Source organism: Leiobunum rupestre, chromosome 2 (assembly GCF_980474605.1).
Source record: "Leiobunum rupestre chromosome 2, qqLeiRupe1.1.hap1, whole genome shotgun sequence".
Classification (NCBI taxonomy): Eukaryota; Metazoa; Arthropoda; class Arachnida; order Opiliones; family Sclerosomatidae; genus Leiobunum; species Leiobunum rupestre.
The window spans coordinates 93178346-93250434 of record NC_143385.1 but is presented as its reverse complement, the minus strand read 5'-3'; the positions used below and the strand labels follow the sequence as shown (position 1 = coordinate 93250434).

Genomic DNA, 72089 nt, shown 5'->3' with positions numbered 1-72089 from the left:
GAAACAATTTTGTCCAATTTTTTGGGGCTCTTTTAGAAGAATCACGTCAAATTTTAAATCACTGCGCAATTCTTGCGATATGGATCATTACTCGCGAAACAGTCAATTTGTCAATTTTTATAAATTTTATATTAATGGGATGGTCTAAGAGTTCCGATTGTATAGTGAACCGCAAGTATTCGTAATCGCTAGCTTGACTTTTAATATGGTCTTTAATTTCCTTTAAGATTCTTTTAAAAACCGTAAAAAACAAACGGGCTGGAATTTGTTTTAAATTAAATAAGGCTAGTTGTACGTCAATTTGAGAACATTTCCACTTTCGGGATATTTTGGAGTTAGCTTTTTAATATGATAAAATTGTTTGTAATTTAAATTGTTTAATGAAGTGAAATCTAATTCACTATCACTTTCGTAGCTAGATTCGTCGTCTGACGACATTGTTTTTCCCGCAAATACACTCACACAAAAGATGTTAAAACCAACAAAGTTTATTTATTTTTCTTGATTTGTAACATGGATTTTTTCTCTAATTGCTACTCTTCCATTTCTAAAATAATAAACTAATTTTAAAATCTGAATATTATACGCAGATTTGGTTTAAAAGAAATTGGATGGTGGTAAAACAACCTTTCCCTCGGTTTCTTCGATAACTCTCTTAAGTCGATTGGCCGAGTTTAAAATTCGGATGACGTCTAGAGAGAGATTGCTGTCTGATACGTATTTAATTCTTTTATGATCTGCTCGCCACACTTCATCCTGGGTTTGATCTTTAATGGCGTTGTGAGAGTATATTTGAATATCGAGATACACAGCTCGATCTTTAACTCTTTTGCGTGGTGTTCTGGTTTCGTACGAAACTCCATCTTTTTTCGCTTTTACAGATTGTTCAAGTCCAATATTGGAGATTTTTGACATTCGCTGTACCTCACCAATAAAGGTAATATCATCGTCCAGCTCTTGAATTAATACTTCTTGATTCGACTTGGAGGTAGATGGTTCGTCAGCATTGATAACTGAGGACATTTTGTCCGTTTGGTGATTTTACATCGAAATCCTCGCCTTTTTATACGGATTGTCAATACATGTATTATAATAATAATAATTTGTTATCTGACAACGCCCTATTTTTATGCAAAAGGACGCACATGCAAAAATAATAAAATTTGAACTATAATTAACATGTAATAAATTCAAGGTTACGTTTATAATTTAAAAAAAGAGTATAGTTCATTTGGTTTAAATTTTAAAACACCCTTTTTTAATATACAAAAGAATACGTATTTACGAGAATATTGTATAATTAACATTTAATATTTTAGATACAATGTTGATTATAATTATAAATCCGTTTTTAATTGGTAGTGTTATAAATTTTCATACTCAACTGTCTGAGCCCGCGGGCTATCTCGGCGAGAGAAAAACTGTTACGCTCATCAACAAAGGCCAGCGGTCTATCGGGAGAAAAAGTCTCGAGGAAGGACGGTTAGAAACGCCCCGCGCTTTTTTTATTAAAACATTCCTGCACGTTTTATACGATTTAGCTAGAACTAAAGTTACTTTGTTTTACAACCGTTACGTTGTATTACTTATTAACTCGTCAAAAATGGTGTGTTTTAATAACAAAAAGTGTATTTTATGTATTATTTCTTTTGAAGAATTCGATTAATATACAATGGTCTTTAAAAAAAGGTAGGTTAAAACTTGTTTTTTTTAAAATAACTTATATTAAAAGCATAAAATCAAAGAACGGTGCTCTTTAAAAATGTCTCCTGGCGAAACGTGATCTGCATTTATAATCGATTGATTAATTCAATCTGGCGCGGAGATCCGAAAGTGAGTAAAAATAGAGAAGGATCAATAATACCAGATGTTAATAAACATTTTTGCGTTTAATTGATATAATTAGTCATTTGTTGAAAAATCCAAACTAGTTTTACAAGGCTGTAACTGTAGTTGATAACGTTTACACGTGACGATAATTAAGGGTGGGTATCAAATTACTTCTACAAGGTTTAAAAATGCAATTGAATGTTGAAAATAATGAAAATTATTAAACTTAATTTTGTTTTAATTTAACCACAAATAAATACCCGTTCGTTTACTGTGTATAGTCATCGACCAATCAAGCCCATTGTAAGGTTTTATCATATTGTGTATTGATTGTTTATTATGTAATTAGTTTATTATTTAAAAAAAAATTGTTTTATTTGATTATGTTACTTTAGAATGTATTCGTTTACTATTGAAAACCAACAAGCTATCCTATTTGGGATAGCTTGTATTGCAAATGTAAAACATTGTATCTCCAAAAGTAAATAAATTTTATTTTGTATGTATTGATTGTTTATTATGTCGTTATTGTATTAATTATTTATCTCCAAAAGTAAATAATTTGAAGTTTCATTTCAACAGGGGTAAAACATAAGTATTTTATTTCGACAGGGTAAGTTGGATAGCACGTGACAGACAAACTTGTCAAGCCTGTAAAGCGAAGGTCGCGAATTCGTTTCCCCATCTCGCAATTAACAAATTAGCATTTTAAATGGCGAAAAAACGAAAAAACGAACACCAAAAGTGAATACGCGTAAGTATTCGGGGGTCACATATTACCGCCGATATCTCGGTCGGATCGTGTCCAAACTTGTTGGGGTGATAGACCGGGGGTTGTGGTCAGGGGTCAAGCGTCGAGGTCAAAGATCATCTTCAAGGTGAAATTTGAGATTGAAATTAAAATACGTTTTCTCCCAAGGTCAAAACTGGATTTGGAAAAAAAATTACGTCATCATTGGTGAATGGGTCTCTCGAACAATCAAAGTATTACCACATTCCAAACAAGGGTGTGGCCACAAGGAAAAACCAGAGGGGGACATAAGCACTGTTTAAAGCTATCGGCCGCCATCTTGGATTACATGTTTAAAGGGACTTACCTTCTACTGTCGGGGGGTTGGCCCGTCGGAGTTGGTGTGGTTGTCGTCGTCTGGGACTGGGGCATGAAGCATTATGATGGTTCTCACCTGGCTCGTCTCGGGGATGGCGCTAGTGGGTTGAGGGATAGTTTTGGCAACGGTTTCCCTCGGTGGGCACCATCAAACTGGGGGTTGGAAGCTTACACCGGGTGGGGTACGATTGTCGTTAGTTCCGTCAACTTCATTGGGGTAAAGGGAGCGGGGTGTTGGTGATTTCTTATCAAGTTGGTAACATACGTACTGGCGGGTTTGGTTCTCTTCTTGGTTCCGAACGAGGTCTGGCCGCGTTTTATTTGTTCGGCTCCCTGTGGCAGGGTGGACCTGGGAGCAGGGCCTTGTCATGGGTTTTTGGGGTAGTTATATTTCGGTTGGTAACTGGGTTTTTTCTCTCTTAGGGGTTTAGTATGTCGGGGTCCGTTGGCAAGTCGTTCACCTTGGCGGATTGGGATTCGGAGGAGGACGTTTTGTTGTTAGGGGTGGACCCTGACGATATGGCGGAGGAAGTGGTTTGGATCCACGGTTCCTCAGAAGAACTGGGCTCGGGGAATACATTACTTCGGAAGGTTTTGGAGGCTGCATCGTCATTAGGAGATATCGTAATACCCCCGTTGCCGTGCTTGGAGTCTATATCTGCGCCGGGTCTGGTTCCGTTGCGTTCGAATCCCCTGGGAAAATCCACGACGGATTTGGTTCCGGTTGTCGTTTCCTCAACCGTTACGGTCGACGTAACCTCAACGTTCACAGCCAGTGCCTCTTCAACGGCTCCGGCCAGTGATTCTTCGGCGGTCTCTACCGGTGTCTCTTCGGTGGTTTCGGCCAGCATTCCTCGGGAAATTCCGGCTGGTGTCTCCTCAACAGTCTCGGTTGGCATCTCTTCAGCGGTTCCGGTTGGCATCTCTCCAGCGGTTCCGGTCGGCATTTCCCTCTTGGGCCCCGGGTGACATCGCTACGGTGGTCGCGGGTGGCGTGTCGGCATTAGTTCCGGTCGCTGTATCGGCCACGGTTCCGGAGGTTCCGGCTATGACTTCAGGACAGGTGTCTGGGGACTCTAGGGTGATGAGTATGAACTATCCACACTTGGATGGCTTCGGTTATATTTCTCAGGTTTCGAAAGCTTTAGCTCTTCCTTTGCATATGACTTTTGACCGTTTCGTGGCGTTTTTGCCTAATTATTTTTCTCCGGGGTTTCGGGGATGTGTAACGAGTTTGGCGCTTCCGGCTAACTGGCCGATTTCTTTGGATCGGTTGGTTGGTAATGACTTTGTATGGATCGTGGTGGGTGTGCCACCATGTAACGCGTTGGCGCTTAGTCGTGCATCTTTCTTGGCGATGATGGACAAGGTGCTGTGTCATCGACGAGTCGTTGCTTTTGGGGCCTGTGGACTAGATCGTGTTATCGGGGGGCGAATTCGGTATAGTGTTCAGCGGCCAGTTTTTGTGAAACAGTTGGGGTTGGCTCGTCGGTTGGGCTATCCGGTTGTTATACAATGTCGCGAGGCGTATCCGGAGGTTTTTCGGGTTTTGAAGGACTGTCTTCCGGTGGGGCATGCGGTATTATTGCATAATTTCTCGGGGTCCAAGGACAAGGCGCGGCAAATGATGGGCCATTTTCGTAATTTAATGTTCGGGTACGGTCCTTTTTTCTACGTTTCCCTCGATGGAGGAAGTTCAGGGTATTTTCCGTCATGTGCCGGTGGAGTCTGGGGCTCCTTTGTTGGTTCCGGGGGGTCTTCCGGTGGACTACTTTTCGGGGTTATCCATTCCCCTTCCGGGGGTGGTGGGTATTTTGATTCATACTACGTAAAGAGAAGGTTGAGGGGTTGGTGTCGGCAGGACTGGTTAATATCCAGAGGTTCTATGGGATCTGTCTCCTGTAAATTGTTTTTTTTTTGGTTTTTTGAATAAACATATCCATGGTTTTGTATTGGCGGAAGTTTTTTCCGGGGTTTCCCATTATGTTGGGGGGGAGATGTAATGGGAAACCCCGATTGGCCCTAAGCTCGTTTACAGGTTCATGCGGCGTAGGGAAGATGGCGCCACTGGTCTGACGGATTCCTTATCAGCGTTAAAGGGTCAGGCGAGCGCGGGCTTTTACAAGGATATAAGATGAGCTGCATCGAGGTTTTAGGGAGAATCGGGACCACTTCTGAACTTACTACTTCGACGTTGATCATCCGTTGGTTGTCGCGTTTAAGTTTTAAAGAAAGAATACAGAGTTTTTATAAGATAATTATTTGGTATTGTGGTTTTAATTCGGTTGGACAACAAGTACCTCAGTGACCAAACCTTCGTCCCCCGTACCCCTACACAATGATTCTGAATAATACACAATTTAACATTAAAATTAATGTTTAGTAACTTTTTATAAAATGAAAGTTTCAGCCGAATTAGACGGCCCTCACTGGGATGGATAAATCAGCCGAACCTTTTACTACGGGAAAATGTCTGCCGAATTAGCTGATTGCTGATGTAAGACTATTCCGGCGGAAACTTTCAGTTTGGAAAATTTCGGCTGGAATAGCCTCCAACAATTCGTCAGCTATTCCGGCCAAAAGTTTCAGTCGTTTTAGCCACATTTTAGTTGAAAGCTATTCTGGCCGAAACTTTCGCCCGGAATAGCTTCGGCTATAATAAATATATCCAAAATAAAATTATTTGAAACGTTAGTATATATATAAAAATTTAAGATGTAAAACATCACGTGCTAATATTTATTGTTATGTATCGTATATTTTTGATTAGTAATGTATTTGAAGAAATTGTGCGGAATAATTGTTTAAGTTTGTGCGTGAAATGTTTTCACTCCACGCGCAAAAAGAGAATTTGAAATTTATATTTTGTCAGTTGAGAATTTGTTTTGAAAGGAGTGAGACGGTTGATCAAATTGAGTTCTTAAATATATTGAGAGTTGAGTCATTTAAACGAGATTAAACCGAGTTATAGTGAGAGTTTTAGTGCAAAGTGTCAATTACTACTTAAAATAGGAAACGCGGTTTTTCAGTCGGCCGCGATTCGCCAAATAAAAAGACTCTTCCAACCACCGAACCATATAGAGATTGTTACATTATCGCAACCGTAACATGTGGTGCCGAAACCCGGGAGTTGGGTTTTGGTTCGGTAAAAAAAGATCCAGAGAACAATACATTACAATAAGTTGAAGATTCCACCAGCAAGTTGAATTAAAAATGAACGACCTCGACTCAGACGACGATATTAATTTGGCGGAGCTGGCAAGAAGAACGAAACAAACTGAGGAATGAACGAAACTTAATGTGATGAGAGAGATATTGAGCATGTTGAACGATTTATCAAGGGCGATGTATCTGCACATCGAAGACATCGAGGATAACCTGAGCCTATTGAGTTCGAGGGAAGCAGAGCTAAGGGACATGGACAAGAAGATCAGCCGTCTAGTAGGAGTAGAGGATACCCAGCGAGAAGTAATGGACGCTCGCAAATTTATGGACCGAGTCATCTTGGTCAGAAACAAAGCCAACCGAAATATAGCAACAGCGAAGAAACAGACATCATCAGTGACAACTGTACCGAAACTAGAGATGCCTACGTTCAACGGTTGCGTTACGAAATTCCATTTCCTCTGGAGCAGATTCAAAGCAGCTGTACACGACGCGGATTTACAAAAGGTAGAAAAATACAACTATCTAGTGTCGAATTTGGTGGGTGAAGCTAGAAGCGCAGTAGCCGGTTACTACGGATCGGACGAGGCTTACGACGAAATGGTGGATTTCTTACAAAGAACGTACGGACGAAAGGATTTAATTATTCAAAGGCACCTAAAGACTTATGAAAATTGAAGCGGTTACAAATTCCAAGAATTTAAAGGCCTTACGCCAGTTGTTAGAAACTTGCGAAGTTAATGTTAGGAATTTAAAATTGATGGGAGTAAATACATCTTCGAACGATACCTGTTTGTGTCCCACGATTTTAGAGAGATTGCCATCAGATATTCGTTTAGAATTCAGTCGCGCGCGATCCGTAGATGCTGAGTGGAATGTAGAAAACTTAATCGAGTTCTTGCGCAAGGAGTTAGAAAGTCGTGAACGTGCATTTATGATGGGTCCAAGTGGTGGAATCGAAAAATCAGAGTCGTTGACGGAAACAAAACGTCAAGGTACGAAAACAAGAACGATCGCTACAAAGGACACGTGTCTTCAACTTCCGCGTTCTCAACTCAAGTTGATGAAAGGAATATTCTGCGAAAAGGAATCCCACGCTTCGTCCAACTGCAGGAATTTTACTTTAGTAGAGAAACGAGAAAAGGTGAAACGCCAAGGTCGTTGTTTCATTTGTATTCGACGTAATCATGACGGTAGAAATTGTCCGTCGAATTCCAGAAATTGCAGATTGTGCGGAGGCCGACATGGTCGTGTGTGAAAAAAAATACTGCTCATAAAAATCATCAAGAATAAGTAATATGGAAGAAAGTACTCAAGAAAGAAACAATAATATTAAAGACACTGCTCCGAATAGCGTAGAAGTGAGCGCGGTACATTGTCAGAGTGAAATTCTAATGAAAACCGCCCAAGCAGTAGCTCGAAATCCCTCAAACGCCTTAAGTGGTCCAATGCAAGTTAGATGTCTGCTGGATGATGGCAGTGAAGCGACCTTCATACTTGAAGATCTAGTGAAAGAACTTAACTTGCCAGTCGTTGGTATTTCAATTTTGGCCATGCATACTTTTGGAGATAAAATCGGAGCGAGAGTGCAGAGAAGACGAGTCAGGCTAACTTTAGAGAACGCAAAGACGGGACGCGGTACCGTGGCTATTCAAGCCATAGAAGATCCTTACTTGTGTCAAGTGGCGACTACTGCCAACTGTAAAGAAATAGAGGTCTTCATGAATAATAGAGGTATACAAATCGCTGACAAACCGTCGCAATCAGAAAAAAGTGGAAGAAATATTCATATTATGATAGGAAGCGATCTGTACTGGGAAATTGCGATCGCACAGATGAAGGCAGAAGTCCTCAGAGAAGGTTTAGTCGCCTTACCAAAAAAATTTGGATGGGTCTTGCAAGGACCACAAAAACGAATCGATTTGAGATAAATACCCCAAGAGTAAGCGTTCAAGAGAAAAGAGTCTCAGATGTACTACAATCATTTTGGGAGCTAGAGTCGATGGGTATAAACAACGAGCGAGATAACGAGCCACAAATCGATGAGGTCATGAAACAATTCGAAGAAAACACAACATTCCAGAGCGAGAGGTATCAAGTAAGGGTACCATGGATTACAGAGAAAACAAATTTGCCAAATAACCTGAGCACAGCAGTGAAGCGTATGAATTCTCTTACCAACAAGTTTAAACAAAACCCTAAGTATTATCAAGATTACCGAGCAATAATTGAAGAACAACGGAATTTGGGGATCATCGAAACGGTGAAAGAACCAACGTTCGTTCCTGGCACGTACTACATGCCGCACCACGGAGTCACGAGATTATCGAGAGCAACAACAAAATTGGGTTGTTTTTGACGCGTCTTCCCATATTCGAAATGTTCCGTCTTTAAACGACTGTCTGGCGAGCGGTCCAAATCTCAACCCTCACCTGTTGAAGATACTGGTAAGGTTCAGAATTCATGAAATAGTGGTTGTAGTGGATTTGGAGAAGGCGTTTCTACAGGTTGAACTATTCTAGGAAAATCGAGACGTGGTGAGATTTTTGTGGACGAAAGGAGATAATAACTCACCCAAAATTGGAGATTTCGAGGTAATGCGTATGACGAGAGTACCCTTCGGTGTCACTAGTTCGCCGTTCCTTCTAGAGGCAACCATTTAAACCCATTTAAAGAAATATGACGTCAAAAGACGAGAAATAGTCGCTCTCAGTAGAGACCTCTATGCGCGTGCTTTGCTCTTGGGTTCCAGAAACGTGAAAAACGCGTACGAGTTCGCTCAAAACGCCCAGGAAGTAATGAAGCAGGCCGGAATGAAATTGAGAAAATGGTGTTCGAACTCGAAGGAGCTCGTAGACGCGTGGGAACAAACTGGTGTTTCAACCGAAAATAATATATCGAATGAGAACGAAGTGAAAATACTCGGATTACAATGGAAACCTAACGAAGATCAATTCGGTTTCGACTTATCTAAAATTCAAGAAGTCACGAGTGAAGTGAAGAAAACAAAGCGAAAGCTAAGTGCGATAGCCCAAATATTCGATCCAATCGGAATTCTAGCACCCATTGTGATTCGAGCCAAAAAACTAACGCCGGACATTTGGAAACTGAGGTGTAATTGGGATGACGAACTACCGTCCAATATTGGCGAACAATTCGATAAATGGAAAAATGAAATGGGCGACTAGCGAGAAATTAAAGTACAGAGATGTCATTTTAGCCAATTCAACGAGTAAAGAATTTACGAAGAACTACACTGTTTTTGCGATAGTAGTACCAAAGCGTACGCGGCTGTGGTATATGTTCGTTTCATCACAGTTTCGAATCGAATAGGTGTGTCACTAGTAACATCGAAATCAAGAGTCACGCCTTTAAAAAACCCATGTTTACTTCCGATACTTGAGCTTATGGCGTGTCTTCTAGGCGCTGAACTTACAAACTACACCAAGGACGTATCTTCAGAGACCATTAAAACTCACATGTGGACAGACTCTATGGTTGAGATGCACTGGATAAAGGGAGAAGAGAAAACGTGGAAACCGTTCGTTTCAAATAGAACAGCCGAGATAAGGAGAATTTCAGAACCAAATAATTTAACGCACTGATAATCCCGCTGACCTTCCGACTAGAGGAATTTCAGCCTCCGGAATTATCAAGAGTAATTTATGTAGGAACGGACCGACTTGGTTGAAGTTGGATAAAACGTATTGGCCCAGTAAGGTCGGCACTCCAACGGGCACCGAATTAAATGACATTGAAGTTGAACTAAAAAAGACAGTTTTTAGAGTGAGGGTTGAAGAGAAAAAGAGAATTCAAGATTTAGTTGATACAATCCGCTATAGTACTCCTTATGTCTACCGATATATCGATCGCGTCATGAAAATTTTTCGAACAGGACCACTCAGCGCTGAAGAACTCCGTAATGCGGATAAAATTTGGATTAAGGCAATTCAACTTGAAGATTACGAGAAGGAGATTGTAAAGCTAAAATAAAATACCGAGAAAAATAACCCAGCGACGAGATCGGAAATGCCAATGTAAATTAAGAAATATTCTAACATTGCTACCTTGAAACCATTTCTCGACGAAGAAGGAATTTTGCGCGCTGAAGGCAGATTGAAAAAACATCCGGACATGACATACGAAGAAAAATTTCCGATAATTATTGGTAAAAAACAGAGATTTGCAGAATTTTTAGTGTGAGAAAGCCACGAGCGAGCATATCACGGAGGAGTACAAGCTACATTCACCCAACTGAGGTCAATATTTTAGATTACTGCTGGAAGGCAATTGATACGATCGCAACTGCAAAAATGTAGTTTGTGCAAGAAGTTTAAAAGTAAACCACTGGAACGTTCCAGTGGTCCTCTTCCTGGGTAGATAATTACCGAAGTACCACCCTTCCATTCGGTCGGAATCTACTTGGTGGGACCACTCTACCTAGAAGGCAAAACCACTAAAAAGGCTTATGTGTGCCTATTTGCCTGAGCCGTGAGCAGAGCGATTCACCTAGAGTTAGTGCTGTCGTTAAATTCCGAAGAGTTCATATGGGCATTCTGAAGAATGGTATCAAGAAGAGGTTTACCAACCGATGTTTTCACGGATAGTGCAACTTACTTTACCAAGGCAAATGCGGACTTAAAACTATTGTGGAAAAACCTAAAATCGGACGAACTTAAAACCTTCTTTGGTAAAAAAGGAATAAACTGGAAATTTATCGCGGAGAAGGCAACGTGGTGGGGAGGATTTTGGGAGCGTATGGTGCGCTCAACTAAAACTGCGCTACGAAAAACACTAGGCCGCTCCCTCCTCAATTTTCAAGAGATGGAGACCATGTTGACCGAATTCGAAGCGGCGATCAATTCGAGACCGCTTTTCTGACGTGAATGAACCCACTCCTCTAACACCCACGCATTTGTTAATCGGAAGAAGAATAACCAGCATTCCTACCCAACGAGCAACGAACGCGAGAGACCATAGCACTTGTAAAACAACATGAAAAAGATAAAAAATAACAGAATTTATTTACAGGAACGACTGTGGGGTCGTTGGAAAAATGAATACTTGATGGAGCTAAAATCCGCCCATTGTAGTAAAATAGTTAAGACCGAAGCCGTAGTGAAACCAGGAGACGTCATGTTAATCCACGACCAGAAAGCCCCCAAACACATGTGGCGCAGGGGCGTGGTAACAGAGACAATCAAGGGACGCGATAACAAGGTGCGTTCGTGTATCTTGAGAACGAACAACGGTAATAGCATTAGAAGACCGATTCAATTGCTTTACGCCTTGGAACTAGATGTTTAATGAACAAGCGCGAAATTAAAAAGAGGAAATACAGGCTCTTAGCACTGTATTTCGCGGGGGAGTGTTGCGAATTTCGCTATAATATATATATCCAAAATCAAAATATTTGAAACGTTGATATATATGTATAAAAACTTAAGATGTAAAACATTGTAAAAGAATTACTATATATTTGAATTGTATTGAATAGTTGTGAAAATGTATCACGTGCTAATATTTATTGTTATGTATCGTATATTTTTGATTAGTAATGTATTTGAAGAAATTGTGCGGAATAATTGTTTAAGTTTGTGCGTGAAATGTTTTCACTCCACGCGCAAAAAGATAATTTGAAATTTATATTTTGTCAGTTGAGGTTTTGTTTTGAAAGGAGTGAGACGGTTGATCATATTGAGTTTTTCAATATTTTGAGAGTCATTTAAACGAGATTAAACCGAGTTATAGTGGGACCTATAGTGCAAAGTGTCAATAATTACTTAAAATAGGAAACGCGGTTTTTCAGTCGGCCGCGATTCGCCAAATAAAAAGACTCTTCCAACCACCGAATCATATAGAGATTGTTACATAATCGCAACCGTAACAAGTGTATTCAATTAGTGAATAAAATCGAATTCCGACTGAGAAAGATTAACGGGAAATATTTATATGTTTAGCTTTCCCCCAAACTTTACGAAATTTTCGATAGGTTAATTCTAACAGATTTTTACGAAGAGTTTGTGAAAAAAAACAATAATTTGGCGAATGAAACTAAATAGAATTTTTTTAACGATTTTTGGAACAACTGACCTTTCTTAAGAAAGGCTCGGTAACTTCGGTTCGTTTACATCTGATAACATAGGGAACGAAATAATATTATCGCCCTTGGCGAACTTGTTGTTAACATTGTGAGGTCTCAGTAGTGTGTTTCTAATTTCAGGATTTCTGTCAAATTTCCAGTAGAAAAATCAACGAGGCGAGTCCTCTTCTTCAGTTAAAATTTATTTTATAGTAGAAATGAAGTTATTTAGTGATCGAGTGATACTAACGGATATAACCATTACAAAGGAAGCAAATTAAATTCTCGGGGAGTAGAATTTTTCGCAACGAACTCGGAACTTAAGGCCAGTACCGTCGAACGTTTTATTCGATCGTTTAAATCAAGAATGTATCGATATTTCACTAGGAAAAATACCCAGAAATACACAGATGTGCTTGAAAATTTAGTCACCGCGTATAATAACAGTTATCACAGCGCTATTAAATGTAAGCCCGTCGAAGTTACGTTCGAAAATTCCAAAACAATTTGGAAAACTCTTTACGGTGATATTGACTTCAGTCCTCCAGTGACGTATGATTTCGAAATCGGTGACATCGTAAGAATCAGCAAAAACAAGGGCCTCTTTGAGAAAGGTTACGTAACAATTTTTCCGAAGAATTGTTTCGGGTTGTTAAGAGGATACCGAGGCAACCGCCGGTATATAAACTTGAGGATTTGAATTCGGAACCCATTTTGGGAGTGTTTTACAAAGATGAAGTGCAAAAAGTATGAAGAGCGAACGAAACGCGTGTCGATTTATTTGGAGCCTGATCTCGCGATAATTATCGCCAGCGATATCGCGGTTATGATGGCCTTTACGGTTGATCCAAAACTAGATTTGGTCATTACGGAATCCATGACGGCGTCGTATATCGTCGATTAAGACGCCGGATTACACTCGTTGTTTATTTATTCCGACGTCGTTGAAAATACAATCGTGGGAGATAATAAAGTTAAACTATTGAGAATTATTAGCGCTAAAGGAAAAGACGGAGAAACGGTGGATGCTGAATTTTCTCGTCCACATTACTTGCCAGTCGCTTCCCCGGAAATACAAACTATCGAAATAAACATAATGGATGATTGGGAATCCCGTGCGTTTTGAGCGTGGTAAGGTTCACGTTACCCTCCACTTCAGACCGCGGAGGGCTTGGCTTACCCTATAATATCACGTGCGTGAAGGAGTAACGTTCAATTCAGTAAACAGTGACGACAGACAAACATCATGAGGTATTCTCGGTACAATCCCTCCGTAAGCAATTACGAAAACTACTATTTGAACCAGGCTGGATACGGATGAATTCCCGTGAATCGGGGTGTCGGTGTTCAGAGAGGGTATGGGTTAGATAATATACTAGCTTCAGCATTCCGCAGCGTCATGCCCCTTTTTAAACGCGGAGCCAAGTTCTTAGGACGAACATTTCTGGATACGGGTGCGAAAGTGGTGACGGATGTTGCTAGTGGTATTCCAATCAAAAAAGCCCTGACAACTAAATCAAAGACAGCCGGCAGAGAAGCCTTATTTTCGGCCGCGGAAGCGGTTAAACAAATGACGGGATCTGGACTTAAAAAGAAGTGCGATTGACCCCGCAAAATCACTCGAACTAAAGCCAAGAAGAAGAAAACATCGTGCCTTTCTTACTCCGACATACTTTCATACAGAATTATAATGGCACTGTTACATCCTCAATCAAGCGTGAATTCAGAGCTCGAACTTCTTCAAGTCCCGTTATCGCAAACGGGGATTATAGGAGGTGAATGGGTAGAAAACAATCCAATTTCCAGCATTACCAACAATAGGTGTTTTCGTAAATCCGGCACTTCACTTCTTACTGTTGGGAGTACTGCCAACCGAGGCATTTTTTAGTTGGCCGTAATAGCCGTTTCTTTTTCGGTTTCGCCTAAAGTGTCGCCTGCTAAAGTTTGTTTTTTTACTTAGACCGTTTCGATCGTTTCACCATATTTTTAGGTTAAATTGTTATTTAATAAACTAGAAAATTATTAGTTAAACATTTGAAACTTATTTTGAAAGTTTCAAGATAAGATAAATTGCTTTTCTTGTATATCTAAAGGTATGTACCATATGCAAACTTTTGATAGTGCCATTATTTCCGATAGGCCTTGTCCTACGTAAAGGAAACCTTAAAACTACACGACAAAAAAAATAAAATATATTAAAACATACCTAGGTTTATTTTCATTTATGGAGTCCATAACCCACCCCACACGTATTTGCCAACATATAGGATAAACACTAAAATACTAAATAGGACCAAAATTGTTATTTTCTCAAAGGCCGCTGCTGTTTCACTATCACCGAGTGTACCAGAAGCAGACGCCGAATTCGAACAAAAAACGCATAACTCGTTTCTATGACGTCGACCCCAACAGTAAAACAAGTTCGTCGGTGGGGAAAACAATTTCCTTATTCAGCTATTCAGCGTTAACGTTTTGTGTTAGTGGAAATTCTGAAGCGTACGTGGACTTGTCGCATACTCTCCTTCACGTTCAGGTGGAAGTGAAAAAACAAAATGGAACTTTTCCGAAAGCTGCCGTTATTGGTGCGAATGGTGCAGTAACGACACCTGCGGATAATGTGGCGCCGGTAAATTTATATGTGCACAGTCTATTTCCTGAAGTGCATTTATTCTTAAATGAGAAATCCGTTACTACCTCGGCTCAAATTTACCCCTATAAAAGTATGATTCAAACCATGTTAACATTCGGTGACTGCTCCAAAACGAGTCACCTGACTAGCTCCTTATTCTATCGTTATCCGGCGAGCAAATTTAATGACTTTGAGAACAACGAAGGCTTTTTGAAAAGAGCGGAATTTGCTCGAAAGGGAGTTATCGATATGATCGGCGTTCTTCATTTAGACATTTGCCAACAACCTCGCTACCTTCTAAACTACGTGCATTTAAAGTTTGTCTTTGGGAAACCGAACACGGAGTTTTGTTTACACTCCGATGTCAAATGCAAATTGGATATCAAATCAGCCTCGTTATATCTGAGGAAAGTTAAACTAATTCCTGAAATCCCGTTATCTCACGCCAAAGTACTGCAGATGGCCTAAGCCAAGTACCCCATTACTGGGACCGAATGTACTTCACTTTCAATTCCTCACGGAAACATGAGTGTGGTTCAAGATCATTTATTTACCAGGCAAATTCCGAATAAGGTGGTCATTGCGATGGTTAGTCAACCTGCGTTTCTGGGTGACTTAAAATTATCTCCATATAATTTCCAACATTTTAATTTAAATCACATTGGACTGTTTGTACCACACAGACCTCTAACTCCAAATTTTGCCGAGAATAGTTACATTCAGGCTTTCCAATTTATTCCTTCAAACGGGTCAGTGGAACCTTGATGAGGGGAACCAGATAAGTCACGACGATTACGTAGGTGGGAACTGCCTTTTCGTTTACGACTTAACAGCTGATTTGATGAGCAACGCCTCCCACTTTCATCTTGTTAAAAACGGAAATTTACGACTCGAGACAAATTTCGCTTCCGCTTTAACCGAAACCATCGCCGTCATCGTCTACGCGGATTTCCAGAGTTTGATTGAAATCGATAAAAACAGAACCGTGCTTTTGAGCTAGAATGGATACCTTACAGCTAACTAGAGTTATGGAAAAGGATAAATTCGCCAAAAACCTATTTCGAGGACTATTCGCCGCGGATAAATTGCCCAAAAATGTAAAAACTTACCCGTCTCTTTATATCGTAAACACTTCTACTTCAGAAACGTCCGGAGAACATTGTGTGGTACTTTATTTCTCGAAAAACAACTGTACTACAGAGTTTTTCGATTCTTTTGGGAACGCCCCCGATATGTTTCCCTTTTACGACTTTGTCGAAAGAAACAGTAAAACTGTTACTTTTAATTCATTACAATAACAAAGGAATCTTAGTACGACTTGCGGTGGCTTTTGCGTGTATTTTGCAATTAATCGTTGTCGGGGAGTAAAAATGTTTGATATTGTATTTAGATTTTCTAAAAATGAAAATGTTAATGAAAAGGTGATAAAAGAATTTATTTATTCAAAATATTCAATAAATATAAAATAATTTTCATAAATGTTTTCATTCATTTCAAAAGAATTAACAAATTTTTAATTCCACATGAAAACTACGGTTAATACCGTTAATACATTGATTTTAAAATTTTTATCCAATTGTGACCGTACGATAACGGGCTCACACCATGCCCTAAAATGTACTTTTTGTTATCGCAAGGGCTTAGCGCTATTTTATTTTGGGATATCGTAAAAAGTTCATGTTTTGAGCTAACAATTCGTTTCATGGTGCTGGTGGTATCTACGTTTTGAAATAAGGAATCACAATAATTCGCGTGCTTGATCTTATTTTTCACAACGCGTTTGCAAATTACTTTCGCGGTCTTCTTTTCGCTCTTCTCCGATAAGATAGAATACATCTTGGGTCTGAGACCGCAAAATTCGCGAATAGGTACACCATCCAGTTCGTCTTTCATTTTTCCGATGACCTTTTTGTTGGCGTTGCTAAAAAGAGGGTGGTCGACAGGGTAGCCCGAAAAATCGAAGAGATGTGAATCTTTCCGAAAATTGGCATTGGCATCTTCCGTCTGGATGTCATAAGTCAGGCTATCCGTATCGGTGCAAAGTAGACGCGCACTGTCGCCGTAGGTCTTTCGTATGTACTAGTAGTGAAAATGGTACATAAACAGTTTCGAGATGCCGAAAATAGTGAAACCGGTATAAATTGGGCTATTTAAGGTCAGCGACTTCTTTTTCATTTGAATGCCCACCAATTCGTTGTGAAAAATGGTGAACTTTTCAAATGCTGGAGAAGAAGCTTTTTTGATGGCTCGTTCTGGTGTTTGAACCAGATGAAAATTTTCGAAGACGCTATTGTTTTGAAGTTTAAACAGGTCCTTTTCGAAATCATTTTTGGCTAGTTTCCCTTTTTTCGTGTTAAAGTTTATGAAGGGTCGGAGCCAGGGTTCTTGGTTAAAAGACAGAATTTTGTAAACTTTTGTTAATTTTAAGCCCTTGGATAGGTAATACTTAAGATTTCTATAGTGAAGTACGTATCTTTCTTTGTTTAATAAATTTGGGACGAGCTTAGGAGGAGTTTCTTTCACGGGGAGGGACAGATCGTTTAACATTAATTTGTAGTAATTAGAGAACATATCAGTCGTAATCTTTCGCGAGAGGATAACAGTTGTGTTCTTGATATAGCTCGTCTGGGTATTCCAAATCAACCTCCAAAATAAAACCGTAAGAAGACTCGTCCGCTAAAGTCAGGACGTGGCTTACAGCGTAGGTTAGTAGGTCGTTCACTGATACCCAGCTGAATTTACTAGTCGGGAGATAATCAACCATGACGAAACCGTAGAGATTGTTCAAATCGAGATACATAATAAAGTTTAACGGTTCGTCGGGATCATAGGTTTCTGGAATGTAGTGGTTATTGTTTTCGGCGAAATGGTGGCTAATTATAGATACACCCACTCTTATTTCCCGTTCAATAAAAATATGTATGTCTATATCTTGAAGAAGCTCCAATTTGACTTTGGTCATGTACAAGGTGGCTTCCCAAGCAAACCCTGGCCCTGTAAAGACGTTAGCGCAATCAAGCTGATAATTTTCGAAGCACATATTTCGGAAGACATCGGCTAGTTGTAAGGTACGTATAAATCGTGCAATTCACCTAAAATTATAATAAAGTTAGTAACACATATTTATTTTCCACGTAATATGACGTACCAAGATTTGTAAATGAAAAACATCCCAAATTTTTTTCACGGTCTCGTATTCTTCGTCTAAAAGATGTTCGTCATTTAGCGCGTTGAAAATGTCTTCTTTCGGAGGTAATTGCACTTCGTCAAATTTGTCCATGCTGCTCATGTAGTCATAGGGGAACGTTAGCCTTTTAAGTAAATGAATGATCTGACGGGAATCATAGAATAATAATAATAATAATAATAATAATAATAATAATAATAATAATAATAATAATCAGCTAGGCTAATACCCAAGGCACCACCTTAGGCCTAAGTCATCATGTGACTTTTGAAGCCCTTAAATCAGGTGGCCGGGTTACAATGCGTAGGAGGGTGGTGGCAAGCCCTGCATGCCACGAGATCGAGCCAGCAGCTCCCTACACTAATTGAGAACTAATTGAGAATCGGAAATTTTTCGGCACCTCCTTTGGCCAAGTTGGAAATAAGAGTTTCGAGAGACGCCGGCATAAAACGAATTGAGTCTAGAAAACGCAGACTTCCAAAACTAAAACTTATATACGTTTCAGTGTTAGAAGGAATGACGGAAATTTTTTCTTCCTTCTTAAGACCAATCCGCTGCATGATGAGATGGGCGTCAAAGCTTTAATTTTTTATATCTAGTTAGTTTAATTGCTAAGTATTCGATGAAAGATATTAATACCGTACCGTGATAAAATATGGATAATGACTGGGATGAATTTCCCTACTTTTAACTTCAAATTGTCCTGAAAACAAATAATTAAAAAATGCGGATACCGAAAAACCACTATTATATTAAAATACCCGTGTTATGGCAATGATCTTTGACGGGTGGATCTTTCAAACTGAACCTATCTGAGCAAATGTAGCATTGAGTTTCCGTTCGGCATTTTTCTAACTCGGCGGGAGTTTAATCCATAGGGACATTCATTCGCAAAAGGTTGGAAATAACTTCTTCTTCCATCACAAGACTTTCAAGGAACACACCGATGGTGTCTATTCCTCGGTATGTGACTGGTGAATTTGGCGTACCTAATTACGAGATGAATTTTATAAAATCGATATGTTACCATTCTGTAAGAACAAAAATCTTACCTTCTGGACCTACAACTACGTAGCTAAACCCGCACGCTATATGTTCCGACAATTTGGTGGTAGATGAGGGAGAAGCATCTGGCAAACATGTCTTGAATTTATTGATGATAGATTCAAAATCCGCATAAATAACGAAGGGCACCTAGATAATAAATTCATAAAATTAATATCAGTTAATATACGAAACGGAGAAAAACCAACTTTTTGCTTCCAATCGTATTTGCAGAATTTCAGATTTTGCTCGTCGTCTTTGGGCATTTTGATTAGTTGCGGATCGTGAATTCTGCAGTTTTTAACATGATCCCGGTGATTTATTTCAGCGCGTGTACCCGAGTACCGGTGTAAGCAAAACCGACAGACAAGTCTTTCCATTATGTTTGGTGAAGTTACACAAAAAGCGACTTAAATCTTGAATAAGACAAAAATGTTTAGATTTTCCGGACACAAGAAAGAGGAGGTCAATTTGCCGTTCTTCGGGCACTTGGTTTTGCTGACTAATATGAAATGGAAAAAGTTCACGTTCGAAGCCGAAGACATTTATAGACAGCCCAGCAAACACAAAAACGTCCTTTGGACATCCGATAGACGTCACACTCGGATCTTGCCTTCGTCCGTAGGACATCCCAAAATCCGGGGTTGACGTCGGTTGGACGTAAAAGGACGTCCAAACTTCTGGTTTGTCTATAGCCGTAGTACGTCCCGGGGACGAGTTTTCGGACGTCCAACGGCGATTAAGGCGGTCGTCCCCTGGATGTCTTTCTATAAAACCTAGAGATGACTTTAGGCCTTTAATTTGGTTCAATCATGGCTCAATACGTATGAAACTAGGACGTTCATTGGATATCGTATTCTGAACAAATAATTTAAAAAGCCAAACTGGATATTAAAATTTTATTCAAAACATTAAAATACAAGATAATGGAAAAATCCAGCAACAAGTGTACCATTTGATTGTAATAACACGAACTCTGCATAAAAATTAAAAATTTAAATTTATTATATAAGGTTATTTAATTCTTACGATAGGTTTTCGAAAGTTGGAAACTCAAGTATTAGCAGTTAACATATAAATTACAAAACTTATATAGTTATTTAATTTTTATATAACAAAATAAATTTCGAACTAAACTATTAAAAAATTAAATAACCTTCCTTATACAAATGTAAAAAAACAATAAAATTAATTTTTAAATCAGAAGCAAAATAAAACTAAGCAATTTAATACTATTCCTTAAAAAAATTAAGACTATCGGATGAAAAATATACTCTAGAAATTACTGTTTCTCGAAGCTTAATTTTAATATCTATCCAAACTATATAAAATATCACAGTATAAAATAAAGCTTTAAGCGAACCAATCAGTGAGAGTAATGAATAATAAACTTAAAAAGTTAAATTGAAACATGTACAGGTCCAAAATGAACTTTAAAAACAGCGAACCTTCCCTAACTTTCGGAGAATTCAACGCAAATCTTACTTTTCGAATTAGAATTTAACTATATAAATTATCACAGTATAAAATACTTAAAAAGTTAAATTGAAACATGTACAGGTCCAAAATGAACTTTAAAAACAGCGAACCTTCCCTAACTTTCGGAGAATTCAACGCAAATCTTACTTTTGGAATTCCAAATTCTATATATAAAATATAACAGTATGAAATAAAGCTTTAGGCGAACCGTTCAGTGAGAGTAATGAATAATAAACTTAAAAAGTTAAATTGAAACATGTACAGTGCCAAAATGAAAAGACTTTGATCAAACATATTTTCTTACTACCTCTGTAAAAGACACATTAAAAAAATCGAGTTTAAATCATTAAAAAAATCAAACAGGTTTTTAATAAAATACTTACTCTTATGATGTATTATCAGCAATACTAGAGATTACTATGTTATAATCTTTAACGTTTGTGTAGAACGCATTATGGACTTTATGGTGACCGATTCCAAACTATCGAGTAATGGCGTCGTACAAAAGAAATTACAAACTGGACTACCAGATATTTTAAAAGGACTTTAGCTCGGCCAACTTAGATCAGCTTTTTTGCAGTAATTGGCTGTGATTGTAGAAATAATTCATCAAATGAAAATAATGGAAATAAAAATTAAGAACAGATAAAATTAATTAAATAATTAAGTAGTTTAGCTTTAACACGTAATTTCATTAATTCACGTTAAATAAACTCGTAAATTTAAATAATAATATTCTTAATAAAATTAATATTTTGTGGTTCATTAATCATTATCAGCTCAAATACAAATACAGGTGAAAAAAATTAAAATTAATTGCTGATAAACGCACCTCTAGATAGCATTGATGGACGAAACATTTCGGACGAATAGTGGAGATCCATGCGACGTCGATTGTGCTGAATATCGGATGTCGCGAAATTGGTTCTACGAGGACTAAAATGGGACGTCCGTTATTCGTCCCGTAGGACGAATTTTGGACGGGACCAAGCTGGGCTCTATGGACCATGCTGGGACGTCCCAGGGACGATTTGTGTTTGCTGGGCTGAGGACCTGACCGCAAACTTTCCCTAAACCGGCCCCGGGGTAATATAATAGACATCGCGCCAACGACCCACCTACCGATAAAGTCCCAGCAAGAGAACCTAACTAATGGCACAGCTCAGTGTATTATTCGCATAGTCGATCGTCGCCCGCAAATTGCCGATGAAATCCATCCCCCGGATACCGTCTAAACAAAGGTCATCCATCACCCAGCAACAACCACCCGTCGCCTTAGTTTAAGACCAATGGACCCCTGCAGCCCAGGCCCAAAAAACCCCGAATCCCCATGACATTCCACCCAGGATCCCAGTACGGTAGAAAACAAGACAAAGAGAACCAAGGCCATACATCGTCGGGAAATCGAGATCGGGACACAACACCACTAAGTAAACTACCAGCGGGATTAATAACCCCAGCACTGCTCCTTGGACTCCCTGATTCCTTTGAAGGACTGCAGCCCGACGCTCCCACGGCATCAGCTAAACCCCCAGTTTGAGGATGCACACCAAGATGTCACGCCGCTGTCCGAACCAATTTGACCAATCAGCTCCGTCCCCAAGATCAGTGGGTACCCATTCCAAATGCCCAAGATTCCCCCTTCCAGAAGACAACAACCCCGCAAACTCCGTTCCACTAAGCCACCGCCAAAGACCCCTCCATGCAAAGCCAAAAAGAAGTTTCGGACCTCGCTTCGTCCTGTCAACCAGGACGCCACGGGAAACCACCCTCAGCTCTCTCGACCCCGTACCTTCTTAGAGCGACGGCCCCGAATTATCCCGATCTCTTCTCGCGAACCCAAAGGAAACCATTCAAACAACCACCTGGATTCTCAGCCAAACCCGCTTCAGTACCAGAGCCATTCCAATAAACCAAACATACAATAAAATGTCCAAAAAACCCGAAAAACCGGCTCCCATATCCCCTCCCATAGAAATAGGCCGAAAAAAACCCCACCCATTAAAACACATCATAAAATGAGGAAAAACCCCGATAAAACATAGAACCAAAGGAAATAACGTACATTAAAAAACCCCATAACGATAAAGATCCAAAATTAAACCGGCCCATTTACCAAAGGAAAAACCTTGGCGGGAAAAAAACTCGGGAAAACCCCATGACTCACGACTTTCAATATCTCGGCGGTGCCTCCAACAATGTAGGGGTACGCGGGGTCAAGGTTTGACCGTTGAGTTCCGTTAGTCCAACCAAATTAAACACTTCATTCACCAAAGGATTATATTTTAAATACTCCTTATTTAGCCAGCCGATTAATACGCGTACAGAGTAAACTCAGGAAATGATCGTTGATCGGTCTCCAGTTGTTAGCACTTTCGCCTCGCAGCAAGAGGAGCCGGGTTCGATCCCAGCTTGTGGCACTGGGTGAAAACTCGGTACAACTCCTTCTGCGTTGAGTTTGCAAGTTCTCTCCTCACTGGTTTAAGGGGTTTTCCCCCGAGCTCTTTGGTTTCCCCTTCCATAAAAACTTGTTGAGGTTAACGGTAATAGTTAGTGTAGGGAGCTGTTGCCTCGATCGTGTGGCATGCAGGGCTTGACACCACCCTCCTACGCATTGTAACCCGGCCACCTGAATTAAAGGCTTCAAAAGTCGCTTGATGACTTAGGCCTAAGTTGGTGCCTTGGGTATTAGCCTAGCTGATTATTATAATGACCTCGGTCTCTCCAGCACGTTCTTTATATATCCAAGAGCCCGCCGCCACTGACCGTTGAACCCCAGATAAAGTATTCGCCGTAGGACTGGTGGCGCCATCTCTCAGCTCCTGAACGTACTGCAAACGTAAACAAACCCACCGAGGCTTCCCGATACAAGGGGAGTGTTATGTTTTCCAATTATATCCAGAAATAGATAATAATCAGCAATGCTAATACCCAAGTCACAAACCACAGGCTAGCATCTTGTTAGTCATGATTCAAACTCTAATTTAATGTGAAAATATTATATATTTAATATATATAGTTTTCAGTATAATAGTAAACTGAAGTTAATTTATTGGGTAGCATAGTACAACAAGTTTTGATCAATATCAAGCCCTAAAAATAACCATAAAAACCAAGTGCCACTTCATTTTAAAATATTATAAAATGCAAACTAACAGACATAATTTATGAATTAAATGAAAGTAAAACTTTCTTACATATTAATTAAATACAAATAAAAAGCAAAATTATTTCACAATAACTATGTACTTATTTATTGAAACTAGTGACGATACAGTAGCAGACGACTGTTTTAAAAAAAGGGCCAGATATAAGGTTATAAAAGTAAAAATCTGCTTCCTATGAGTATGAAGGTTTGGTTATTTGGAATACGTGTATTTTGCTGTGTCTCTTCACTATTTTCATATGGAAAAAACTCTAACTTTTTTTAAGTGAGTGATTTCCAATATAGTTCCGCCCCCCACCCCGAATAGAAAACCTTGGACGTACACGCGTATTCCTTTGCATTTTAATATTTTATCAGTTTCCAGTTACAGTTTAAAGGGTCAAACTTAAGGAAAGAGGTTTTAAATATAAACAATTCCATCTGATAAATATGAATATAGATTTGTGAAAAGGAGAGGAAAATTGGAGAAATGTAATAAAATATATTTGGCTTTAGAAAGTAATTGCAAAAAATATCTCTTAAAATCTAAATAAATATATGTACCTTTCTAGGTACCAACTCACCCCCCTCATAAATTATGTTTAAACTGCTTTGATAAAAGCATTTTTAATTAATTTGTAATGGGGCCCCATTCCGGAATTTTGTCTCTATAGACTTCAACAATCATTGATACACCTTATAACAAGGTAAATCCCCATTCGTTATAGCATAATATTTTTGTTTAAATATACAAGAAGTGCCATCTAATGGGAGAAAGCTTTAATTAATTTTATTCTTTAAAAAATCTTTAACTATCAAATTTAGGAAATTTAAATAAAAAATAAATAGTTTTATTTTACACATTTGTAATATATTTTTTTAATATAGCTTGAGTAATTTGAAACACTTATAATTGGAAATTCTGTTCTTTAATATATCAATTAGTTTTTAAACCAAGTTTGGGCAAAGGTCATCGCATGTGCACATATCGGTTCATTGCAGGCCGTTCTTCAAACAGGAAAAGGTTAACCTTGAACATCAATTAGTTCTAGCACTGCATCCACATTTTCGAAGTTCAAGCAAAGCTTCGGGCGCTAGTAAATTTTAGTACATTACTGGCTTAAAACCATCCACAGTATCTTCAAAGTTATACTTGGTTGAAGAAGGTATCGTAGGGCATTGCTTGCAAGATAATTTCCAAACAAGCGCCATATAATATGCCCTAGAAATATGTGGAACTAGTTTACCTTGAGTTGGGGGGAGATGTCGACCCTCTTTTCCTCCACGCGCAAATAGAGTCCATCTAAATTCGGCGAGCGAGTCGATATGGCTTCCAGGTGTACCGTACAAGGAACAAACGAAGCGTTCAATTTGTAATAAAATGTTTTCGGGATATCAAATGTTGTTCCTTAGTCTGTAAAAGCCGCAAGTTTATCTTTATCAGCATCCATGTACGCTTGGAACTGTTGCTTTATCCCTTTAGTAGCAAACGAACCAGTGTTGTCGGTAACTTTACCACCCTATCAGAGCGTTAGCACGTTCGTCTCCAAGTCGGTGAAATATATCTTTTAAAGATATCTTCTCTCCATTTCGATGTACAATTGCTGATCTTGGAATAGACTTCAAACCGACTAGTAACACGATAATATCAGTTTCCGTTGAATAAACAGTCAGTTGACAATTTGGTGTTTTCTTTGCCAAGTCAATGGCGTTTAACAAAATGAGTTGATCTGCTTCTTCGAGAGTGTGTAAGCCATATCTTGTAAAGCAACGATATTCGTTATGTCCGAATTGCACAATATTTGGTCATGAAAAGCAACCATAACCTTCTCGGAATTGTTTTTGAAGTGTCTTAGCACTTTATAAGCCAGATATTCGGTAAGTTCCGCCTTTGTTTCAACGTGAACGAGAAACTCTCCAGTAGTTTTTATTGGGGTGTCATCTTTAACGTGATAATAGGCGGTTTTTTGCTTCTTAGTGCGCTTTTGTCTAGTGGCTTCCTTTAACGAACCTTTTACGTATTGGTTGAATAGTAATCTAATTTCTTGGTATCCTTTACTAATATTTTTAGGCGCTCAAGGAAATTGAGTGCGAAATGTTCAGCCTTTACCATGTCAGGTGTTTAATTGATCTTTTGAACTAAGCACATAGCGTCAATTATTATAACTGATTCATTTAAGGAATGATTAAGTCCATTTACTTCTGAGCTCGATTCATTATCTTCACTAAGTGTTTCCCACTAAGCGTTACGAGCGAGCCATCATTATTGAAATTTTATGGTGGAGTGACGTAAAACTCGTACTCGCCGATGGATTTTGGTGCTGACAAATCCGGTCTGTTTTTAGCAACCACCAAGAGTCGAGATATAAGGTTGCGTTCTCGTTTAACCGTTATCAGTTGCCCGTGCACTTTGGATTTGGTTGAGGGTCCTGAATCCCGAAAATATTCAAAATTGTTCATCTTTTGAGAATCCCAAAATTTTATTTTGGTTTCTTGTGTGTCACCATTCGTTCATTCCGGAATCTTTGGAATGCGACCTCTCCTAACTGATCGCGGTTATGCGCAATTTTATGGGATGGTACCGAATATGTCATTATATTGCAGAGGTCTTTAGCTTAATAAGGTTTTTGGAAATAATCGAAGTAGAGGTATAATATAAAATAATAAAAATTAAAACTGATTTTTTTACTTACGATATAATTAGAACTTGGGCAAATATGCACTTATCGGTGAAATTATGTTGAAATATATCTATATAAGGTGCATCGGTAAATTTTATAGACTATAGAGAAGAAATTCCTCAATGGCACCCCATTACAAATATTTTTTTCTGCATTTTCACTAGGTAGCGCTTACAAGGAGATGACCCGAGGTGTAACTCACCGATTTTGCTCAAACTTGAGGGTTTGATAGACCATCGTGTAAATTGAAAAACCCTAAAGGGAAATGTCTCCATAGGCAACCATTTTTCCATGGCAAACAAAAATGTTTTTGACAACACAAAATGGAAATTTCCCCATTAAATATAACATGGGAATCTGACCAATTTTAAGGGTACCCCTGTAAAAAATTTAATCAATTTCGAACTTTTTCATTCATTTTTTATTTATATTTTCGATTTTCAGCATTTTAAAAAATTTACATTTTTTACAGGGGGGGGGGGTACCCTTAAATTTGGTCAGATTCCCATCTTATTTTCAATGGGAAAATTTACATTTTGTGTTGTCAAAAACATTTTTGGTTGCCATGGCCAAACGGTTTCCTATGGAGTTATTTCCCTTAAGGGTTTTTGAAGTAACATGAAGGTCTACCAAACCCCTAACTTTTAACAAAATCGGTGTGTTACACCTCGGGTCGTCTCCTTGTTAGTGCATTAATAAGTGAATAAGTGTTATATATCATTTTAGTGGAAATAGTTCAAGAAATATTTCGTCTAATCGACTAAAACAGCGTATCGCTAGCCGTTAGGACTCCAGACGCCACAAATCCAAAAATAGACAAAATGGCGGCCATTATTAGACATCTTGTAGTGGTTTGACAATTAGACTACAACAAAAATCAGATTCTCCGTATTTTTATCTATTTTTAAGACCCTAAAATCGCTTGCGGCCAAACATGCAAGGTAACAACTAAATATTGACAATTGTGCCTTGACTAATTTAACTGTATTTTTTATATAAAGGCAGCAACAAATAAAGTTGGAACGGCATTTCTTTTTAAGTGTTTTGGCTACGGAATTTTTTTATTATCACGTTCTTCAATTTTTTTTACAAATTCGCTAACAGCAGTCTATATGGAAAAGAAGTAAACAAAGGTTTCAAAGACTCAAAAATGTATGAGTTTAAGGGGGAGTATAGCAGGCTACTTCGCACTAGTTTTCACGTTCTTGGGTAAAGTGTGAAATATTATAAAATATTAAAGCTAGTATACCTTCACATTCTAGAGAGATGCCCTTTAAGTTTGAGGTTATGGCGTATAATTTTAGCAAATAAGATATTTTTTAACAAAATGCACTCGCATAAGAAATGGTTTTTACCAATTTAATTTTATTTTAAATACGTTAAGCTTTAAGAGCAACTTAAATAAGGCGTAAGTAAGAAATTAAAAAACTTATGAGTAATTAATTAGAAACGAAAGGATAAATAAACTAAAAACCTCAGGTATGATTATCTATATAATAAAAAGCTGTTGGTTGGGTGGTAGGTTCGTTCGTCAACCGATTTTGGAGATTTATTTCTCGGTTTTCTGAAGCTTTTCGCGCGTGCGTTACGGGCGCGAGCGTTGCGTGGCATTTTTTAACGTACGCTACGATTCGCGTTTTCGCATCGAGTCGGCTTCGTTTTCCGATTTGGATTTTAGTTTTTTTATTTAAAATTTTCAAAAGTGACGCAAATCTCTGTTTCTAAAAATGCTCAAAATCTGTCACCCCTGAGAGTTGGCCGTGTTTGTCCCAACACGCAATACACCCGAAATATTCTCTTTCCGCCGCGGATTTCGGAGGAGGGGGATCGTGTGGGGTAGTATCAAAAGGCCTGTGAGTTTCGGAAACGGGGAGGGGGGTTTCGGGTTCGTTGCGATTGAAACCATTTTATACAGGGAGTTTAAAGGGGTATAGGGAGGTTTGAAACGACTGCGAGTTTGAGTTATTTTGGCGGGGAAAAGGGTACAACGGAAATACTCGCGTTGGAAAGGGGGAGAGGATCACTACGGAAATTATCCCATGGGAAAAGCAGAGAGGGGGTATCACGGTGATTATCACATGGGAAAAATGGGGAGGGGGTACCCCGGTAATTATCAGTTGGGAAAAATGGGGAGGGGGTACCCCGGTAATTATCAGTTGGGAAAAAAGGGGAGGAAGGGCCTTACTGCGGTGGTTCGACTATGGGGTAAAGGGTGCCATGGAAATTTTCGCGTCGGAAAGGGGGAGGGGAGTACTTCGGAAATTATCGCATGGAGAAAAGGAGGAGAGGGTACCACGGTAATTATCACATGGGAAAAAGGGGGAGGGGTACCCCGGTAATTATCACATGGGGAAAAGGGGGATGGGGTACCCCGGTATTTTTCACATGGGAAAAAAGGGGAGGAAGGGTCTTAGTGCGGTGGTTCGACTATGGGGTAAAGGGTGCCACGGAAATTCTCGCGTTGGAAAGGAGGAGGAGAGTACTACGGAAATTATCAAATGGAGAAAAGGGGGAGAGGGTCACACGGTCATTATCACATGGGGAAAGCGGAGAGGGGGTACCACGGTAATTATCACATGGAAAAAAGGGGGTGTGGAAGGGCCTTACTGGGGTGGTTTTACTAAGGGTAAAAGAGCACGACGGTAATTATCACATGAGAAAGGGGGGAGGTGGGTACCACGGTAATTATAACATGGGGAAAAAGGGGCGGGACGGTAATTATCACATGGGGAAAATGGGGAGGGGGTACCCTGTTATTTTTCACATGGAAGAAAAAGGGAGGAAGGGCTTTACTGCGATGGTTCGACTATGGGGTAAAGGTTGCCACGTAAATTCTTGCATGGGTAAATGGGTGCCACGGAAATTCTTGCATGGGAAAAAGGGATTGGGCGGGCGTACTGGAGTGAACCGCCTCGAAACACACAACTAGCTGAGGGCCCACCTGTAAGACGGGCTTCTCAGCTAGTATATCCATAAAGCACAGAAATTTTAAGTGTGTTCGTCTCTTATTCTATGTTCATCTACATTGTAGAGCAAGATTCGATCTCGAAGACTCGAACGGGTGGGAAACAAGCTCTCCAAAAAGAAGCATTTTTAATTGGTAATTTAAAATAACGTCGACATTTCATAAACATTTTTGCTCTATTTTAAAATGGACTAATTCCATAAAAACTGTTGCAATAAGGAACAATAAGACCGAATAATATAGCTTTTTAAATAAACGTTTGAAATATGAATTTGAAACATCAATCAAATTTTAATCTTAGTTTAATTTACACAAAAGGTTGATTTCTACTAGTGTAGAAACTGTACACACTAAGAAGCTTAAAAGTCCTTGGCTTAGGATGTTCATACAAGACCTAACGTGACAAAAAAGACACGAATAGATTAGCTCGCTGGAAACCGTACTTACACTCTAGTATTTAGATTTCACATAAGATTTAAGCCGTCACGTCGTACGTACCAAATATTTTATCTTTTTCGCGCATCAAACTTTTCAATAACATTTCTAACCCAATTAATATCTAAATATTCATTTCGGTAGATTTTAATTTTATTTTAGTGAAATTATATTCAATATTTCATCAAATTATCTGAAAATGCATTGGTGATGAAATAAAGCAATCCCAATTTAACGGTCTAAATAGGGGTCTGAAGTACAATTTGAAACCGTGCAATGTTACGCTTAAAGCTGCTTCGACGTACGTCTTCAATAATAAATTGAGCTTTGAGTGATATTTCCGCTTTAAAGTTTATTAGCCTGGGGGGTTTCTCATGTAATGGCGGCAATACACCCGGTGCTTCTAAATTCTTTACAGTTGGAGTCGCGTTCCAGCCAGCCTATCGGGAAACAACAAATTATTATTTTTAGTTTGCATGTGTTTCGCAGCAGTTTTTCCATTATGGTTTTGATGTGTTGAGGCGCTATTCGCATAAATGTTGAAGTTTCTAGTACACCACATTGCTGGAGATTTTGTATTTCACATTCTTCATCTTGTTTTCATAGCATGGCTGCCGAAACTCTGCAATAATCCTCGTAAACACACCTTAGTCTGACCATAAGATGTTCCAAGGGCAAGTTTAATCCAATTTCATTATCCCTGAGAATAGTAGTGCATAACTCAATCTAATAGCCAGGTCTACTGGCTGAAGTTGGTGAACGTGGGTAAGCTTAAATGGAAAATTTGGGAAACATTTAAAGCCATTCAGTTCAATGGAGTGTGGTATTCCCGTAAAGCGTTCTCAATTGAGTTTTCTTCCTTCACGTTTGCAATTTCACATTTACGCCCTCCTCAAAATCCAATGCCGAACAGCTTAGTTTCCCAAAATTTTGTATTCACTATTTTCGTACAGCATCAGGAGTGATTGGACCTTTTCACACCCTTCGTTGACGTCTAGGCTGGTGAATCGTAGCAGTAGCATCGTTGTTATGCCTAAGATGGAATTGTTTCACTTACAGAGGTTTATCAATTAAAGATACTGGCCTATAAAAATAAAAGATAAAATTAGAGAATCTTCGACTATCGAATTGGCACGTTTTTTCAATTACCTAACAACGACTGCTTCTCGTTTTTGAGATGTATTTCCAACCCTTCGAGTTTTATTAGGAACAGCCCGAATTATTAGTATACTGAGCTAAAAAAATTCAAAATTTTAGAATTTTTGTATCTCAACTTTTTATTTACGAATCCACAAAAAAAATTGGTCGATTTGGTCCATCTTGTAAATTTTAAACTTCATCTTTCATATCGAAAAAAAATGTTAAAACACTGACGGCAACACACATGGTAAAGAGTCGATCTTTAGCCTCGTTCCTAATCCCTCTTACTCTTAACGAGTAAGCTCCTTTCCCTTTAAACTAACATAACTTATTGGTTTCCTTAAACATAAGGCTTTAAAAGAATTCGAAGCCCATTGGGGAAAAAATTCGACCATGATGTAAGCGTATTGCCGCAACTAATTTATTATCTTTACTTATACATAAATACATTCTTGTTTGCATATAAGATATTGTACCCTAAATCATAAGTAACCGTAGGAAATATTATGATGCTCAAATCTTGGAAAAGCTTAGGTTAAAAAATGTGAGTCATTGTTATGATATTTTTCTTAGGATATAAAAAGAGTGTTCAAAACCTCTGCAATAAAACTTGAAATAATGACGTACCTTTATCAGTTTAGCAGGAAAGACATTAACTGAAATTAGATTAATGAAGGAAGTGAAATTGACGTTGTCAACAACGTTGAGTCAATATCAGTCCATGGTAAGCCGAATATCATATTCCTAATTATATAAATCTGAATTAAATATTTTTAAAATTAAACCAAACACAAAATTTTACCATTGTCCTATAAGGATCTCATAAAGATAGTTTGCTTCTACTCTTTCATCAATTTGACGTAGGGTCGACGTAGCAATTGACAAAGACAATTATGAATTTTTAATTTATAAAGCTTTTTTTATAATACAGAAATGAGTAATTAAATCAATGTAATTCATCGAATACAGAATTTATCAAAATTTCATAATTAATTATTGTAAGAAACGAAAGGACAAGGACAAATAATTTAAGTATATCTTGCATATTTTTTTGAAACTTGAACAAATTTTCAAGTTGTGCCGTCACAAAGTTTATAAATTGTATTTACCTATTGGTTAAAGATCACATTCCTCTTTCCGCGATAGAAATTATACTCCTTTCAGTTTTCATATTTATTTAAGTTTTTAGTTCACTACTTCTTTATACTCTTAACTGTATTCGAGACGAGTGGGAAAAATAAATAAAAATAATGGTCTTCTCACCACCAAATTAATTAATAATCGGGAATATTTCCATCTTGGCAATGAAATTAGATGGTTTAATAGGAATTTTAAGAAAGGGGTTAAAATATTAACTAGTATGTCCTCTTATCGGATTGACCCATGAAGTACCTAAATGGGAAGCGAAACTAGCCATCTACTTTTTTAATAAAACTGTTTATTGTTAATTTTCGCTCTTCGAATGTACGAGTGCCGTAAATTTTATTAAAATAATGATTTAACTCTCCAATCGAAATATTACGTTTGAATGATGCGTATAATTCGTGGATGCGTTGCCACGGACTTCAGACTTTGCAATTACTTTAACGATTTAAGTGTACGGTGTTTTTCAACAAAATTTTTATCAATCATAATTATGAGTGTTGTTAAGCCTTCAAGGGAAGGCATCAATTCAAACCAAATTACTTTTGCATGATGCGCGTCATTCGTAGTTTCGTAACACGGAGCTTCGACTATGATTGATGATAACGACTTACTTACACGCTAACCAGCCCCTTCATTCAAACTTTTTGATTAATATCCACGTCCACAGCGTGTCTTTTACCGCGGGCGCTCTAACCCTATCTTACGCTGCAGGACATCCGTACCCTTTAAAGTTACGACTATCGTTCTAAGGAGCTGCCCACTACGAATAAATATCACAAAATATCTATTTTCGAAATCTTTAAATATTTGTTTCGTATTTCTTTATTTTGAGATTTACCGCAGTGGAGTAAATAAGGTCTTTAGGGCCCACTATTGAAACTTGTTTATAGGGACTATTTATTTCCAGAATCAATTGTGTGACCCATATTTCTTGGGACCACCCTTGCAGGCCCCCCGTTGCTGTTATTAATTCTGCTATTAGTTTATTGTACTTTCACTATCAATATCAATCCGATGTTACGGAGAAAGTTGGAGATGTGTTTTGGTGTTGGACCAATGGGGATTAGTATCCGCGAAGTGGTCAACCGAACGTATAAAAAGGTGCATTTGGGAATAAAGTGGGGACCTTTTCAAACGCGTAGGTTGAAACTTTTCGTTTCAATTCATATTGACATCTAAAGATGCCTGTCACGTTTTAATCTGTCTAGATTGACAGCAGGTATATGTTAATTGGGAGATACATCCTCATTGCGAACTCGGATATACTTTATATGGTGTGTCGTGGCATCAAACACGGCAGTCTTATCGCGGTCCTTCGTCGGAGCAGATATCGCTACTTCAAACACTTTTTGCGTAAGTGAATTTTTCAGTCTGGTTTTGTAGGGCTCCCAAGGTTTTCTGAGTAATGGCACTCATGATGTTGCGATCAATCAATTTATTTTATTAATTGTCATAATACTTTTGTATTTTTCAAACTTAATCTTTACAACGTTAAATGGAATTAAACATTGCGTGTTTGTGCTCGCTTTTTCAGGCTACCTTGGTTGACGATGCTGGCCGTCGTAGCAGGGGTTATTTTTGAGAATTTTTTTAAGCTGTTCTTGAAAGTTAACCGATCGCTCTCTTGTTGGAGGTCACGAGCTGGTCACACGAGGGGTGTGTGCTCTGGAAGGCCTTATGGCTAGAGGTATCCTTGAAGCTCCTCTCAGCTGTCCTATTCCCCCTTTATCTCCCTCTAACTTTCTTTATAGTCCAAATTAAGAGTGTCCAGTTACCAAGCTCAGTTAAACTATCAGTTTCTGGAAATGTATGCCTGGCGTATTGGTGGCGCAAGGTTTGACATAAATTTATTGGTGATGCTATGGCTGACCCTTTTTGTTTCGCAGACGTCGGGAATGAAATAATTTAAAAAAGCGTGAGGACTCTATGGTCGTGATTAGATGGTTCCATCCAGTAGTTTTGGAATCTGGGTTACCGATTGGGTGAAAGGTTACTAACATTCAAATTTATAGAAGTAAACAAATTGAAATATGTGAAGCCTGGAAATTGCCGGCTTATATTTAAACCATGCAATAGAGTCAAAATTTAAAATACTATTTTTATTAAGTTTTTAAGGCATGGCAACAATAGAAAAACATTTGACCAGCTAGGTCGCCCTCTGGACCGAAAAAAGGAAACGTCCAATATTCCGACGCGACGTCACCTTATAAAGTGGGCCCCCTCGGAGAACGCTACCGATCTCCAACCTAATTGGCTGGAGAAGAAATCTTTGCGTTCTCGCTGTTAAGTGCCACCGGTGACTTCACCCCGCTATCAACCCTTCGGATATGAGGTCGCCAGTTTCGGAGAATTCCAAGGTGGTGAACGTGAGCAAGGATGAGTCATCCCGACCTTCCCTAGCAGCAAATGAGGACTTAACAGATGGGACTAACAGATTATATCTGATCACATTAGGAGATGTGAACAGAGTATATCTATAAAATAAGGGTGTCAGGATCAGATGCAGATCTTTAACAGATTTTGAAGCACTCGGTTAAACAAGGTTAAGTGAAAAGAACTTGGAAAAAATTCTTGTCTTAGTCTTGTGCTCAAACTTAAGTAACATAATAGCAACAAAAAGGACAATTAGGTAACTAATTACCGTATTGATTTATAGAGTTATTTGGCATTCAAAGTATAGTTCAGTTAGTGTTCAAATATGGTCAAGGTGAAATATACTACTAACAAAGATAATTGTACACTAATCAGTGGGATGTCCAAGTCATATTAGTTAGTGTTAGGTTCGGTAAGAAAATTTAGCTTAAAAGCAAGGGAAATATTTATACCTAATGTATTTTTTTTAACTTATGGTTCAACGAATATGAATCTCAAAATTTATCAATATAAAGAGGTAAAGATTACGCTAGGAATCGAATAGGGAAAAACTGTGCGTTTGTGCAATGAACACACTCGAAGTCATAACCCTGACTTTTTCCCTAGCGCGGATATAACATTTAAAATGAATGGAAAAACAATTTAAAATCAGAATAACACAATGTAAAATATTAAGCGCTTTAAATATTGCAGCCACGCCGCTGTCGAAACCAGACATCGGCAGGTAAAAGCATAATAGAAGAAAGTACGCTCAGAAAACGGTGCACACTTCGCATTTTTGACAGACTCAATATCGAAGCTGATTTTGTTGGAGAATATTCGTGTGGTCGCTATGATACATTGAAAAGTAAAGTTTAAAGATTATATAAGAAAGTGGCATTTAAATATACGTACGGTGTCCTTATAATAATGACCAAATGATTAAAAATTAAAATAAGAGTTGTTAACTTATTTAATGGTTGAAAAATGTATTTAAAGAATTGCTAAAAAATATCTAATTAAATAATAGACGTGAAAATTAACACCTATAAAGGTGTAGAAAAAAGCTTTCGGAGGAACACTTCTACAAGCATCCTCACACTTTTTATGCGAGTTTAAACCATTTTCAGTGTGTTTACCAATTTATCACCCAATCGGCCCGTCTGCTGATCTCCTTTAAGTTCATTAACATCTTAAATAAACTAAAATTAATCAAACTTAAATTTTAAAAAATAAATAAATATTAACTAGATTTTATTAAAATTTAGCGAAATGAAAGATAAATATATAAACCTAAGAAATGAAATTATATTAAACAAAAGATTCATTACTGATCGAACCTATTTAATCAAAGTTTTAATCAAATGAGACATTTATTCTCAACCAGTTTTGCAACGAAGTGTCACATATTTACCCAAAAATAAGTTTGGATTTCCACTACACTTCAAGATTTTATTTTATCGCGAAGTTTTACTTTTAAACAAGATAACTAGGCATTTATTATAGCTAATAAGTAAGTTAAGAATAAAAGTTAAATTGTATTACATAAAAAAATTAAAATGCCATTTCTGATTATTATTTTAGTTTGAAACTGAAGCGAGGACTTACATTACATTTACAATTGTTGTATTGATCTCATTTCTGATCTCGGCAGCAGTTGAGAATTCCGGGGCCAAAACCTACATGTCAAGTTAGTCAAATGAGATAAGACGTTTTACACGAAAACGGTAGTATAATAAAAAATATTTATAAGTGCAAGTCACGAGTTAAAATGGCCAACCTCCGTCAGGTACCGGCTCAAGTTAGAGCTTTACACTTTTTCACAGACCTTGCTGACCTGACTTATTGGTCAATGATTAGCCTGATTAATTTGATTTCTTCAACGGCCTTGGAATGTTTGATCTGTTGTTGTGTGATAGGTTCTTTTGAGCAGGATAGAGGAGTCCCAGTCCCATCTTTATAACATAAATTAATAGTGTTATATGCTATTCTCAAATCTGTACATTTTTTGTTTTTGTAACCCATGCACTGTTTTAATGTTTCTAAATTATATCGAACCTCTTCACTCAACATGGCTCAAGGAATTAATAATGTCAACATCTTATAGTTTTAAAATTATGTTAGTCGTATAATTAAACAAAACGTACTCGTTTCAACCTTGACTTGAAAATGAATTGAAAAATGTCCCTCGGGGTAACAACGACCTCGAATGACATTAAATATGTCTATTCAAGACCAAGATGAGTTCAAGGCAATTTAATATACAGGGTGTTTCAAAAAGTAATGCATTTTTTTAAGGAGTTGAGAAGTATGCCTTTTTTTACCTATTTCCCTACGATAAGTTAAAAGAGCGCCATTAAGCTTCAAAATGTGGCCTTCTAGCCCCTGGTAGTAAGGTGCAACAATCATAAAACTAAGTAGCAGGGAAATGCAATTTCAGGAGTAGGATAATTTTTGCGAATGCGTGGGAATCGAGATAAATAAGAAATGTGCAAAAAGTTTAATTGAAAACAGACGAACAAGTAGGATCTAGGTTCAGGATGAATTTAAATACTGTTTAGGTTTACTTTTTTCACTGGTTACCTCGATTTGTTTACAAAGTTGTTTTTTTACCTATCACGTGAACTCAAACCTTAATGTTCGCATTTCCCAGCTGCTCGTTTTTGCGCATGTTGCAGCCCACTTCCAGGGGCTAGTAGGCCACACTTTGAAGCTCTTTGGCGTTCTTTTAACTCGCCATAGGAAAATCCGTAAATAACAGGCTCAACTCCCCCCCTACAACTCCTTATTTTTTTGCAGAACTCTTAAATTAACCTTGAATTAATCAGTGTCCCAAATTTTAGGTTTATTTCCACTGAAAATGAAATTTATTTGTTTTATTTGGAAACTGTTCTGTTCAAATGATATAATATTTCAATTTCATTTCAGTCTTTGATCTTTGAGCTGCCTATGTAACGCATTTCTATGGGAAATTTTAGTTTTTTGATTGCATACCATTTTCCAGACTTAAACCCTAACAAAAAATTCTTAAATTGTAAATGTTAAGAAAATCAAGGTAGGAGGATACCCACTAGGGTGGTGCACAAATATACGACTTTCACCAGAGTCCTACTCACCCCACCATTTTGTTACATTAAAGAATAGTATTTTATCTGAAAAGGTTCAGCTTCCTAGTGAAATTATAAGATAGTGCTTAAAGAGTACAAAGGTTTAAATAAAATTGTAGTTTCGTATTAATATTAAGATTCCGAATTTTTTCATTTGAGTTTGTCCACCTTTTCATTTTGTGTAAACTAAATTCGGAAAAAAACTAAGAAAATATTAAGAGGAAGAAAAAAGTATCGCTTTAAATATTGTTTGTAAGTGTTTGGAAAAATTTGCAAAGGCAGCTACTCAACAGAGATGTAGTGTATTTTGTTAGATTTTGGGGATCTGGAACCGCTTCTTTTAAGATTTCATAAATTTTTCGAGAGACAATTATATTGATGACGACTATAGCTGCTGCACTTGGGCATGACCCATCTTCGATTTCCCTTTCACGAAGCACCATTCACCGAAAGAGACGAGAAATGCGAAAAACTTTCGCTGAGGAGATTCGTTGATCGATTGTTTTGAATGACCGATAGTGGTTCATTGCAATGGAAAGATCATCCCTGATATGTTAGGCAATGAAGAGTTCAAAAGTTTGCCAGTACTGGTTTCTGCAAATGGAAAGGACAAACTACTTGAAGAACCAAGACAGACCAAAGGCACCGGCAGACATGCTGCAGACGCAGTACACAATAATTGGAGCCATGTCATTTCGTAAAAGAAGCTCAAGTTATGTTACTTGATACAACTTCTGTAAATACTGAGAAACTAAACGGAGCTTGTTATAAGACAAAATCGAAATAGACCTTTTTCGATTAGCTTGCAGTAATCACATGTTAGATATGAAATTGATCGAAGAAGGTTCACTCTGTTTCGGGCCATCAAATTGTCCTTAGATTCCAATTTTCCAAAGGTTCAAGGCTGTATGGGGCAAAATTGTTCACGAGAGCTTTAATGGTCTAGGCGATGTTCCTGGAACTGATTTTCTTTAATTCTACTATCAGTTCTTTTACATCTGCGCTAAGCTGCGGTTCCCAGCCTATGCAATGGTTATATGTAGCTAACTAGGCTTAAATTATTAGTTCTTCGTCACCGTATGGCGAGAACCAGGCCCAAGTACACCACGCAAGGTTGTTGGTAAAGCTAATTTATGGTTTTGAAATATTTCGCTTTTGAGATCAGGATGTTTTTCATCTCTCACAACGAGAAAAAATTCAACTATCCTTGTTAAAGCCGGAAGAATATTTTCAGCAAAAGATATATTTCAGGGCAGCTGGCGCGAGTCTTTCACAGTGGCGGATACATGTGATCAGAAATTTATATACTAGTACTCCAAGCGTATCAACAGACTACTACACCGGTGGTCTCATTTGAATGCAATACGCCAGCGTCCACAAGCCCAGACAGGTGACAAATCCAGCATCAGTAGAAGTAACCTAATACTGATGGTCTCACCCTCCACGCAAGCCACTCATCCCCACAAAAGACGCAGCATTTGGGCAACCAGCTTCCACTTATCGCCCAGCTGTGGGATAGAGAGTGGATCCTATAGCACTCTAGCCGACACCCTACCTATATAGGTAGAAAGTCACACCCTTCAGAAAGAGCTTCTAAAAAGGAACGACGGGCACACAGCGGTCCACGTTACCCGGTACAGCTGGTACCGGACACCCTGTGTTGCCCCAAAAGGCTGGGAAACAGGACCACTGCGCCTCATACGGAGGACAACCGCCCCAAATCAGGCTACGCAATCCTCCAAGGCGGCCAGTTTGCCTGGACCCTCTCCGTTAGCCTGAGCCGAAACCAGTTTCCAGACCATCGGAGGTGGAGATAAGACCATTTGATCAGAGCTAACGTCTCTCAGTGCACCACCGCCTTAATGGGTTACAAGAGCCGGACCACGGCACCCCGGTAAAGCCCCCAGTTATTGCACACTCCAACCCGTTAAGGGCCGCAGTGGCGGATACAGAAAAACTCTAGTGGGGTTGCCCTCCCCTTGCCGTGAACTGCGCTTGCTACTGGGCCGCGCTCGCGTTAAGAGGGGAGGGAGGCGCCCTTTATATGTATCCGCCAATGCTCTGCTGAAAGTTTTTTCTTAATATGCAAATTGAAGGCGAAGGGCTTACCTTAGTTGCAGAACTTGGTCTCATTCGATAGAACTCTTTGACCCGCACGCAGTGCCGTTAATTTCCGCCCCCTCCGACCAACCCCCTTAAAGGGAGAGTGAAAAAAAAACAGTTGGTCTCATTCTATAGAACTCTTTGACGCGCACGCAGTGCCGTCAATTTCCGCCCCCTGCGACCAATCCCCTTAAAGGGAGAGTGACCAAAAAACAGTTGGTCTCATTCGATAGAACTCTTTGACGCGCACGCAGTTCCGTTAATTTCCGCCCCCTCCGACCAACCCCCTTAAAGGGAGAGTGACCTAAAAACAGTTGGTCTCATTCGATAAAACTCTTTGACGCGCACGCAGTGCCGTTAATTTCCGCCCCCTCCAACCAACCCCCTTAAAGGGAGAGTGAACAAAAAAAACAGTTTAACTCATTCGATAGAACTCTTTGACGCGCACGCAGTACCGTTAATTTCCGCCCCCTTAAAGGGAGAGTGACCAAAAAAAACAGTTGGTCTCATTCGATAGACCTCTTTAACGCGCACGCAGTGCCGTTAATTTCCGCCCCCTCCGACCAAACCCCTTAAAGGGAGAGTGACCAAAAAAAAACAGTTGGTCTTATTCGATAGAACTCTTTAACGCGCACGCAGTGCCGTTAATTTCCGCCCCCTCCGACCAAACCTTTTAAAGGGAGAGTGACAAAAAAAAACAGTTGGTCTCATTCGATAGAACTCTTTGACGCGCACGCATTACCGTTAATTTCCGCCCCCTCCGACCAACCCTCTTAAAGGGAGAGTGACCAAAAAAAAAATAGGTGTCATTCGATAGAACTCTTTGACGCGCACGCAGTGCCGTTAATTTCCGCCCCCTCCGACCAAACCCCTTAAAGGGAGAGTGACCAAAAAAAACATTTGGTCTCATTCGATAGAACTCTTTGACGCGCACGCAGTGCCGTTAATTTCCGCCCCCTCCGACCAAACCCCTTAAAGGGAGAGTGACCAAAAAAAAACATTTGGTCTCATTCGATAGAACTCTTTGACGCGCACGCATTGCCGTTAATTTCCGCCCCCTCCGACCAACCCCCTTAAAGGGAGAGTGACCAAAAAAACAGTTCGTCTCATTCGATAGAACTCTTTGACGCGCACGCAAAGCCGTTAATTTCCGCCATCTCCGACCAACCCCCTTAAAGGGAAAGTGACCAAAAAAAACAGTTTAACTCATTCGATAAAACTCTTTGACGCGCACGCAGTGCTGTTAATTTCCGCCCCCTTAAAGGGAGAGTGACCAAAAAAAACAGTTGGTCTCATTCGATAGAACTCTTTAACGCGCACGCAGTGCCGTTAATTTCCGCCCCCTCCGACCAAACCCCTTAAAGGGAGAGTGAACAAAAAAACAGTTGGTCTCATTCGATAGAACTCTTTGACGCGCAAGCAGTGTGGTTAATTTCCGCCCCCTCCGACCAACCCCCTTAAAGGGAGAGTGACCAAAAAAACAATTGGTCTTATTCGATAGAACTCTTTAACGCGCACGCAGTGCCGTTAATTTCCGCCCTCTCCGACCAAACCCCTTAAAGGGAGAGTGACCAAAAAAACAGTTGGTCTCATTCGATAAAACTCTTTGACGCGCACGCAGTGCCGTTAATTTCCGCCCCCTCCGACCAACCCCCTTAAAGGAAGAGTGACCAAAAAAAACAGTTTAACTCATTCGATAAAACTCTTTGACGCGCACGCAGTGCCGTTAATTTCCGCCCCCTCCGACAAACCCCCTTAAAGGGAGAGTGAACAAAAAAACAGTTGGTCTCATTCGATAGAACTCTTTGACGCGCACGCAGTGCCGTTAATTTCCACCCCCTTAAAGGGAGAGTGACCAAAAAAAACAGTTGGTCTCATTCGATAGACCTCTTTAACGCGCACGCAGTGCCGTTAATTTCCGCCCCCTACGACCAAACCCCTTAAAGGGAGAGTGACAAAAAAACAGTTGGTCTTATTCGATAGAACTCTTTAACGCGCACGCAGTGCCGTTAATTTCCGCCCCCTCCGACCAAACCCCTTAAAGGGAGAGTGACCAAAAAACAGTTGGTCTCATTCGATAGAACTCTTTGACGCGCACGCATTGCCGTTAATTTCCGCCCCCTCCGACCAACCCCCTTAAAGGGAGAGTGACCAAAAAACAGTTCGTCTCATTCGATAGAACTCTTTGACGCGCACGCAGTGCCGTTAATTTCCGCCATCTCCGACCAACCCCCTTAAAGGGAGAGTGACCAAAAAAAAACAGTTGGTCTCATTCGATAGAACTCTTTGACGCGCACGCAGTGCCGTTAATTTCCGCCCCCTCCGACCAACCCTCTTAAAGGGAGAGTGACCAAAAAAACAGATGGTGTCATTCGATAGAACTCTTGGACGCGCACGCAGTGCCGTTAATTTCCGCCCCCTCCGACCAAACCCCTTAAAGGGAGAGTGACCAAAAAAAACAGTTGGTCTCATTCGATAGAACTCTTTGACGCGCACGCATTGCCGTTAATTTCCGCCCCCTCCGACCAAACCCCTTAAAGGCAGAGTGACCAAAAAAACAGATGGTGTCATTCGATAGAACTCTTGGACGCGCACGCAGTGCCGTTAATTTCCGCCCCCTCCGACCAAACCCCTTAAAGGGAGAGTGACCAAAAAACAGTTCGTCTCATTCGATAGAAATCTTTGACGCGCACGCAGTGCCGTTAATTTCCGCCCCCTCCGACCAAACCCCTTAAAGGGAGAGTGACCAAAAAAAACAGTTGGTCTCATTCGATAGAACTCTTTGACGCGCACGCATTGCCGTTAATTTCCGCCCCCTTCGACCAACCCCCTTAAAGGGAGAGTGACAAAAAAAAACAGTTGGTGTCATTCGATAGAACTCTTTGACGCGCACGCAGTGCTGTTAATTTCCGCCCCCTCCGACCAAACCCCTTAAAGGGAGAGTGACCAAAAAAACAGTTGGTCTCATTCGATAGAACTCTTTGACGCGCACGCATTGCCGTTAATTTCCGCCCCCTCCGACCAACCCCCTTAAAGGGAGAGTGACCAAAAAACAGTTGGTCTCATTCGATAAAACTCTTTGACGCGCACGCAGTGCCGTTAATTTCCGCCCCCTCCGACCAACCCCCTTAAAGGGAGAGTGACCAAAAAAACAGTTGGTCTTATTCGATAGAACTCTTTAACGCGCACGCAGTGCCGTTAATTTCCGCCATCTCCGACCAACCCCCTTAAAGGGAGAGTGACCAAAAAAACAGTTGGTCTCATTCGATAGAACTCTTTGACGCGCACGCAGTGCCGTTAATTTCCGCCCCCTCCGACCAACCTTCTTAAAGGGAGATGGACCAAAAAACAGTTGGTGTCATTCGATAGAACTCTTTGACGCGCACGCAGTGCCGTTAATTTCCGCCCCCTCTGACCAACCCCCTTAAAGGGAGAGTGACCAAAAAAACAGTTGGTCTCATTCGAAAGAACTCTTTGAAGCGCACGCAGTGCCGTTAATTTCCGCCCCCTCCGACCAACCCCCTTAAAGGGAGAGTGACCAAAAAACAGTTGGTCTCATTCGATAGAACTCTTTGACGCGCACGCAGTGCCGGTAATTTCCGCCCCCTCCGACCAACCCCCTTTAAGGGAGAGTGACCAAAAAAACAATTGGTCTCATTCGATAAAACTCTTTGGCGCGCGCGCAGTGCGGTTAATTTCCGCCCCCTCCGACCAACCCCCTTAAAGGGAGAGTGACCAAAAAAACAGTTGGTCTCATTCGATAGAAATCTTTGACGCGCACGCAGTGCCGTTAATTTCCGCCCCCTCCGACCAACCCCCTTAAAGGGAGAGTGACCAAAAAAACAATTGGTCTCATTCGATAAAACTCTTTGGCGCGCACGCAGTGCCGTTAATTTCCGCTGCCTCCGACCAACCCCCTTAAAGGGATAGTGAACAAAAAAACAGTTGGTCTCATTCGATAGAAATCTTTGACGCGCACGCAGTGCCGTTAATTTCCGCCCCCTCCGACCAACCCCCTTAAAGGGAGAGTGACCAAAAAAACAGTTGGTCTCATTCGATAAAACTCTTTGACGCGCACGCAGTGCCGTTAATTTCCGCCCCCTCCGACCAACCCCCTTAAAGGGAGAGTGACCAAAAAACAGTTGGTCTCATTCGATAGAACTCTTTGACGCGCACGCAGTGCCGTTAATTTCCGCCCCCTCCGACCAACCCCCTTAAAGGGAGAGTGACCAAAAAACAGTTGGTCTCATTCGATAAAACTCTTTGACGCGCACGCAGTGCCGTTAATTTCCGCCCCCTCCGACCAACCCCCTTAAAGGGAGAGTGACCAAAAAAACAGTTGGTCTCATTCGATAAAACTCTTTGACGCGCACGCAGTGCCGTTAATTTCCGCCCCCTCCGACCAACCCCCTTATAGGGAGAGTGACCAAAAAACAGTTGGTCTCATTCGATAGAACTCTTTGACGCGCACGCAGTGCCGTTAATTTCCGCCCCCTCCGACCAACCCCCTTAAAGGAAGAGTGACCAAAAAAACAGTTTAACTCATTCGATAAAACTCTTTGACGCGCACGCAGTGCCGTTAATTTCCGCCCCCTCCGACCAACCCCCTTAAAGGGAGCGTGAACAAAAAAACAGTTGGTCTCATTCGATAGAACTCTTTGACGCGCACGCAGTGCCGTTAATTTCCGCCCCCTTAAAGGGAGAGTGACAAAAAAAACAGTTGGTCTCATTCGATAGACCTCTTTAACGCGCACGCAGTGCCGTTAATTTCCGCCCCCTCCGACCAACCCCCTTAAAGGAAGAGTGACCAAAAAAAACAGTTTAACTCATTCGATAAAACTCTTTGACGCGCACGCAGTGCCGTTAATTTCCGCCCCCTCCGACCAACCCCCTTAAAGGGAGAGTGAACAAAAAAACAGTTGGTCTCATTCGATAGAACTCTTTGACGCGCACGCAGTGCCGTTAATTTCCGCCCCCTTAAAGGGAGAGTGACCAAAAAAAACAGTTGGTCTCATTCGATAGACCTCTTTAACGCGCACGCAGTGCCGTTAATTTCCGCCCCCTCTGACCAAACCCCTTAAAGGGAGAGTGACCAAAAAAACAGTTGGTCTTATTCGATAGAACTCTTTAACGCGCACGCAGTGCCGTTAATTTCCGCCCCCTCCGACCAAACCCCTTAAAGGGAGAGTGACCAAAAAACAGTTGGTCTCATTCGATAGAACTCTTTGACGCGCACGCATTGCCGTTAATTTCCGCCTCCTCCGACCAACCCCCTTAAAGGGAGAGTGACCAAAAAACAGTTCGTCTCATTCGATAGAACTCTTTGACGCGCACGCAGTGCCGTTAATTTCCGCCATCTCCGACCAACCCCCTTAAAGGGAGAGTGACCAAAAAAACAGTTGGTCTCATTCGATAGAACTCTTTGACGCGCACGCAGTGCCTTTAATTTCCGCCCCCTCCGACCAACCCTCTTAAAGGGAGAGTGACCAAAAAAACAGTTGGTGTCATTCGATAGAACTCTTTGACGCGCACGCAGTGCCGTTAATTTCCGCCCCCTCCGACCAAACCCCTTAAAGGGAGAGTGACCAAAAAAACAGTTGGTCTCATTCGATAGAACTCTTTGACGCGCACGCATTGCCGTTAATTTCCGCCCCCTCCGACCAACCCCCTTAAAGGGAGAGTGACCAAAAAAACAGTTCGTCTCATTCGATAGAACTCTTTGACGCGCACGCAGTGCCGTTAATTTCCGCCCCCTTAAAGGGAGAGTGACCAAAAAAAACAGTTGGTCTCATTCGATAGAACTCTTTGACGCGCACGCATTGCCGTTAATTTCCGCCTCCTCCGACCAACCCCCTTAAAGGGAGAGTGACCAAAAAACAGTTCGTCTCATTCGATAGAACTCTTTGACGCGCACGCAGTGCCGTTAATTTCCGCCATCTCCGACTAACCCCCTTAAAGGGAGAGTGACCAAAAAAACAGTTGGTCTCATTCGATAGAACTCTTTGACGCGCACGCAGTGCCTTTAATTTCCGCCCCCTCCGACCAACCCTCTTAAAGGGAGAGTGACCAAAAAAACAGTTGGTGTCATTCGATAGAACTCTTTGACGCGCACGCAGTGCCGTTAATTTCCGCCCCCTCCGACCAAACCCCTTAAAGGGAGAGTGACCAAAAAAACAGTTGGTCTCATTCGATAGAACTCTTTGACGCGCACGCATTGCCGTTAATTTCCGCCCCCTCCGACCAACCCCCTTAAAGGGAGAGTGACCAAAAAACAGTTCGTCTCATTCGATAGAACTCTTTGACGCGCACGCAGTGCCGTTAATTTCCGCCCCCTCCGACCAACCCCCTTAAAGGGAGAGTGAACAAAAAAACAGTTGGTCTCATTCGATAGAACTCTTTGACGCGCACGCAGTGCCGTTAATTTCCGCCCCCTTAAAGGGAGAGTGACCAAAAAAAACAGTTGGTCTCATTCGATAGAACTCTTTAACGCGCACGCAGTTCCGTTAATTTCCGCCCCCTCCGACCAAACCCCTTAAAGGGAAAGTGACCAAAAAAAACTGTTGGTCTCATTCGATAGAACTCTTTGACGCGCAAGCAGTGCCGTTAATTTCCGCCCCCTCCGACCAACCCCCTTAAAGGGAGAGTGACCAAAAAAACAGTTGGTCTTATTCGATAGAACTCTTTAACGCGCACGCAGTGCCGTTAATTTCCGCCCCCTCCGACCAAACCCCTTAAAGGGAGAGTGACCAAAAAAACAGTTGGTCTCATTCGATAGAACTCTTTGACGCGCACGCATTGCCGTTAATTTCCGCCCCCTCCGACCAAACCCCTTAAAGGGAGAGTGACCAAAAAAAAAACAGTTGGTCTCATTCGATAGAACTCTTTGACGCGCACGCATTGCCGTTAATTTCCGCCCCCTTCGACCAACCCCCTTAAAGGGAGAGTGACCAAAAAAAAACAGTTGGTCTCATTCGATAGAACTCTTTGACGCGCACGCATTGCCGTTAATTTCCGCCCCCTCCGACCAAACCCCTTAAAGGGAGAGTGACCAAAAAAAAACAGTTGGTCTCATTCGATAGAACTCTTTGACGCGCACGCATTGCCGTTAATTTCCGCCCCCTTCGACCAACCCCCTTAAAGGGAGAGTGACAAAAAAACAGTTGGTGTCATTCGATAGAACTCTTTGACGCGCACGCAGTGCCGTTAATTTCCGCCCCCTCCGACCAAACCCCTTAAAGGGAGAGTGACCAAAAAAAACAGTTGGTCTCATTCGATAGAACTCTTTGACGCGCACGCATTGCCGTTAATTTCCGCCCCCTTCGACCAACCCCCTTAAAGGGAGAGTGACAAAAAAAACAGTTCGTGTCATTCGATAGAACTCTTTGACGCGCACGCATTGCCGTTAATTTCCGCCTCCTCCGACCAACCCCCTTAAAGGGAGAGTGACCAAAAAACAGTTCGTCTCATTCGATAGAACTCTTTGACGCGCACGCAGTGCCGTTAATTTCCGCCATCTCCGACCAACCCCCTTAAAGGGAGAGTGACCAAAAAAACAGTTGGTCTCATTCGATAGAACTCTTTGACGCGCACGCAGTGCCTTTAATTTCCGCCCCCTCCGACCAACCCTCTTAAAGGGAGAGTGACCAAAAAAACAGTTGGTGTCATTCGATAGAACTCTTTGACGCGCACGCAGTGCCGTTAATTTCCGCCCCCTCCGACCAAACCCCTTAAAGGGAGAGTGACCAAAAAAACAGTTGGTCTCATTCGATAGAACTCTTTGACGCGCACGCAGTGCCGTTAATTTCCGCCCCCTCCGACCAACCCCCTTAAAGGGAGAGTGACCAAAAAAACAGTTCGTCTCATTCGATAGAACTCTTTGACGCGCACGCAGTGCCGTTAATTTCCGCCCCCTTAAAGGGAGAGTGACCAAAAAAAACAGTTGGTCTCATTCGATAGAACTCTTTGACGCGCACGCATTGCCGTTAATTTCCGCCTCCTCCGACCAACCCCCTTAAAGGGAGAGTGACCAAAAAACAGTTCGTCTCATTCGATAGAACTCTTTGACGCGCACGCAGTGCCGTTAATTTCCGCCATCTCCGACTAACCCCCTTAAAGGGAGAGTGACCAAAAAAACAGTTGGTCTCATTCGATAGAACTCTTTGACGCGCACGCAGTGCCTTTAATTTCCGCCCCCTCCGACCAACCCTCTTAAAGGGAGAGTGACCAAAAAAACAGTTGGTGTCATTCGATAGAACTCTTTGACGCGCACGCAGTGCCGTTAATTTCCGCCCCCTCCGACCAAACCCCTTAAAGGGAGAGTGACCAAAAAAACAGTTGGTCTCATTCGATAGAACTCTTTGACGCGCACGCATTGCCGTTAATTTCCGCCCCCTCCGACCAACCCCCTTAAAGGGAGAGTGACCAAAAAACAGTTCGTCTTATTCGATAGAACTCTTTGACGCGCACGCAGTGCCGTTAATTTCCGCCCCCTCCGACCAACCCCCTTAAAGGGAGAGTGAACAAAAAAACAGTTGGTCTCATTCGATAGAACTCTTTGACGCGCACGCAGTGCCGTTAATTTCCGCCCCCTTAAAGGGAGAGTGACCAAAAAAAACAGTTGGTCTCATTCGATAGAACTCTTTAACGCGCACGCAGTTCCGTTAATTTCCGCCCCCTCCGACCAAACCCCTTAAAGGGAAAGTGACCAAAAAAAACTGTTGGTCTCATTCGATAGAACTCTTTGACGCGCAAGCAGTGCCGTTAATTTCCGCCCCCTCCGACCAACCCCCTTAAAGGGAGAGTGACCAAAAAAACAGTTGGTCTTATTCGATAGAACTCTTTAACGCGCACGCAGTGCCGTTAATTTCCGCCCCCTCCGACCAAACCCCTTAAAGGGAGAGTGACCAAAAAAACAGTTGGTCTCATTCGATAGAACTCTTTGACGCGCACGCATTGCCGTTAATTTCCGCCCCCTCCGACCAAACCCCTTAAAGGGAGAGTGACCAAAAAAAAAACAGTTGGTCTCATTCGATAGAACTCTTTGACGCGCACGCATTGCCGTTAATTTCCGCCCCCTTCGACCAACCCCCTTAAAGGGAGAGTGACCAAAAAAAACAGTTGGTCTCATTCGATAGAACTCTTTGACGCGCACGCATTGCCGTTAATTTCCGCCCCCTCCGACCAAACCCCTTAAAGGGAGAGTGACCAAAAAAAAACAGTTGGTCTCATTCGATAGAACTCTTTGACGCGCACGCATTGCCGTTAATTTCCGCCCCCTTCGACCAACCCCCTTAAAGGGAGAGTGACAAAAAAACAGTTGGTGTCATTCGATAGAACTCTTTGACGCGCACGCAGTGCCGTTAATTTCCGCCCCCTCCGACCAAACCCCTTAAAGGGAGAGTGACCAAAAAAAACAGTTGGTCTCATTCGATAGAACTCTTTGACGCGCACGCATTGCCGTTAATTTCCGCCCCCTTCGACCAACCCCCTTAAAGGGAGAGTGACAAAAAAAACAGTTCGTGTCATTCGATAGAACTCTTTGACGCGCACGCATTGCCGTTAATTTCCGCCCCCTCCGACCAACCCCCTTAAAGGGAGAGTGACCAAAAAACAGTTGGTCTCATTCGATAAAACTCTTTGACGCGCACGCAGTGCCGTTAATTTCCGCCCCCTCCGACCAACCCCCTTAAAAGGAGAGTGACCAAAAAAACAGTTGGTCTTATTCAATAGAACTCTTTAACGCGCACGCAGTGCCGTTAATTTCCGCCATCTCCGACCAACCCCCTTAAAGGGAGAGTGGCCAAAAAAAAAGTTGGTCTCATTCGATAAAACTCTTTGACGCGCACGCAGTGCCGTTAATTTCCGCCCCTTCCGACCAACACCCTTAAAGGGAGAGTGAACAAAAAAAAACAGTTGGTCTCATTCGATAGAACTCTTTGATGCGCACGCAGTGCCGTTAATTTCTGCCCCCTCCGACCAACCCCCTTAAAGCGAGAGTGACCAAAATAACAGTTGGTCTCATTCGATAAAACTCTTTGACACGCACGCAGTGCCGTTAATTTCCGCCCCCTCCGACCAACCCTCTTAAAGGGAGAGTGACCAAAAAAACAGTTGGTGTCATTCGATAGAACTCTTTGACGCGCACGCAGTGCCGTTAATTTCCGCCCCCTCCGACCAAACCCCTTAAAGGGAGAGTGACCAAAAAACAGTTGGTCTCATTCGATAGAACTCTTTGACGCGCACGCATTGCCGTTAATTTCCGCCCCCTCCGACCAACCCCCTTAAAGGGAGAGTGACCAAAAAAACAGTTCGTCTCATTCGATAGAACTCTTTGACGCGCACGCAGTGCCGTTAATTTCCGCCCCCTCCGACCAACCCCCTTAAAGGAAGAGTGAACAAAAAAACAGTTGGTCTCATTCGATAGAACTCTTTGACGCGCACGCAGTGCCGTTAATTTCCGCCCCCTTAAAGGGAGAGTGACCAAAAAAAACAGTTGGTCTCATTCGATAGAACTCTTTAACGCGCACGCAGTTCCGTTAATTTCCGCCCCCTCCGACCAAACCCCTTAAAGGGAGAGTGACCAAAAAAAACTCTTGGTCTCATTCGATAGAACTCTTTGACGCGCAAGCAGTGCCGTTAATTTCCGCCCCCTCCGACCAACCCCCTTAAAGGGAGAGTGACCAAAAAAACAGTTGGTCTTATTCGATAGAACTCTTTAACGCGCACGCAGTGCCGTTAATTTCCGCCCCCTCCGACCAAACCCCTTAAAGGGAGAGTGACCAAAAAAACAGTTGGTCTCATTCGATAGAACTCTTTGACGCGCACGCATTGCCGTTAATTTCCGCCCCCTCCGACGAAACCCCTTAAAGGGAGAGTGACCAAAAAAAACAGTTGGTCTCATTCGATAGAACTCTTTGACGCGCACGCATTGCCGTTAATTTCCGCCCCCTTCGACCAACCCCCATAAAGGGAGAGTGACAAAAAAACAGTTGGTGTCATTCGATAGAACTCTTTGACGCGCACGCAACGCCGTTAATTTCCGCCCCCTCCGACCAAACCCCTTAAAGGGAGAGTGACCAAAAAAAAACAGTTGGTCTCATTCGATAGAACTCTTTGACGCGCACGCATTGCCGTTAATTTCCGCCCCCTTCGACCAACCCCCTTAAAGGGAGAGTGACAAAAAAAACAGTTCGTGTCATTCGATAGAACTCTTTGACGCGCACGCAGTGCCGTTAATTTCCGCCCCCTCCGACCAAACCCCTTAAAGGGAGAGTGACCAAAAAAACAGTTGGTCTCATTCGATAGAACTCTTTGACGCGCACGCATTGCCGTTAATTTCCGCCCCCTCCGACCAACCCCCTTAAAGGGAGAGTGACCAAAAAACAGTTGGTCTCATTCGATAAAACTCTTTGACGCGCACGCAGTGCCGTTAATTTCCGCCCCCTCCGACCAACCCCCTTAAAAGGAGAGTGACAAAAAAAAACAGTTGGTCTTATTCGATAGAACTCTTTAACGCGCACGCAGTGCCGTTAATTTCCGCCATCTCCGACCAACCCCCTTAAAGGGAGAGTGGCCAAAAAAAAGTTGGTTTCATTCGATAAAACTCTTTGACGCGCACGCAGTGCCGTTAATTTCCGCCCCTTCCGACCAACACCCTTAAAGGGAGAGTGAACAAAAAAACAGTTGGTCTCATTCGATAGAACTCTTTGATGCGCACGCAGTGCCGTTAATTTCTGCCCCCTCCGACCAACCCCCTTAAAGCGAGAGTGACCAAAATAACAGTTGGTCTCATTCGATAAAACTCTTTGACACGCACGCAGTGCCGTTAATTTCCGCCCCCTCCGACCAACCCCCTTAAAGGGAGAGTGACCAAAAAAAACAGTTGGTCTCATTCGATAAAACTCTTTGACGCGCACGCAGTGCCGTTAATTTCCGCCGCCTCCGACCAACCCCCTTAAAGGGATAGTGACCAAAAAAACAGTTGGTCTCATTCGATAAAACTCTTTGACGCGCGCGCAGTGCCGTTAATTTCCGCCCCCTCCGACCAACCCCCTTAAAGGGAGAGTGACCAAAAAAAACAGTTGGTCTCATTCGATAGAAATCTTTGACGCGCACGCAGTGCCGTTAATTTTCGCCCCCTCCGACCAACCCCCTTAAAGGGAGAGTGAAAAAAAAACAGTTGGTCTCATTCTATAGAACTCTTTGACGCGCACACAGTGCCGTCAATTTCCGCCCCCTGCGACCAATCCCCTTAAAGGGAGAGTGACCAAAAAACAGTTGGTCTCATTCGATAGAACTCTTTGACGCGCACGCAGTTCCGTTAATTTCCGCCCCCTCCGACCAACCCCCTTAAAGGGAGAGTGACCATAAAGAACAGTTGGTCTCATTCGATAGAACTCTTTGAAGCGCACGCAGTGCCGTTAATTTTTTCCCCTCCGACCAACGCCCTTAAAGGGAGAGTGATCGAAAAGTTAATAAATTCATGTGTATTTTTTTATGAGTTTGCGAATTTACATTACTTTTGGTGCCTAAACTACCCAAATAATTGATATAAATTTCCTAAAATAAACCCATTTTAATCACAGTTTAAGATTTAATATTTAATATTTTAAAAGAATTCTGTTCTTCGTGTTTTGCTTACCTATTTTACCTTTGATACTTTCGTCTATCTAACGATAGGAAATCACATGGCCTCAACAGCTTTTGTATTGGTTAATTTGGTTTGCCCACTCGGGTATTCTGAGGGTTTGGCGGTTGCCAATCTTTAACCAAGGATGGAAAATTATATATCAAACGATAGGAAATCACACAACAGCTTTTGTATTGCTTTGCCCACCCACTATCCTGATGGTGGGTGGCGCCCAAGTTTTAATCCTTCAAATTAGGATGGAATTTTATATATCAAACGATAAGAAATCACGTAGCCTCAACAGCTTTTGTATTAGTTTGCCAACCCGTGTCTACTAAGGGTGTATGGGTTTGCCCTCTCGAATACACTGATGTGGAACTAATATTACGGCCTGGGGCGACTTGTTTGTCACACGCCGAGCTCGCTCGCAGGAAAAAAAGTGGAAATAGTCAAGGTCAACATTTTCACTCTTTTCGATTTTCGGGACTCTTAAAAGAAGGCGGGAAATTTAAAATTTTTCTAGGGAAATTTGAATTAAATATTTAAAATGGGATTCTTTTCACTTTTTTATTTATTTATAAAGCCATTACTTGTTTATAATTTATATTTTGCGTGTATGTTAACAAATATTTCAAAAAACCCATCAACATTAAAAAGTTATAATTTCAATTTATTTTTTTGATAACTTTAATTTATTTGGTTGATAACTTCAATTTATTTCGTTGATAACTTCAATTTATTTGGTTGATATTTCATATGTATTTATTTATTTACACCAGTAGCTTCGCAGAATTTCCATTTCGAGTTACTAATAGGTAATTTGTTTTGCCCCAAAAAACGGGTAAGTCCAGTTTATAGAAAACATATGATCCAAAAACACTCGCATAGAGTTAGACATTTTTAATAGCAATAACATGCATTTTACGTTGAATAACCCGCCGAAACCTCTTCAAGGTTGTTTGACGTCAACACTTGTAACTTTTCATTGTGCATATATTAGAAAATTAGGTTGTGTCCAGGAAACTGTTGGGGATAGAAAACCAAATCGAATCTTTAAATCATAGCGGATTAAAATTGCGACAATATCCTTCGGGAGACCGTTATAAACAAGTAGGCGCAGGCAGTGGCGTCGCTAGGCTGTTTCAGGCGGCGCTTGAGCAACCTGTTAACATTCTGAAGCGCCACCTAAAATTTCCGAAAAGCGCCTCCTAAAATTCAGAATTTTTACAATTTACTTGGCGAAATGTTTCTTCGAACTTAAAAATGGGCATCAAAAATTTAATTTTTCCTAGGCGGCTTCAATGTTTAAACTTTACAAACCTTTTTGTGAGCCCCCCCCCCATATCACTCAATGGGATGGCCCTGACCAGTGCTTACGGCTTAAGCGCCACCAGTTTGGAAATCCTGGTAACTACACTGGGCTCAGGCCGTAATATTAGTTCAACATCGGCGAATATGGGTGGGCAAACTTCCTATCGTTTGATATATAAATTGCCATCCTAAGTTAAAGCGTGGATGCCGCCCACCCTCAGGATACGCGGGTGGGCAAACCAATATAAAAGCTGTTGAGAACATGTGATTACCCATCGTTAGATATATAAAATACCATCCTAAGTTGAAGGATTAAAACTTTGGCGCCACCCACCCTCAGGGTACGCGGGGGGGCTAAGCAATACAAAAGCTGTTGAGACCATGTGACTTCCTATCGTTCGATATATAAATTGCCATCCTAAGTTAAAGAGTGGATGCCGCCCACCCTCAGGATACCCGGTTGGGCAAACTATTACAAAAGCTGTTGAGGCCATGTGATTTCCTATCGTTAGATAGACGGAAAGTATCAAAGGTGAAATAGGTAAGCAAAACACGACGAACATAATTCTTTTAAATTATTAAAATTAGTGGAAATATGATTTAAAGAAATTCTTAAACTGGGATTCAAATGTGTTTATTTAATGTAATTGATATCAAACAATTGTGTAGTTTAGGCACCAAAAGTCATGTAAATTCGCAAATTCATAAAAAAATACCCAGGAATTTATTTTGCGGAAAATAGGAAATCAGTTGAAGACGCGTCAGTGCGATGATTTCATCGCCATTTTTAGGGCGTATTACAATTTTCGTGGCGAAAGATATCGTACCATTCGGTGATTCTTCCTTTAAAGGGGTTGGTCGGAGGGTGTGGAAATTAACGGCACTGCGTGCGCGTCAAAGTGTTCTATCGAATGAGACCAATTTGTTTTGTTTCGGTCACTCTCCCTTTAAGGGGGTTGGTTGGAGGGGGCGGAAATTAACGGCATGCGTGAGGGGGCGGAAAATCTCTGGATCATCTATACAAACTATTAAAGTGTTCACGGCTTAAAGTTCAAGCATGACATAATAAATTAAATTATTTTTCGTCGCTCCATCTACCGTGTAGTCGCTTTCCACGACGCCGACGCCAAACAAACAAACAAACGACACTTAACGACAGGGCCGGCAGGTGGTGTTCGGCTCGTGTGGGTAGTTGGCCGGTAGGGGTGAGAGCCTCTCAAGAAAATATATAAAGAGGAAATTGAGGAATGCCATTGAAAACCTACTGTTAAGTTTCCACGGGCCCTAAATGGGTTAGAGTGTGCAATAACTGGTGGCTTTACCGGGGAGTCGGGGTCCGGCTCTTGTAACCCATAAGGGCGGTGGCGCACTGCGAGATGTTAGCTCTGATCAAATGGTCCTATCTCCACCTCCGACTTCGGTCAGGTTTGGGCTGGATACTGAACTTCGGTTCAGGCTAACGGAGAGGGTCCAGGCAAACTGACCGCCTCGGCGGATTGGTAGCCTGCTGTGGGGCGGCGAGCCTCCATATGCGGGCACGGCGGTCCTGTTTCCCGGCCTTTTGGGGCCCACCGGGATCTCCGGTGCCAGCTGTGCCGGGTTACTTGGGCTGCTGTGTGCTCGTCGTTTCCCTTTAGGAGCTCTTTCCAAAGGGTTTGGCTCCTTACCTTCATAGGTAGGGTGTCGGCTGGAGTTGCTATAGCATCCATTCTAAATCCCACTGCTGTGTGCGAAGTGGGGATTGGTCCACCCATTGCTGCACCTTCTGCTGGGTTGAGTGGCTTGCGTCAAAGGTGAGACCATCAGTAGTGGGGTTCTGCTACCCATGCTGGATTTGTCACCTGTCCGGGCTTGGGGACGCTGGCGTAGGGCACTATGATGATAGGCCTCCGGTGGTATGGTCTTTGTTACTAGGTACACCGGGCTATAAATTCTGACACACTGTTAAGTTTCCACGATTAGTATCATCTAGTTTAAAACAATTCCGTCTTCGCGAGCCCGACGTTACAATATATTGATTAAAACGTTAAACAGCCTATGATATTAACTATTTTTCAAACCACTTTTGAATAACACATCCAAAATGAATTTTAAGGCTATTTTAAGACAATTGTCTAAGTGATTAGACGTTAGTAAAGAGTCTAATTGTAGTATTTCTTCTCGTTATTATATTAAATGATTTATAGCTATAGAAATATTTAGGATTTTACCTTTGAAAAAAGGGTCCGCAAACGACATTACATTCGCGGAGCATTAATTAAAATTATCCAAGCGATAGCTATGACCCAACGGGGGCGCATTCAGAACTTACGCTGGGGAAAATTCGCGTAAAGCTTTTCTTCCGCGCCAGTGACGTCATTGGGTTCCAGTAACTCGAGCAGACGGGCGAGAAAGATGGCTTATATTTATTTTAGAGCTGACTGTCTTTAGAGATTTTATAGACCAATAATATAAATGGGTTATTTCAAGATTACATATTTTTAAACTTTAATTAATAAAATATGATAGATATATTTTTTAAACAATATAATATAGATAACTCTTATATATTAATTAATCTTCTTAGGTGATGTAGTTTATGTAAAATATAAACATGAATCTTGGCACAATATAGTTTTAATGTCAAGTTTTATTGATACTTAGAAAAAGTAACAAACATTTCAAAAGTCAGATCTTTGAGATCATTATTAGAAAAATATAACATTTTAAAGTGGGTAAAATACCCACTTGGAATTTACCGTGTGGGTAGTGCTACCCACTATACCCACAACTTCCGCCGGCCCTGCTTAACGACATTCCGTCCATAGCAATAGTGTCACTTCGAATATACAGTGTCTTTTTTTTGCTCGGAAAAGTGTTTTTTTCAAAAACTATTTATAGCACCGATTTCAAATTTGGAAGGTCAATTCTCTATACCGGGGGACATCAGTTTGAGAAATTTGAGCGTTTTCGGTAATGTTTTTAACCAATTTTGAAAAATTATTTTTCGACCACTAGGTGCGAGATAAAAAATTTCTATTATAAAGTTGTAGGCCGTCATCGAAAACCCTTAAAAATTGTTCACTCGACGAAAAACAACTTATTTATCAGTGAAAATTCGAGCTTGAAAAATTTACAAGTTGGTGAAGCCAAATTACGATTGTTTGAAACGATAATTGAAAAGGGAACAAGTCTAATACAAACGTAGTAGAGTTTTCACACTTGAAAAAATGTACACGTTTGGTTTTTAAATGCAGATATTTTACTCACATACATTTTTACAAAACATTTTCAATAATATCACCATTGGCTGCAACACAGGTTTGTGCGCGGACAATTAAGTTCTCAAACGCTTTCTCTACCATTTCTGGTGTGACGTCTCGGCAAGCACTGATTATTCGTCTAATGAGTTCCTCCCTAGTTTCAATGGGCGTGGCGTATACCTTTGCTTTAACGAATCCCCAGAGAAAATAATCCAGCGGTGTTAGGTCAGGTGACCTTGCTGGCCAATGCACAGGACCATTTCTCCCTATCCACCTTTCAGGAAACTCGTTGTTGAGGTGCTCAGTTACTTGCCGGGAAAAATGCGGAGGGGCGCCATCTTGCTGAAACCACAACTGACGTCTTTCAGCCAATGGAAGGTCGTCGATTGCGTCACTCAGTTCGTTCTGTAGAAAATGTAAATACCTTTGGCCGTTGAGGTTCGTCGGCAGGAAAAAGGGACCAATCAAACGGTTTCCAACAAGTCCAACCCAAACATTGACCCGTTCAAATTGAACCTGGTGATGATATTCAAAACCCCAATGTGGGTTGATGTCAGACCAAAGATGGCTGTTTTGATGATTAAAGGGCCCATCTCTAGAAAATGACGCTTCGTCGGAGAACAAAACATGGCGCAAAAATTGTCTATCTTCTTGGACAGCATTTAGTAACCAGTTGCTAAATTCATAACGTCTTTGATGGTCTCCGTCAATTAGTCCTTGGTGGAGCGTAGCTCTGTATGGGTGATAGCGATTCTTACGAAGAATTTTCCACACACGATTTGCAGAACAACCCAAATCAGCAGCGGCGTTAGCGCAACTGTGACGAGGATATGCCACAAAGTACGCGAGTACATTGTTCTCGAAGTCTAAATCCGGTTGACCCAATCCGCGAAACCTAGGTTGCAAGTTACCAAATTGATTGAAATCGTGAATTGCTCGTCTTACTGTATTTACAGATGGTGCTCCATTTGGATGTCTTTCTGCGAAGATTTCAGTCACTCTTCTAAGGTTTTGCGCTGCTTCTCCATAGTAAATGGCAACTATCTCGGTACGCTCAGCTACTGAATAACGAGGCATTGTTCGAAATATTATCCAACACCCAATGCATGTTTAGAATTGACCTATAGCCTCGTGTTTTTTAAATCCGGTCGTTTTTTTAACCAAAGTTTCAACTGGATTAGGTAATTCGGTTTCAATTATCGTTTCAAACAATCGTAATTTGGCTTCACCAACTTGTAAATTTTTCAAGCTCGAATTTTCACTGATAAATAAATTGTTTTTCGTCGAGTGAACAATTTTTAAGGGTTTTCGATGACGGCCTACAACTTTATAATAGAAATTTTTTATCTCGCACCTAGTGGTCGAAAAATAATTTTTCAAAATTGGTGAAAAACATTACCGAAAACGCTCAAATTTCTCAAACTGATGTCCCCCGGTATAGATAATTGACCTTCCAAATTTGAAATCGGTACTATAAATAGTTTTTGAAAAAAAAAACACTTTTCCGAGCAAAAAAAAAGACCCTGTATATTCGCTTTTATTTTGAAAAAAGTGGTCGGTGACTCGTGGTATAGGCCTTAAGATAGATATTTCCACGTTCTTGCTAGCTTCAAAAATGTTAAGAAGCCCCTGCGTTCATGTTACCGTTTACCGTGTTAAACATCATCCTCTCGTTTTATCGATCATTACTTTCGCGTTAAGAAACTGTTTTAACATTCGCGAAATAAAAATGTGGTAACGGTATTGGGTGCATGAGAAAACCAGCGTGGACTTGTAGCAACAGTCCATTATATTTTGTGTTAATGTGCCAATATGTATGTAATTGAACTTATATCAATTGAATAAGCTTTAAGGTTTATCATTATCTTTATTTATTTATGTATTTAAAAAACCAAATATATACAGGGATCATAAATCAAAATGTGTTTTATCTAGGAATTTATAACGTTCAGGACACGTAGAAAATGTTCATGACCTTGGAACATATCTCCAAGGTCATTTAAAATTTATCTCGGGAACCATTAGAGATACAAAGTTGGTTTCAATTAGAAAAGTGTTTCCCGTCACATTTTAGGTGTAAATAACTTTGAAACCACATAATTTGTCTAATAAAAAGTCTAGGGAGTTTGGTCACGATGAAAAAAATGCACGAGAGACTAGGTTTAAGGGGTGTTTACTCGAAAAGTACTCAGAATATAAAAATTTGCTAAACATACTCTTCTAGTAGGTAGTTTTTAGAATTAACAATCTCTGATGACATTTAACTCATGGTTCAACGTCATTCAAAGTCGATTCAAAGTATATCTCGAGAACCGATTGATAGTAGAAAATAATAATAATAATAATAATAATCAGCTAGGCTAATACCGAAGGCACCACCTTAGGCCTAAGTCAGCAAGCGATCTTTAAAGCCATTAATTCAGGTGGCTTGGTTACGATGCGTAGGAGGGTGGTTGCAAGCCCTTCAAGCTACGCGAGCCATCAGCTCCCTACACTTACTATTACCGTTAACCTCAACAAGTAATTATGGAAGGGGAAAACGAAGAGCTCGAGGGAAAAACCCTTAAACCAGTGGGGAGAGAACTTGCAAACTCAACGCAGAAGGAGTTGTTTCGAGTTTTCATCCAGTGCGACAAGCTGGGATCGAACCCGGCTCCTCTTGCTGCGATGCCAAAGTGCTAACAACTCCGCCACCCCAACTTGGATTTAGAAAAATGGTTCCAATTTAAAAGTGTGTAAATATAAATTTTAAGTCTTAGTGTCTTTAATCCGATGCAAAACACTGAGGAAAATCTTTCAAATTGAGATAATTTCTCTAAATCCATTGGCTTTCGTGATAAACATTTAATGACTTTGAACCATGAGTTAAAGGTAATTTCTAAATACGCCTGATCAGATGAGTATGTCTAGAAAATTTTTATACATGAGTATTATTCGAGTTAATAGCCCTTTAACCTGGTCTCTAGTAAAATTATTTTCATCACGACCTTAATGTCGTTATTGGTCAAATTTGGAGGTTTCAAAGTTATTTATCCCTAAAATGCGACAAGGAACACTTTTCTGTTGGAAACCAATTTTGTATCTCTAATGGCTCTCGAGATAAATTTTAAGACATGGTTCAAGGTCATGGTAATTTCCGTTGTCAAGTGACCCTCTGCACGTTCTATGTTTCAGATTCCTAGCTAAAATACATTTTTAGTTATTGTCCTTGTATCATTTTGATATATTCTACTTAATTATATGCAAAGCATATATTAAAATATAGGACTACATTTTCCGCTTTGACCAAGATTTTAATTAATGATTCACTTATACCTTAAATATTTTTATTACGCACATTCAGTGATAAGGAGGCTAATTAGCTTAGTTATCAATATTTTCTGTATCCGTTGAGCAGAGATGTATAATTTTAATCATCGCGATCCTCTCTGACGAATTGTACAAACGTCAGAGAGTTTCCAAGTTTGGGTTAAAGGTACCTACACGTACTCAACCACAAGAAAACATGAACCCAGATAGTAGAGCCCATTTTATAGTAAGGAGGAAAATGTGACTTTACGGAAGAAAGAAGCAAAACATTTTCGCGTGCGAAACGCAGTTTTATTTCTTTAAAGCAAATGCTCAAAATGGCGTCCTCCAACTCTTAGACGAAGGCCGCAGCAGCAAAGAAGAGTTGAACGTACGTCCTGGAACAATCTATGTGTGGTACGAATGTGTTCCTCAGCGGCGTGCATTCTTGCCAGTAAATCTACCTCTGATTCGAGTGAAGTTACGTAGACCAGATCTTTCATCCATCCCCACAGGAAAAAGTCGGGTGGGTTTAGACCAAATCTTACCTCTGTAGCGCCTGTTTCACATAATCGACGATGAACATTTTCGAAAGCTCAAGGGTTCAGTATACACTGTTTGGAGACCTTTCACGGTAAATTTGTTAAGCAGCATCTGCATTACCATCCGCTATTCCATACGTAAAATGAATGCCAGCCAGTTCTTCAATCGTGTAACAATAACGCTCAAGTAGTAATTTCTCAATGAATGAGAAAATTGGGAAACCAACCTTAAAATACCCATTTAAGCCATGACTTCAAACAATTGGTCTATTGAATCGTATCACCATGGCTTAAAAGGTAACTAAATCTTAAACTAGACCATAGTGCCTTTCCTTTAAAGTTTGTATACAAAAATCGAATTTAGCGCCGGAAATTTTAAATTTCCCGCCCAGAAAAAGAGTGTAGGTGATGTCCTTGATTTATTTAACTCTTTCACCGAGTGAACTATTTAAGGGTGGGGAATGAGTGATAGTAGCAGAAAAGGTTTTTCTCACTATCGCTCTATTGCGGGAGTTATGAAATTATATAATATAAAAAATTATTTAATCGAAATAATGTTCAATGAAATAAACAAAGATAAAAGAAAAATTAAAGAATTTATTTCTATATAATTCCTAGAATGTCCTTATTTAAACCAAGCGAGAAGGACGATTTGAGCTCATCTTCGTCCCCTGCCTCGAGAAGAAGGCCCCGGTGTGCCACTGAGGTACAGGACTAATTGGATTTTTTTGATGATAGGGGTTTACTTTTTTAAGCATGCTTGGGATAAAGGAAAATCGCATTCCTTCGTCTCATCATAGTCATTTTCCCCAAGTATAAAAAAATAATATCTGATTTCATCTATTTAATCAAAATTTCCAGGAAGTAAGACATTTATTCTCAACCAGTTTTGCACCGAAATGTCACATATTTTCCGAAATTAAGTTTTGTTTTCCCCTTAACTTAAAGTTTTAATTTTATCCCTTAGTTTTAATTTTTGAACAAGATAACTACGCATAAGTAAAATGAATAAATTAAGTAAGAGGAATAAAAGGCAAATATTTAAAAAGAATGAAATCAAAATTATTTCAGATTGAAAATGAAGCGAGGACTTACTTCAGCAATTTTTGTCTCGATCACATTTCTTATCTCGGCAGCAACTGACCATTCGGGAGCCAAACCCAAGATATTAAGTAAGTTAATTAAGAAATCACGATAGTGGAGTAGCTGGGTCTTAAGCTCAAAGAACATTCTTTCCAGTAAGAAATATTTGTTTCAGTGTAAGTAAAAGAAACACTTATTTAACAAGACTTTTTTAAACATTCGACCGGATCTTCGAATTAAAAAACCAATATAATATAAAATACCACGATTATAGGATATTTCATTATGTCGCCTGTGAATTTCGTCTCTTTTTTAAAGATACGCTTCAGTTCGGGCCTCTAGATTAGTATTAGGAACGGAAGAGGAATCTGAAGTCCATTGTTCCAGTTTTTTTAAATGAATATTGGTGCAAAATTCTAGGGAGGGGCATTGCCCCCCCTGCCCCTCCCGGTTCCTACGCCCCTGTGCAAATCACGTGAATGGGAGATATAAGATCTTTAAATTGTTTCTGAGTATCAAATAGCTCCCGGCTGGGATTGGACAAATCCGTTGTGATTACATAAATAACTTATTTAGAATCATTAATCTTCAACAAGTCACTTTTACGTTTGCAAACTAACTACTCCATGGTAGTACGACGGGATTTTAAAAGTTTAGAAGTTGCATCGGATGCAGCAATAAGATTAAGTCTGTCCTCCATCAGTTTTTCACCTTTCATTATTGTAGTGTTTTCAAGATCCTGGTAATTTTCCATCGAGTCGATTGAGAAGTAGAGGAATCCAAAGGAATTGGTTGAAATTCTGATACGTTCTTTATTGAAAATGGCGTAAACATTAAAGGCTGGGGGAAATTTAAAAAAAAATTATATTGTTAAATAAATAATCAACAGGGGTTATATTGCATTCAGAAAATATACACAATTAAAATTGTTATCAGTTAGTAGCGGCTGACGAAAGACTACGGCCCGAAAGCTTCCGAATATTTAATATTAATTTTTTTATTTTATTTCCATTGCCAAAAATGGTTTCAATAATTCAAATGAAATCATGGATCTGAGCTTTAAAATTCAAGAGGTTAGCATAAGTTGTGATGATTTCGCCGCGTAGTTTATTTGCAAAAATTAAGTGTTTTTATCCAATTGTATTTAATTTCACTTTGAAAGTTAATTATTTGTCTTAACCTACACTTAAAGAAATAAGAGTGTTTAAAAGTTGTTAAGAAAGTTCTTTACCTTGCTCCCACCGTTTAAACACTTCCAAATGGAAGTTTTTTTTACGGTGTAAAAATAGTGTGAATTAACACACAACAAATGTTTTAATAAGAAATTTGCGTTATTTTCACACAGTGCTAATATCATTCAACACAAATCGATGAGTTGAACTCCGATTCAACACCTTAACCAAATAATTAAAACACTTTAGCCTTCTCCGTAGTTTGTGACAAAAATGCAATTATTTGTATAAACACACCTTCAACAGTGTGTAATCATACTTATAACAGGTTATAACGCCTCTTTTAAGCGTAAAATCACACCTTAAAAACCATTAATACGCCCTTCTTAAGAATGAAATAATATAATTTATCTTGTTAATACTCCTTTTTAAGAGTTAACTACATCTTTTAAACGTATTAATACCCCATTTGTTAAAGTAAAATAATACCTTTACAAGTATTCAAAATCCCTATTCTAGAGATAAATAGAACCCTCATAAGTGTTAATACGCTTTTTTGAGTTGTACCACCTTTAAAAGTGTGATTCAACTCCTTAATAGGGATAATTTACACCTCTGTAGGTTTTATTTATCTCTTACCAAGTGAAATTTTACTGTTTTAAAGTGCGCATTTACACCTTTAAAAGTGTGATTTTAAAACGGCGTCTAAAGTGTAATTTTATAATTCAAAGATATTATATATCTCTTTAAAAGGGCTTTGAACCCATTCACAGTGGTGATTTTACTCCTTAAAAGTGTGTTTAACGCTTCCAAGGTGTGCAATGATTCTTAAACATTGTGTTATTACACGGTTATTGGAAATATTTTGTGACACAACCTGGGAAGAATGTTTAAAAAGTGTGGAATAACTGTTTTAATTAAAAATATTGGGCAATAGCACCGAAAAGTGGGTAATAAAACACCCCTTACAGAATCAAATTTTGACTCATAAAAAAGTGTGCAAATGGTGTTAAAAAGGTTTGAATCAGCACCCCGATTTATAAGAGTTTAAGATAAAGTTTTTCATTTAAATTTATGTGCTGAAATAGCTATCTAAAAATGCTTCTGATGGAAATAAATCACAACCCTCCGATTTCAAATCAAATCAAATCAAAGTTTATTTAAGACATCATATTAGTATATTTACAGAGCGGTTGGACTAAGTCATCATTGTGACTTGTGAGCCCAGATATTATATTAAAACATCAAAAAGATTAATTTAATTCCCATTTAAAATTAACAAAAAGAAAACAGAAAAACAACAACACTAATTCAACAATAACGATAGGGTAAAGTTAGAAATATGTAACCTATTTTCACACAATGTTTGTTAAGATTAAAACTTTGAGTTTTCGTTTGAAATTAAATTATTTCTCCTCTATGTCAAGGAATTCAAGGGCGGTATTTATTAAGGTTATTCCGTTATACATAAGTGATGATATATTTTTAGGTTTTGCATTGGGGGAGTTTAAATTCCCAGTTACGTCTAGTATTTTTCGTTTTTTCTATTTACATTTACTTTGTTTATTGATCTTATTATCCTTTTTTGTAAGACATTAACTAGTTTTTTGCGGAGGTATTTCCCCAAATTCAAAGACCATAGCTCATTTTAGATGCAAAGAGGGCGTGATATATTTCTTTTAAGGTTTTGTGAGTTATTATATTCTTACATTTATATAGGCTAGCGCAAGTTCTTCGAAGGGAGTTGCATAAAGTATTTATATGGTAATTCCAATCTAAATGTTCATCAAAATTGAATCCCAAGTATTTATATTGTTTAACCCTGTTTAATTTTTGATTATCTATTTGTAAATCAGTATTATTATTTGTGTTTTTCCCTATATTACTAAATATTATGTATTCTGTTTTTCCTAGATTTAGACTTGGGTTATTATTTTTCAGCCATTTATTAATTTTATTTAATAATATGTTAGTTTCATTGATTGCGTAATTAACACACTTCCACCCGTATAGAAATAATGTGTCATCAACATACAAAAACAGACCATTTTTAATTATGATTGTCAGATCATTTATGTAGAGGTTGAATAGCAGGGGGGATATTACGGACCCCTGGGGGACCCCGTTTTTTAGAAATTTAGCATTGGACACTGACAGTCTTAATTTTATTTTTCTGTGACAAGGTCTATTACTTATATAACTTTCTATCCAGTCCCCTAATACCCATTGCACCTAATTTGTTCATTAAGTTTTTGTGTGGAATGGAGTCGAAAGCCTTTCTCAAGTCCAGAAAAACCCCAATACATATTTGGCTCTTATCTAAAAAATTCATGATACTTTTATATGCCCCACTTATTGCCGACATTGTTCCCCTACCTGCCCGAAAGCCGAACGGCGAGTCTGATAGAAGGTTGTATTTAGAGGTAAATGATATTAAGCGGTTATTTAAGGCTTTGTCAAAGAGTTTTGCGAAAAAAAAATAGTAGCGATATAGGCCCATAATTTTGACACTCAGCTAGAGCACCTTTTTTGTGTATGGGAACAATTATGGTTTTTTTAAGTTTATCTGGGTATTTACCGGTACTAAAGGATAAATTTATTAAGAATATGAGGGGTAATAAGATGAATGGTACTATATATTTCATGGGCTTTGTGTGTAGACCATCGTAACCAGCTGCGGTATCATTAGATATAGCATCTGTTAATGTTAAGATTTTGGAGCCTGTAACCGGAAAAAGGGCCATAGTATTTGGGTTGCTTGAGCAATTTAAATTATTAGTGTCAGAATGATTGGCGATTTCCTTTCTAAAATAGTTATTTAAATCGTTAGGCTCTATGGGAATAATTTGTCGTTCTTTTTTAGTTCTGTTCATTAAATAATTTATCGTGCTCTATTTTTCTTTGATCGTTTTGCTTTCCTTTAAAATTTTGGAGAAGTATGTATTTCGCGTACCGCGGATCTTATTGTTTACAAAGTTCCTAAAAGACATATATTTATTCTTATTTTCAGTTGTATGATGTCGCTTAGCCTGTTTTTGCGATTTGCGTTTTTCTCGAAGTATATTTTTTAGTTCTTTTGACACCCACGAGTTAGGTTTTTTAGTGATCGTTTTGGTTTCAAAGCTAGAATCATATTCTTTTTTAAGTTTTTGTTGACATAGATCGTACGCGTCATTTATATTATTTTTTGAGGCTAGTTCCAACCAGTCAAGGTCAGATACATTAGCTGCAAATTTATTTAGACTTTTTAAACTAAAATTTCATATTTGAATTTTTTGGTTCGCCATTATTTTGTCTTGGGCAGCCAAGTGGATTGGAAAATGGTCAGTAATATCTCGATAGATGACAGTAGCATGAGCTTCGAAGTTTATAAATATATTATCAATACATTTCTGGGAGATTCGGGTAGCTGTAGACACAGTGCGAGTTAAGTTATAACTCGCAAAGACATCAATCATTGCTGTTGAGGCAGGCGTAGTTACATTTAAGTATATATTGAAGTATCCGGCGATAATGATACGATTTTTGATATTCGTGCCCAGTGCAATAGAAATTAGACTCTCACAAGAGTTAAAAAAAACATTTAAAGTAGCCGAATGAGGCCTATAAATTATTATATATACATAGTTGGTTTTATTATCTTTTTTGCCGTAACTTTCTATATTTATGTTAATTAAATACAGTTCGGGGATGTGATTTCTATAGTAAAATCCTACACCTCCCCCAATTCTATTTCCAATACCTTTGAAAGTAAAATTAGGGTGATAGAAATATGCGTCATCACGTAACCAGGTGCCCTAAGTCTATTAAATTTGCATGATGGATTGGAAAGTTACAGTGAGCACTTTTGATATTTGCATAAATAACATTCATAAGAAAAATAAGAAAGCTATACATTTATTAATAGTAGGCTTTATAGAGTTAAACTATTCCTTACAGTAAAATTTTGGTTTTCAATCTGAATTAAGAAATTTGAAATAAATTTGCCCTGGCCGTGACCATTTTGTTTAAGATATTGTCTTAAAAAAATCGAGCCTTTTCTTGAATGGGTGTGAAATCAGGGGCTAAGAAAATATTTGTACCTGCTTGTTTGTAGCCCTGTTTTAGAAGGTCGATTTTTATTTAGGGTTGGTTGAGTTTAACTACAATACGTCTAGTTACTCCCTCTCTTGTATTACCTCTTCTATAGACTTGGTGGGGGTATATATCGATGTTTATTCCAATGACGTCTTTAAGGATATTAGTTATAGATTTAGCAAGGTCAGCCCTGTCTTTCCCCACTGGTTCAGGTACGCCTGAAATGACTATATTCCCCTTTCTAATTTCTGTCTCGAGGTGGTCGATTCGGCGTTGTAGGTCTAGGTTATGTATATTGATCACAGCTAAGGTATCGTGGTATTTTTCGTTGACATTATCATATTCGAATCTAAGGGAGTCAATTTCATCGAACTTGAATTCTACTCGGTCAATTCTTTCTGCGTGGTATTTAACCGTTGTACATAGATTTTCCATCTTTCCATTTATATTTTGTACCGATTTACTTAAACTATCCACTTTATCCGAAAGGGCTTTTGAACTTATGTCCAACATTTTTTGTAGGTCCGTTTTAGTTTTGCGTAGTTCGGTAAAATTTTTTTGTGAGTCAGCACTAGCACCCATATTAGCTTAGGAATAGTTCTATTCAGAGCACCAGCATATAAGAGAGCAATAATTTATAAATTTATAAAGCGATAGTTATAGCTGAAAATACAGGAACGATTAGGCAAAGTTTTGAGGTGCTGGCACTCTGAAGGAAGGCTTCTGTTGACTGGGAGTTATAAAGTCTCCAGACGAATGAACAAAAAATATAAAGAGCTGTCCGACGTACACCTTTTTTATTTTTTATGGCACAAAAAACTAGCAACGTTGATAAGGTTGACGTTGAAGGGTGTTGTTGCAGGAGATACTGTTGTTACGTAGAATTTGAGATGAATATTGTTGGTAGGACGGACGGACTTCCCAATAAACAAGATCGAGCATTGTTGATATCTAAATCCCTCACCGTATACAGCGGAAACACACTTTTTTGGCGGTACGTCGATTTCTGAAAATACAGGAACGATAAGACCAGGTTTTGAGGTGCTCCTGCGATATGGCACCATATAAGGCCGATTCGTTTAATTTTAACCTTCACCATAACTCTTTGTGAAAATAAAGCGATATTTCTCAACCTATATGGAATAGTTTAAGTTGCTCTTATTTGTAATTTCTATAAGATGCGGGAAAATTTAATCTTGAGGAACTTTTTTAATATTCTGCATTTAATTTGATCAGGTGGCGTTAAAAAATTGTTTCCTCTGGCTGCATCCAACGAAAATTACCAAAATTTTGTGAACCCGAAACTTTTTCTGGCTGAGAGCAGAAATGAGGCTGGCAAGGTGAACTTAAGGTCCTTATTAGAAATCATCGTGAAGATAGCGGAATTGGAAGACAAAGTGCGGCAGAAAGTGGCGATGGGAATAATGGATGTAGTGGAACAAGTGGTAGAATTCCCAGACGAACTGGTGGATAACTATGGTCGAGTATTGCAAGTTCGTGCGTTTGAGGATCAAGCGCTGCAGGCGCCGCGGGATCTTGTTTTTTGAATTAAAAATGTGAGACGGTTGGAACGGGGTGAAGGCTGAATATAACGAGGAAGTGGGAAAATAGAGTGGTGGCGGGAACTGGTATGGTGTTGATATTATAATATGATTGTGGAACGGAGTGGCAGTGGTAACGGGAGCGGTGGTGGAAGTTTCTTAACATAAAAGATGAAATATATTTAGAATTATCCATGAAAATATTATCTGCTATATAGAGGAATCATATTTCAAAACTTTATTATTAAGGGTTTATTGTTCTGAGTAGGTTAAATATTTAAAGCAACCAAAATTAATGAAGATGACGCGTGGATATAGAAGTAATTTGCACAATGACCGATAGTTTACGGGGTTAACTTTTCTGTTTAAGAAGTACGCGTTAATACACTGTTTAGTTAATTTATTTAAAAAATATTTGGTGTGGTAATGTTTTCCAATTAGAACCTTGAGTCCGTGAATTATGTGACGGTAACTTATAAGTCTTAAAATAATTGTGTTATATGCTATTTTCAAATATTATTGATTTTGTATCCCATGCACGGCTTACATTTTTCAAAATTAAATGGAACCTTTTGACTTTACATGGCGCAATGAATTAATTACGTCTACATTTTATTGTTTTTACATTTTGATAGACGTACCAAAAAAACGTACAAGTTTCAACATGAACTTTTAACTTAATTGAAAAAAGTTGTTCGGAGGTACAACGACATCAAATGGCATCAAATATGTTCATCCAAGACCGAGATGGATTTATTTCAAATAAACATATATTATTGTACGTTATTTAATCCAAAGGCAGCATAGGGTGCGTTCTCTTATTGGTGACGTCTGAGGAGTGACTGTCTGCACTCAGCAGTAGGGCATTCTGGCTCCACAAAACTATGGGGAAAAGGGTACCACGGTAATTATCACATTGGAAAATAGGGGAGGTGGGTACCACGGTAATTATCACAAGTGAAAAGGGGGAAGGTGGGTACCACGGTAATTATCACATGGGAAAATGGGGGAGGTGGGTACCACGGTAATTATCACAAGTGAAAAAGGGGAAGGTGGGTACCACGGTAATTATCACATGGGAAAATGGGGGAGGTGGGTACCACGGTAATTATCACAAGTGAAAAGGGGGAAGGTGGGTACCACGGTAATTATCACATGGGGAACAGGGGAAGGAAGGGTCTTACTGGAGTGGTCCTACTTTGAGGAAAAGGGTTCCATGGAAATAATCGCATGGGAAAAGGGGAGGGGGCCTTACGAGGGGAGGTCTATTATGGGGTTAAGGGTACCATGGAAATTATCGCATGGGAAAAAAGGGATTGGGCCTTACTGCGGTGGTTCGCCTATGGGGAAAAGGGTACCACGGTAATTATCACATGGGAAAATGGGGGAGGTGGGTACCACGGTAATTATCACAAGTGAAAAAGGGGAAGTTGGGTACCACAGTAATTATCACATGGGGGACAGGGGAAGGAAGGGTCTTACTGGAGTGGTCCTACTTTGAGGAAAAGGGTTCCATGGAAATAATCGCATGGGAAAAAAGGGATTGGGCCTTACTGCGGTGGTTCGCCTATGGGGAAAAGGGTACCACGGTAATTATCACATGGGAAAATGGGGGAGGTGGGTACCACGTTAATTATCACAAGTGAAAAAGGGGAAGGTGGGTACCACGGTAATTATCACATGGGGAACAGGGGAGGAAGGGCCTTACTGGAGTGGTCCTACTTTGGGGAAAAGGGTACCATGGATATTATCGCATGGGAAAAGGGGGAGGGGGCCTTACGGGGGGAGGTCTAGCTTCTCGGCTAGTTTAAAATAAATGCTAAGTGAGTGAGAATAGTGGACAGGAATTTCTAAAAGCTTGCACTAGGAATGTGTAAAGGTCATTTTCCGTCGTGCTGCCAATACACGTGGAGGAACGAACCGCATTATTAATACGTAACCATATTTTAAAAGAAGCCGACCCCTGTGAATAAAAATGGACGACGCTGAATCGAAAATAAACTTAACATAAATTTAATTTAAGAAACCCCAAAATTCTTTATCACAATTAAATCCTTAAAAACATTATTAAATTATTTGCGAAACTGGTTAAGTTGGGCGTAAATTCACAATTACGACGAATAAAAAAGTTAATGAGGTACGTGAATTTATAATTTTAGCCAAGGCTTAATCCCGAATTGGCGCACCACGGCCTAAAACCAAGGTCGTTTAAATGGGAATCATGGACTTTACCACAGTCTTCTTTGAACATTCCAAGTATATATACGATTTCCATCTAAAACAATAAAAATCTCAATAACTTAGACATGTCACGCAGTATGATAAGTTGATAAAATAAGCTCATGACAATGTTCTTAGAATCTTTTATTTGTTTATGGATTTGTCGGATTCATTATAGTCTAGACTTGAGATATTGTAAAAGACACATAAGATTTAAATACCAATATAAATGGTATACAAGGAATTTTTGCAAAACAATCAAATTGCTATAATAAAATTTATTCATCCAGGACATGACTCTGCAACCGGTACGCGGCCACTGAGAGAAATGTCAAACTGCTAAAAAATATCAAAAATTAACATTTAACTAAACCCACGTGATGCCTTTTGGAGGACGGGGAAAGTGGGGTTTAAATTAAAAAATGCAATGGCGTCCAAATATTGACGAAAGTTTTTCAAGTGAGTTTAATTTTAATTATTGCTTGACGTAATTAAAATCCATATAGTTTGCTTGAACTATTTAATATCTATAAAGTTTGTTTGAACTATTTAATATAAATCTATAAAGTTGGCTTGAACTATTTAATATCTATGAATTTTGCTTGAACTATTTATTATCTATAATGTTTGATTGAACTATTTAATATATATTTAGTTTGCTTAAACTATTTAATATCTATATAATTTGCTTGAACTATTTAATATCCATAAAGTTTGCTTGAATTATTTAATATCTATATAGTTTGATTGAACTATTTAATATCTATATAGTTTGCTTAAACTATTTAATATCTATATAGTTTGCTTAAACTATTTAATATCTCTATAGTTTGCTTGAACTATTTAATATCTATCAAGTTTGCTTGAACTATTTAATATCTATACAGTTTGCTTGAACTATTTAATATCTATACAGTTTGCTTGAAACATTTAATATCTATCAAGTTTGCTTGAACTATTTAATATCTATATAGTTTTCTTATTTCAGTGACAAAATGTACGATTTCGACCATATCAACTCCATTAAAGGTTTTCGAGTATGCTCCACAACTTACTTATTGAAACATTTCGTCTAAAAAAACTTACAAATTCTAAAACCGTGAAAAATTTCTCAATTTTTCTGAAATTCACAAATAACAACCATTTCCACCGAGAGAATACATTCTGAAAATTTCACATTTCTAGAAGGTACAGTTTTTGAAAAAAATTGCCGGGGCCGATCAAATGAAGACACCCTGTATTAGACTAATCATGGAATGAAAAATGTTTTTATTTTTTTTCAGAAAAATACTGAAAAGATCCGGAAAAAAGCGTCGGTCATTTTCCCGAAAAATTTCTGAGCGGAATATTTTCCTACTTACAACACCAAAAACCAATATCTCAAAAA

General features: G+C 39.6%; 2 protein-coding genes across 4 annotated transcripts; both read left to right on the top strand.

The window, feature by feature from the left end:
* Window positions 1-8105: 8105 nt before the first annotated feature.
* LOC149960363 (uncharacterized) lies at window positions 8106-8462 on the top strand. The gene has a single exon (XM_090167470.1). It carries the CDS (start codon window positions 8106-8108, stop codon window positions 8460-8462), a length of 357 nt encoding a protein of 118 aa, XP_090023596.1.
* Window positions 8463-25450: 16988 nt separating this feature from the next.
* Window positions 25451-68946, top strand: LOC149960362 (uncharacterized). Of its 3 annotated transcripts, XM_090165242.1 has the most exons (4): window positions 25451-25547; window positions 61228-61315; window positions 61681-61781; window positions 68178-68946. In XM_090165242.1, exons 3-4 carry the CDS (start codon window positions 61688-61690, stop codon window positions 68486-68488), a joined length of 405 nt encoding a protein of 134 aa, XP_090021368.1. In that variant the 5' UTR covers window positions 25451-25547; window positions 61228-61315; window positions 61681-61687; the 3' UTR covers window positions 68489-68946. The 3 variants fall into 3 exon arrangements, with proteins under 3 accessions (XP_090021368.1, XP_090021369.1, XP_090021370.1); XM_090165243.1 differs by lacking the exon at window positions 61228-61315 and having other exon boundaries at window positions 25456-25547; XM_090165244.1 differs by lacking the exons at window positions 25451-25547; window positions 61228-61315 and adding an exon at window positions 35997-36078.
* The last annotated feature ends 3143 nt before the right edge of the window (window positions 68947-72089 follow it).

Excerpts from the sequence above, each read along its gene's own strand:
- LOC149960363 (XM_090167470.1), top strand. The coding sequence starts at position 8,106 with ATGGGTATAAACAACGAGCGAGATAACGAGCCACAAATCGATGAGGTC.
- LOC149960362 (XM_090165242.1), top strand. The coding sequence starts at position 61,688 with ATGAAGCGAGGACTTACTTCAGCAATTTTTGTCTCGATCACATTTCTT. Across the intron at positions 61,782-68,177 it reads AGCCAAACCCAAGATATTAA|GTGGCGTTAAAAAATTGTTT; the intron begins GTAAGTTAATTA and ends TAATTTGATCAG.